Genomic DNA, 67,373 nt, shown 5'->3' with positions numbered 1-67,373 from the left:
CCTGCATACTATTGCTTTAGTAAATTAATGAAGTGTGCACAGCATATTAACAAGGCCTACAAATGACCTACCTCTAGTTAGGAGACCAGTAAAGCCAGTGTGTTTTGGAGAACCATCATAACACAGGAAGTTAAAATGGCCTAGTGTAGGTAGTCAACTACTGTAATTTAGAAATTCACACTTCTGTAAATACAGTCCCTCTTTTGACATAAACCATACATTCTACAATTTAGTATGCATTAAACCACTGAAGCCATCTGTCTCTGCCTAATTTGTTAGGTCAGTAGAGATCTTGCAAGACCATGTTTTGTTTTGAAGAGTTATTGATATTTCCTCTTTTTTGACTTGTATTTACCCATAACATTTTGAGTTGTATCAGTCAAAACAGAAACATCTCCATGTAATCAATAATCCAGTCATTATTTAGCTAGTTAAAGGGATTTTACTGTAAGTTTCACTTGAGCTTTTTCACAGTAGCCATGCTGCAGGGGAAAAAAAGGAATAAAGGGGGATTTTGAAGACAGTGTAAAAAAATACAAGATCAAGTAAACCAGATCAATCTTACTGTAAAGCTGTGTTTTTGTTTTTGTTTTTCTCAAAATACAGTCTAAGCTGAAGTCTGTTGCTGGATTCCTCATTTACCATGCTGTAGGAAATCCTTATTTGACTTTCTTTTTTTTTGGCTGGGGGAGGGGGGAGGGAGGGCAGGGGAGGTGGTGTTGGTGTCAGACACATTTTTAAACTTACAGTATTTAAAAATAAAGATCATATTTGCTGTTCTTAAAGTGTCATTTAAATGCATGTATTGTCTGTTGTTTGATAGACAGAAATAGTGGTTTGAGATTTTCTTTAAAAAAAAACAAAAACAAACAAACAAAAAAAACACAACAACTAATATTGTACAATTACTGGCCCTCAAAAATGTTGCTGGTTAAAAATACAGTATTTTTGGCCATAACTTTGTACTATAGTATCTTAATTCCTTGAAATCTAGCTTTTCTTAAATACTATTTGGGCTTATTGTTCTCCCCAAATATTTCTTATTATGATAAATGTTGGATAGATGTATTACTCTGTGATTACTTTTTAAATAGTAATACATGCTCTCTCCTCATTGTCTAAACAGCCAGATGGTTCAAAACATTTAAGGTTTGACAAAATGGAGACAGTTACTTGACAGTATGACTAATGGACTTTTTTGGCTTGCATACAATGGAAACTCAGAAGCATGGAGGAAAAGAAGTAACAATCTATATCTCATTAATAGAAACTTTCAGAGTTTGTAGGCAAATTTCTTAAGCATTTGGTTGATCGCAGTTCTACTGTAAGAGCAGACTTTTTTTTTTTTTTTTTTTTCTGATATTTTTCTTTGCCTAAATCATGATAGGAATAATAGAAAGATGCCTGCATGTTGCTTTTCAGGAGTCTGGCTCATATCTGATCAACAGTCAGTGGATCTCAAACTTTCATTACAGAAAAAAAAGAATTTCAGGCCACTTGCAAAAATGAATTTGTTTTCTATTATGTGATTACAACAATTCAAATAAGATTCTTGGAATCCAAATAATTTTCCTAAATAAGGGGTTCAGTGAATTGCTATAGATTTTTCTTTCCTGGTGCAGAATGTAAGAGAGAGGGATCAATGAGGAAGGATTTGTTTTACCTTTATGTCTCAGTGACAGTAACATCAACAAAAATAAAGTGTAAGTTGTGATATTTAAGGTAATGTTAAATAGATGTAGAAACTGTGATGAATTGTGCATGGTTGTGATGTAAACGTAGATCACATACTATGATCATATCACCTGATTGACAACCACTTTGTACTATATTGTCCCAAACTCCTTACAGTTCCAGAGTATTTATAGGTTGAGAAAACTTTGTGTGCCACAAAATACACAATTGCCAGCTCCTCAGGAATGTATCTGGTACCAGTAGCAGTGAAGTTTCACAAGGCCCAGAAATCACAGTCTCATAGCTCATTGCTACCAAAAAGAGCTACCCTCTAAGTTCTGTTCAGTGCTCACGTCTCAGCAGTGTAGATTTCTACCTCTCCCTTGTGTCAGCCCTGACACTTGGTCAGCCAATAAGCAGGGTAGGGAAAAATAATAATAATTAAAAATAAAAATAAAATAAAAGTCATTTGTGCTCTTCTGTTTTAGCATCCTATTTTTCACAGTTTTGAGCTAATCAACAGTTGAGAGAAATGCTAACCTGATTAAATGGAAGAGGTAGAACTGTGTGAGCACCAGAAAGTTTAGATGTTAGAAAAAAAGGAAGCAAAACTCCCCCTCCTTTTAGAACCTAATCCTGAGATTTCCATGAACAGCAAGTAGTATATAAAACTATACAACCTTCATTTTATGCACCTCAGGGGCTGCTAGCTATTCTGGCTTGGGAAAGGTCTCACTCTGAAAGGTCTTGATTGTATTTTCATCCTTGGGAAAAAAAGAAGAAAAAAAAAAAAAAGCTTTTAAGAAATGTTAAGGCAAGGAAAACCTTTCTGCTCCCCTCTAAGAATAACAAGGTTGTGGTAAATGTGGACTAACCCCAACTGTAGTCGGACTGAAGCCAACGGGGCATACTTGCTGTTAGGAGCTCTGTGCATGGCACCCCCCTCAGCCCCCAGATAAATAAATAAATAGCTATCCTTCTTAGATACTCAAAATGCCATGTTGCTGTGTGTGACATTCAAGGTTTACTGTGTCCTTGTCCAAGGTGCTCCTTCTCTATTCACATTCCTCTTTCACAATGATTACTTGCTTCCTGCCTTCCAAAGAAAATATTTTTACAGCACTGCTTTATGTATGTACTTTCTAGAATACTTTCTGATCCTTCTGAATTAAGTGTAAATTGCTCTGCTGAAAAAAAAAAAAAAAGCTGAAGACCAGCACTTTTTGCTTATTACATTTATTACATATCCCTCTTGCCATTTTGTTTGGTTATTTTTCTGCATCTTTCCTTTATCCTGTTTGTCATACTGAGGAGGTTGGTTGAGGTATCAGATTCAGTTCTGACAGTGATTACAAAACTGATTATACTGGCTAAATTAAAGACAAACTGCTAATAAAAAGTTCCTGTAGTCAGGGGCAGAACCATTTGACCTTGTGGACATGCATTGCAGGAAACAAAACTCCATACCTTCAATATGATTAAATGAAGGATATAGTAGATGAATGTGGTCCAAAGTGGGCCAAAAATACTCATTTTAATATGTCATTTCACATTGTCAATAGAGAACTGTATTTGCCAAAATGTTACTGAAATTTCACTTTTTTTCCTACATTCCTGTATGAGGTGATTCATGCAATGATCAGACTGGCACTCAACTGAAGAGATGTATTAATTCGACAATAAGTTCAAATGTATTCTTGCAGAGATAAGTTATTACATAAGATTACTTTATATGATGCTAACAGAAAAGATAACTTGCATGCAGTAAATAATTAAGATATTGCACTTTTATACATTTATTATAAAGAAGAATCACTCTCTCCCTGAAAATAAAATTCCATTTATCTCAAGATGAAGTATCTGGAGTCTCTTAACAACTGTCAGTTAAATGTGCACACAAGTTTGGTTATTGCCTAACAGAGATTATTCTGTTATCATATGCTGTAGAATATCTATTTTATTCTGAATGCTGCTTTTGTAAAGTCAGAGCAACATTGTGTATCGACATCTTGATTTCCACCTTTCTCAGGGGAATATGGAAGGTAAACTTTCACAGCTATTTAGAAGACTTGATTTATTCTATGTTAAGAAACCGACTGCAATGTAAAATCTGTGATTTAAGGTTTTTCTTAAAATACTTCAGAACTTCAGTGCTTTATCTGACCTTACCTAAGTTAAGCAGCCTGAGTGCAATTGTAAGGCAAAAGGACAGATAACTTAATCGTATTGGATACTGCCCTTGCCTAATAACCTTTAATTTTAATGTATCAGTAATATCACTATAGTTTAGCTGATTGAAGTACTCTTTTGAAATACAGCAGGCTACTTTGATAGATACTAAGACAAAAAGAAAAATAATAAGAAACTAGTTTTCCTTATGTACATAATCATAGTATTCAGATTCTTGACCAGATGCATTCAAATGGTATTACGACTAATGCTGGTAAAAGCAATGTAATTGTTTTTCCATTTTACTTAGTAGGGTGTAGACGTTTTTCACATCTCTTTGAGGAAAGTATAAAAAAATGGCACAAGTGGTTATGTATCATGCAGTTGTCTTAACAGTCTTGTCTTATTTCTCAGACAGACAAATCCAAAAGTAGTGTACGTAAAGAGATATTTCCTGCTTACTCTGGTGTTCAGGAGTTCAGTAATAGTTAAAATTGCAGAATATTCTAAAAGACCCCTTGAAAGTGCAACTTAGGGGAATAGTTCGATGCTATGAGGCATGGAAGGCTGATCTTGCATCACAAATCAAGCAAGTGAAAATGATTTCCCTAGCTGATCTGCAAAATATGTATTACTCAATTACTTTCTGTCTTAGCATTAGAAAACTGTGGTTGTAGTGTAGTAAAATATCTTCTTAATTCTTCGTTCAGTCATTCTAATGAAAATAGAGTGAGAGAGTTTGTTTTACTCTAGGGTGTAAAAATGGAATGCAAATTCCTTTCCCCGGCTTTCTAGTACATAATGTTTTGATTTGCTGTCATAGAGAGCCACAAGTATATCCTCTGTTTATTCTTCTGTTGCACAGCAAGTAAAAATTTCTGGTCTCTGCCACCAGAAATTTAATACAATGGCTTACAAGGTTAGATGCTGCAGACTTCATTTTCTGCAATCTATTCATATTCAATTAGCTTTTGCTTTCAATAATTCTGTGCTCAATCCATTGCAATAATGAAAATGGATTAATTTATCTCCCTGACAATCTTGAGTAAAAATTTCACTTTACAGAAGTGATGAAAAGCAAAGCTACTTCTCAGAGGTTTTTGTTAGAGCAGATCACCTGAAAGTTCCCAGTATTTACTTGCTGGTTCTTTAAGTCAGAAAGGCTGAAGGATTGAATGGCCTGGCTCAAGACTATAAAGGCATTATTAAAAATGCTAGTAATTACTTGAAAATGTCTATGTGGTACAGTGCTATCGTTGTGACTTTTTGTGCCACCTGTGAACCCAGGGTCCCAAAGGCTGGAAATTTTAGCAGGAAGTCTTTGCTTGGGATGTTCCTTCATTCAGAGCCAGAGTAGCTCTGCTACTCTTCTGGTGGAGATACTTTCTTCACTTTTTTTTTTTTTTTTTTTTTTCTTTTTTTCTTTTTTTCTGTCTCTACCTCTCATTCTCATTTTCATTTAAAAATAAAAATAATAAAAAAATCCAGGAAGGCTAATAAACCAAGAAGGCTAATAATACGCTACACTCGCATTCCAAGCAATAATTTTTGTTACTCTTGTCTGAGTCAACAGGAGACCAATAGGATTATGGATACAACCAGTTGCTATTGATTTTGAGCCTGTGCTTATGACATCAAACCTGTACCATCTGGTGGAACAACATGTGTAGGTACCCTTGCTTGGAAGATGCCTTTACTAGTACTGTATGAACCCATTTGGAGTTTAGGATATCTCAAAGGGCCAGAGAAGTAACTCATGATACAGTGCTATCAAAAGTGTATGTACTGAGATCTATAGTGAGAATAACCAGGACTGTGAAGCATCTGTACACTGAACTGATACAGCAGGAAAATACTTTTTTTAGTACAATGAGAAGAAAAAAAAAAAAAAAAAAAAAAAAAAAAAAAAAAAAGGAAATCATCATACCACTTCATGAAAAGTCTTTTGAAAAATACAGAAAGATAAAATCCAAGGTAAAATCTGAGATGCTGAGGCTATCAGGAAAAGAAAAAAATTAAAGAAAACACAAGTTCGAATTGTATCTGTACAACAATACTCTACCTAGCCACAAAGGCAGGAGCTGTGGCGCATAGGAAATGGCACATAAAATAACAAACAATTTAAAGCTAGGCGACACTTTAAACAAGATGTTTTCACATCTTTCACTTCAGAAAGGCACAACCACTTCCAAACATATTTGTATATATGTACATACACAGCATTTAAGCCATTTTATTATGTCACACAGACAATGCTTACCTATTTAAAGAATTTCTAGAAAGATTGTAATGTCATTCATTTTAATGAAAGCTAGAAGAATGTAATTCGCCAGTAACTACAGATATTCAGGTATTCAGGATATGAAGAACATGCACGCATGTTCATCCCTTCCTTCCTGAGCCTGTGACGTGTGCCATCCTTTGTATAAATCAGATGGCAAACAAGGCGGGTGGGATAGGTGCATGGCCTGTAGGTATTGCTTCAATCAACACTTCCTTAACCATGTATTAATGAGTATTTGGACAACACATCATAAACAATCAGTTCTTTGTCTCTTGAGGCTTTGGCCACTGAACTCGTTTTTTGCTTTTTACATAACTTAGCGTAATAAAACTGCATATATTTCTGGTTTATGCAGTATCCAATTCTATTTGGATTCAGAGCCTTTAAATTAAAGTTTGGAAGCAGAAGGCATAACAAAAAGTAGGGTCATAAGTTTTATTCAAACATCACTATTTGTGTGAAATGTAAACGAATTGTGCTGATTAAATGGAGAATTTTTTCTCATCCATAATAGATCATTGGACCTGATTCTTTTTTCAGTGGAGCACCTGATGTGACAAATATAATTAGTTTATCTGCAGTACTTCAAGAAAAGTCACGCTCGCAAGGAAATGTGTCAGAAAATGGTAAGAGAAAGAAGTATGAGAATAAATGAGTCCCACAGGAAAGTTCGTTATGTAAAATGCAGGCAGAATTCCAGTATTCTCATGGTTCTAGCACTGATATGCCAAACTGGCTTATATCCCAACCCTTTGCAGCTGTAATAAATACTGTGTTAAGATGCTTTACCACTTCAGATTTTTCACACACCTGTGTCTCATTCTGACCTCTCCCTTCACCACTAATGAGTCCTCTGTCAGAACTGGATGTGTCTTCTGATTTTCTATCCGTCCCACATTCTTCCAACCTCTTGAACAAATCTCAAGTTTCTGAATGCCACTTTGTCAACTAATTTGACTACTGAGACTAGGGAAAAACAGAGGTAGATTTACTATGAGTCAAGAGCACAGGCAGAGACCCTGGGAGAATGCCATCAACTGCATTCACAATGGTGTGGTTTCTTGACTTCACAGATTTTAAGATTTCTGATGGACAGTGAGTTCTTGAGAGGTTTACTGGGATGAAAAATGTACAGAAACTGAAGGCCTACAATCCTGTGCAGAAAAAGTGACAGACTTATAGTCCTACTTTCCAATGAACAGAAAATATATATATAATAATAATAATAATTAAAAAAAAAGTTACAACTATTCTCTTTAGTTTACAGGACAAATAATTGAACAGTAGGAATAGTTATTGCTCTACAGCTGGTAGGTCAACACAAGAAAAGAGACCAGTAGCAGTAATTCTGACTGGGATTGTTCAAATATATTGCATATACTAGAAAGACAACTTTCCTCCACGCTGAAAGGAAAATTTTTATTTCTACATTAAAATTAGTCTTCGCCTTTCAATTCCTTTTAGTCAAACCCAGGACAGGACCAGAACTGCATTATTGATATTCATGAGAGCAGACCTGCAAACTGGATTGTGGAGTTCATTAGCAGGAACTTGATAATGGAATCAGTGAGCTTGAGCTCTTGGGTGGGGACACATGGCTAGAGTTCAGACTGTCTTTGATAAGTATGAATTTTATGTTTTCTATAATGAACAATCTTTATGTAATATTGAAAATATTTAATTTCTCTCTGGATGTATAGTCCTGTTGATTGGCTCAAAGACATCAAGGGGACACTAACATGTTTTCCTACTTTCATTTTGACTACACGTCTTTTAAATGTTATTTTCCACAACACGTATACATATCTCATGATCAAAAATATCTGTCTACATTTGGCCTGAGATCCTCAGAGGAGTACTGTGGTAATTGCCAGACCTTCCTTAAGTATCTTCCCAGATAAGCTTGCAATTTGTAACATGGGTTTTTTGTGTCAATCTATAGGTCAGTTTCTTTGACCTCAGTGCCAAGGAAGCTCATGGAGCAGGTTATCCTGAGTGTCATCACGTGGCACTTGCAGGGCAAGCAGGCGATCAGGCCCAGTTAGCAAGGGTTTTTGAAAGGCAGGTCCTGTTGGATGAATCTGATCTCCTTCTATGACAAAGTGACACGCTTGGTGGATGACACCCACAGCATTCTCCTTGAGAAACTGTCTGCTCATGGCTTGGACTGGTGTACACTTCATTGGGTTAGAAACTGGCTGGGTAGCTGGGCCCAAAGAGTTGTGGTGAATGGAGTTAAATCCAGCTGGAGGGCGGTCACTAGTGGATTCCCTTAGGGCTCAGTACTGGGGCCAGTTCTCTTCAGTGTCTTTATCGATGATCTGGATGAGGGCATCGAGTGCACCCTCAGTAAGTTTGCAGATGACACCAAGTTAGGTGCGTGTGTCGATCTGCTCGAGGGTAGGAAGGCTCTGCAGGAGGATCTGGACAGGCTGCAGCGATGGCCTGAGGCCAACTGTATGAAGTTCAACAAGGCCAAGTGCTGGGTCCTGCACATGGGGCATAATAACCCCAAGCAGAGCTACAGGCTGGGAGAGGAATGGTTGGAAAGCTGCCAGGCAGAGAAGGACCTGGGAGTGATGGTTGATAGTCGGCTGAATATGAGCCAGCAGTGTGCTCAGGTGGCCAAGAAGGCCAACAGCATCCTGACTTGTATCAGAAGCAGTGTGGCCAGCAGGTCTAGGGAAGTGATTTTCCCCTTGTACTCAGCTCTGGTGAGGCCGCACCTCGAGTACTGTGTTCAGTTTTGGGCCCCTCGCTACAAGAAGGACATGGAGGTGCTTGAGCGGGTGCAGAGAAGGGCGACGAAGCTGGTGAGGGGCCTGGAGAACAAGTCCTACGAGGAGCGGCTGAGGGAGCTGGGCTTGTTCAGCCTGGAGAAGAGGAGGCTCAGGGGCGACCTTATTGCTCTCTACAGGTACCTTAAAGGAGGCTGTAGCGAGGTGGGGGTTGGTCTATTCTCCCACGTGCCTGGTGACAGGACGAGGGGGAACAGGCTTAAGTTGCACCAGGGGAGTTTTAGGTTGGATGTTAGGAAGAACTTCTTTACTGAAAGGGTTGTGAGGCATTGAAATGGGCTGCCCAGGGAAGTGGTGGAGTCACCATCCCTGAAGGTCTTTAAAAGACATTTAGATGTAGAGCTTAGGGATATGGTTTAGTGGAGGACTTGTTAGTGTTAGGTCAGAGGTTGAACTAGGTGATCTTGGAGGTCTCTTCCAACCTAGGTGATTCTGTGATTCTGTGAAATTAACATTGACAGGACATGGCATTGTTGCTGAGGCATTATATCAGCAACCCTAATGTTGTACAAAATAACGTGAATATTAATCACTTTCGTTGATGTAATACACTTATTAGTCAAACTTTCTTTTACATTACATGTCTAATGTTTTTTGAAACTTTACTTCAAACATTTTCAGAAATGTTGCTACTAATTTCCTATCTTACTTCTCTGCTCGACTTCTTTCAACTGATTTAATCTAAAATTAATGTTTCTCAGTCTCGTGATTGAGCTGGATAGGCAATCATCTGTTTTACTGCCAGTGGCTTGTTTGCAAAACTTCATGTATTGGAATTATAAAATGCTTGGTCTTCTATGTGCTTTCAGAAGCCAGTCTGTATCTTTATAAAAAGCAGCATTCGCTTTTGACACAAACTTAACAGCTGTTGTAATATATTGTAAGTTCTAGGCCTTCTTTTGTTTTTGTACTTTCAACCACATTAACTCATTCTTACTGCTTTCTGTATAACTCATTTACTAAAAATAAGATTTTTTCCCCAACATTTTATGTTGTTTTCATTCAATGGATAAATATAGCTTTGTTTTATTCCTATCCTGCTCCTTCTGAGTGTGTGAAGATACTATTGGGATATAGTATTTAAAACTCATTTTGGTATAAAATTTCAGTATTTCATTTGAATCTTGTTAAAACTTAGATTTTGCTCAAAATTCATTGATTCAACAATTCAGACCCTACTTCAGTTATCCCTATATGATTCATTTAAGTGTTCTCCTTTACCCTGATCCTTAAGCATAGTATTATGCTTTAACAGTATTAAACTGTTAAAACTCTTCATTCAATATGTCTCACACCATATCAATGCAAATTTTACATTAACATATCTGACCAATGCACTAAGAAGAGTGCGTAAAACTACCTGCTGGGAATTCTTAGCTAAACATGCCTTTTCTCGGTATTTAGTTCCTGGTAACTCAAAGCTTTGAGGGCATTGAATACATGTGAACCAATGCATTGATTAAAAACTAAAGCTGACAAGGTTAAAAAGGAAGAGAGGAAGAATACTATAAACCATGAATTCTTGAAACAAGAACACAACTCATTGCTCCTAAAGCCCCTGCCTGTACTGTGTTACAAGCTTGTGTTTTGGGGAACATGAACCTAGCCAGTAAAAAAAATAAAATTTAAAAAAAAATCATCATCAACAACAAAAATAATTTATTTTTCTAATAATTATACACAAACTTTTTGATTTTTTTTTTTTTTTTTTTTTTTTTTTTTTAGTAAATTTAAGTGGAAAAGATTAGTCATCTAACCAGAAGCCAGTTACTGCAAGGAAGCAGTAATAAAAATTCGATTACATTTGTTGAGGGTTAAAAGAAGAAAGTTTCTGAAAGTAATCTATGTGCCAGATACTTCAAAAAGTGCCAATTTACCAAAGCTAGGGCAAATTATGAGTGAGTTCTGGAAGAAAAATAAGCACGGTGTACTCTAGAGAAGAAAATAGAATTTTTAAGAAATTTATCAGGTCAAAAAAAAAAAAAAAAAAAAAAAAAAGATTCAGTACCAAGGCAATTTGGCTAAGAGTTCATCTTGATACAGTTGCTAGGAGAAGGGAAAAAAATGCGTCATACACACACAAAAAAAAAAAAAAAGACTAATCATAAGTCATAGGAATTTGAAGGTAGGGAGCATATACAATGGTAAAGGGAAGATTAAGTACAAGCTGCTCTTAGGAATAAGGTGACACTAGAAAGGCAGATATTTTAAAGTATTTTAAAGTATGTTAGGAACAAAAGTACATTAGCAATGTTGTAGGCCCAGCAGGGTTTTACAGACACGGTAAAACATGAGGACAAAGAAATAAGGAAATAGGCATGCCAGACCTGCAGGGAAGGACAATTAAATACTTTCAAATCCATTAGTAACTGGGGACAACTCTGAATAATACTCAGTAGGAACTAAAACAGGCCCAGATATCTTGCAGCCAAAAGTTTGGAGGAGATCTCTTGTTCTGTTTGATGTGATATTTTAATGTATCATGAACTCCAAGAGAAATACCAGACAATTGGAACAGTGTGGCTGTTGTGCCACTATCAGCTATAGTTTAATTAATTAAACGTTGCCATTGGTCAGCAAAAGTAAACAGCACGATAATTTTTAAAAAATATTTGCCTGAATGTTACTGAATGCTTTACGATAAACTGAAGAGCAGCACTAGAAGTGATATAATCAGGCTTCCTGTTCCAGCTCTGCCATGGTCACTGTATGATCTAGCGCAAATGGATTCATTGCTCTTTTCCCTATCAGATAGGGGTACTGGAGCAGGGAGACTAAAAACAGGCCGTTCAAGCAGGCTTTGGTGAGAGGTAATGCATCAATGCTAGTGAAGTTTAGACTACGCGATAGAAGATAAAATAAAAATGCAAACCTTTATTGTATTTGCCAGCAACAGAAACATGTAATTTTTCCAAAACATCTTTTAAGCCAGTATGTTTCTATGTTGCACTTTTAACCTGGAGTTATTTGATGTGTTATTTATCACTACCTTAAAGTAAGTATGTAAACCTGACAGAATCTAAAGACTGCCATTTGGACCCATCACTAACAGGAGACTGTAGTTTTATTCCCTACATAGATACAGTTAAATAGTGGCTTTAATAGTAAAAATATGGGATTTCTTTCATCAAAAAAACAGGATTGCCCTGACCACCATAAGGCATTACCATACAAGACACTAGTAACTCCTGTAAGAGCATGTAAAAGTGGAGTTACTTAGAAAAATATCCCTATGTAGTAAACCCTTAGGACTTAAGAGAGGATTCTTTCTTTTATCCTTCCACTTATGAGAATGATTGTCTGACAATTGCTTTGCTTCCTCATTTGCTCATCTCCCTTTTTTATTCCTCTCATGGCTTTAGCTACATGAGCAGTTTTATTTTGCTCTTACCATTTTTCCCTTGTTTGCAGTTTTAAAATAACTTCATGTTGCAAAGATGAGATTAGTCTACCATGCAATTAACAAAGTTTGTCTATGATAATTCTCAGACACCAGTTAGAAGGAAACCTGAGCTGCTGCTGGTTGTTTTCAAAGTACTCCTACTGCAAGGTCCAGTTCTCCCTTTTGAGACTTACTTACATTGTTTTCTGATTTTATCCAATTAGGTGTTCACTTTTTAATTGCTACTTTAATTGGTATCCTTTAATCCAGGCGTTTATATTGTAGAGTAAGAGTATTCTAAACAGTGTGCCCTGGGAAGATGTTTGAACCTGGGATATTTTTCATTGCACCAGTATTTGGGGTCATTAAACCTGTCAAAATTGTTTGGACCAGCAAGAAGGTTTCTTTGAGTCTACTCCTTTTAAGGAGCGTAGCTACTGTGAGTTACTGAGCAATGAAATGCACAAAGTACACAGAGTGCCAAAGAAAATAAAGAAGTCAGCTGGACTGAAACTTTATCACTGTGTAAAATAACAAAACAAACAGAAATGAAACCACCCACCTAAAGAAAAAGCCACACATGATTGTTAGTGCAAAATTTAGTTTATTTTAATCTCCCAGTTTTGATATATGTATAACATTTGGAGTCTGTTTCTCGTTGGATCTCTGTATCTAACATAGTTGTTTACTCCCAAGAAAAGTAGATATAAAACACTACCAAATAAAAATTGCTTATCCATTTTTCACAGGTTAAAATGACCATGCTCTGTGAAGGTCCAGAACCACAGATTTCCTGTTTGTCAGTATTTCTTGAATGAATGACAGCAGGATTTCCAAAGCCCTTTTAATTCTGTCCTCATTCTTAGTAGGTAGGAACACATTCTTAGCAGTAATAGTTAAGAAGAAATGTACACATAAAAAGGAGTAAAACTGAAATGTTGTTGGTATTCAGCCTTGAAGTTCTCTCTTGATATTATTACCCAAAATGCCACTTTCAGTCATGGAAAAAAAACAATCTTTTAAAAATAGCATAACTGAAGTTGCCTCCCTAATCAAATCAATATCAGTACATTTCTGCTCATGGTTTTTCTAAAGCAAAATCTGCCTCCACTTCTATACTCATAGTTTTTTATTCAGCCAACTATTTTTACGTAGAGCACATAATAAAGCACAATGTTATGAAACATCTAGAAGTTCACTCTACTGCAGCTGCTCTCCAGGTTCATACCTCCACCCAAAACCACAATATCCAGTCTTCTCCTGGTTGTTTCAGAGCACTGTTTCTTGGTACTGTTACTTGGTACCAACATTTAGTTGGTACCCTCCTGATTTGAAGCTGATTTTCACTCTAAGGAAGCACAACAAAAGTGAAAACTTCATCAGCAGAAATGAGCAGTATATAATTTTGTATGCCTTTGAAGAATACCAATGTAGAAGCAAAAGGAAGAGGGAAATGAAGATCCTTGAATTGTTTTATGATGTTTTTTACAAGATACTTGAAATAACTTATAACTGTCTTTCGTGAGATCAAACATAACTACAACCCTGCTTTAAGAAAAAGGAGTAATTTAAAGCACCTTTTCACTGCATGCAAACTTAACTTTTTCTGTAAAACATGCAAGCTGATAAGATGTTGGAGCTGATGTAGTTTTACATCATATGATATTTTAAAAAAAAATCTCAGTTTACCCTTAGCAAAACATGCACTTTATTTAACTGAGGTCATAGTTTTCACCATTGACGGTTACTGCAACCAACTCAGAACTGAAGCCTGGTTCTGAAGGCTTGCCTGCTCACTTGAGCCTTTTCACAATTCTTAGGAGGTAAGATTGACGCTCCTGGTCAACAGCAGATCCAAGAGTAATGGGCAGTGTTTTGGGTACTACTACCAGGTCTACAAAATATCACTGTTGTAACGTTCTGCACAGCCTCTTTGAGTATAGCTCGTAATAAGGCCTTGTGGCTGCCATGGACATGCCATGTTTTTTGGGTGCTTGCATTTCTCTTCAACTGCATTGAGAGATGTAGCATCATTTTGGGTAAACAAAGCCCTCAGGAGCTCAGCAGAAATTATCAATACCTATATTATAGTCTGCACAGATCTATTACTCAGCTACAGGATAATCCAAGGGTAAGCAGTTCAAATTTATTCAAAAAAGCAACAAGCTGGCTGAAAAAAAATGACACTGGTGGTTGGAAGAAAGCTTAAGTATATTGCATAAATGCTAGTTCTAGGAATAAATTGCCTAAAGGATTTCCTATAATATACTAATCTGTTCTTAGACAAAGTAAGTGAAATACAGTATAATATGTTGGAAAGAGTTCTTCAGCCTCTTAAAATAATTCACAAGGAATTCGACTATCACTGAGAAATTGTCTAGAACTTGATGGTGATATGGCATGAAAAAAAAAAAAACAACAGCTAGGAGCCAAACCCTACTACCCATAAGCAACAGGAATCTGTGTAGCTTCCTTTTTCTTCCCTCCTCCTTTGGCTGTTGCATCGCTGTGCTTTTTTGTTGGTGTTAAAGAACTGCTGATGAGGGAATTGGGACCTTGTTTTTTGAAAAAGGGATTTTTATTGACGCTTCTTAAGAAGGGAGCTGAGTGTTCTTCAGTGGAACCAAGTAGAAAAACTCACCTGGTACAATCCTGAAAGCTCTTCTGTAGAAGCTTATTTTTGTTTCAGAAATGGCAATAAGGGTAAGAGATAGATTAGGGCTAAATTTGGATTACACACACTTTGAACTTTTTCCTTGGTGAGCCAACCGTAATGTGGGAACAGAGATATGATCTGAATTATCAAAGTTGTTAGGTAGGGCAGTGGGAATTGTACTGCTGTGTACACTTTTCTGTAGTTCACCAGAAAAACCTTAATTCTGACACTTATCTCAAACTGCATGTACTGGTCATCAAATACTATTAGACTAGGCAAATATTTACCTGCATTAGTAATGAATAACATTATTCAGAGAATGGCCATATTTGTATGAAACTCCACTATCAACAGACTCAGAGGATCTCGACTCCCTCAAAACCTGCCCACATTCTCTCTTATGTCAGGAGGGTACCCTAAGGAGTTACTAGCAATAAAAAGACATTAAAAATACATAACTTTCAAATTCTGAAGCAACTCCCTTATAATTGCTTGATCCCACATATCTAACTGGTGAAGGTGGAGACAAGTGTCTTCAGTGGACCTAGACATACTAAGCTTTGTTTTAAAAAGTATTTTACGTTCATAATATGCATATGCACGGCTGCCTATGGTGAAGAAATCAACAAATCAGCCAGTTATGCTTATTTAAATAAATATTTGCTTATCTTTACATTTTTTTCCTAGTGGTTTCACCTATCGCTGTTGCATAAACTTTGAGTTAATAACAAGCCTTGTTGCTTGTTACTAGATGCATTTAAAACTCTGCAAGTTCAAAAGTTCAAGTATCTTTGCAGGGGTTGTGCTTGGAGTGAAACAGAAGAGAAGTGACAGGAGGACGAGAGAGTATCGAATGGGAATCTAAGGAAACTTTGAAGAAATACGTTGACTAAAAATTGGAGAAACTGGTATTTCCCTCGTTTTATTTTTTAATGTATACACAATGTAGTTATGAACCGTAGTGTCCGTCTCTTGTGCAGTACTGTTCCTCGCCCACCAGCCCCTTCCCCCTGCAGCCACCACCACACCCGCCAAACAAACCCAAGCCCATTTCGACCCGCAAGACCCCCGAAAACAGATGTGACAGCCGCGAGCAGCTTCAGGCCGCCCTTCTGGGCAGCTGAAGGCTGCCAGCACCGCTCTCACGGCTCCTCGCCAACTCCAAGCCTTCAGCCCCCGGGGCGCCGACCCCTGACGAAGCCGCCCGCTGGCCGGGAGCAGGCCCCGTGCCCGGGGCAGGGCTGGGACAGGACACGCGACCCCGGCCCCCAGCCCCCGGTCCCCAGCCCCGGGTCTCCAGCCCCCGGGGCCGCCCCTGCCCGCGTCCCCCCGCCCCGTGGGCAGGAGGCGGCCCCCACCTGCCGGCCGGCCGGCGGGAGGCGAGGCCGGGCCGGGCCGGGCCGGGCCGTGCCGGGCCGGGAGGGGACGCCCCCGGTGCAGGCCATGGCCGGGTGCTGCCTGTCGGCCGAGGAGAAGGAGTCGCAGCGCATCAGCGCCGAGATCGAGCGGCAGCTGCGGCGGGACAAGCGGGACGCCCGCCGGGAGCTGAAGCTGCTGCTGCTGGGTGAGTGCCGGGGGGCGCCGGGCTCCGGGCACGGAGCTGCTGGTGCTGGTGGTGCTGCTGCTGGTGCTGCTGCTGGTGCTGCTGGTGCTGCTGGTGCTGCTGGTGCTGCTGGTGCTGCACATCTGCCTTGGACTAGGTGCAAGGCTCTGAGTGAGGCGCTTGGGGCAAGCGGGTGGATACTTTGGGTTTTGCGGCGGGTATTTATACGGAACGAGGTCTGCCTGTCCAGGCGTTGCGGCGGAGGAGTCAGCTCACCTGCCTGCAGGTGCCGAGGTGCCGAGGTTCGCGCAGTGCCTTTTATCCCGACGAACTTTTGAAAAACGTCGGGCTAACAAAAAATACCCCAACAAACAAACAAACAAACATAAGTTTGCATCAGCACTCTATTTGTATTTTTTTGCTGTTCAAATCATTGAAAACCACACTTTCTCCAGCTACATGCAGCAGTGTACAGCTATGAATGTTACGTGTTGCACACAGCAATTTGAAAACATGTTTTATTGGTCAGGTTGTCCACTTGAAAGTAAAGCAAAATATACAGATAATATTTACTTGTGGTTTGGAACCAACCATAATTTCTTAGGTCTTTGAACAAGAAATGTCAGATTCTTAGTGTGATTTTTGAAGTTAAGGGAAAGTATATAGAAAGACTAAACCTGGTAGGTGATGGAAAGACAGAACCTAGTAGGCAAATCACGAGGAGCCTGATGATGAAACTCCTGCTGCATCTAGGAATTGTGCGTGTATACCTTCACAGCAGAGATGGGATGGCATTTTTAACTGGGGGTGATGTCCTCGAGTATCTTCATGGTGGGGAGAGCCCATGGATGGACAGCCGTGAGGGGGCTTCATTCTGGAGCCTGGGTTTTTCCAACCCTTGAGGTATTTCAATGAAAATAATTTTCATGGATTCAAAAAGGAAAGCTTTTATCTCATTTAGGGCTTAGTTTTGACAGAGAAATTACAGTGAATGCCTACATGCCTGCTAGCCACAATGTCAAGTGAAGTTACTGGTTTGTTTTGAGGGCAAATCTGTCCATTATAATGTTTGAGTCCCAGTTCAAAATTGTAAATGCAAAGTTGTAAATTTAAAAAGCTGAAGTAAGGTTGAATACTGTCCCATGCCAATCTGCTTGTTCTTGTTGCACTGTAGTTATCTTCTCCTACTTTTAGAAAGGACTTGTTTGCATGCTGTAATGCAAAGACATTGAGGAAAACCTTAGGTGGAGTTGTGCAGAAGAAATCTTTAAAAAAGGCTTTAAAATGCTGAAGAAGCAAGGTGCTTTCAAAGAACAAGCTTTTTGAAAGCACTCCTCTGTGACAGTATTCAGGGCTCTGGGGCCTTTTTTGAAATACCAAGCCTTTTTTGAAACTACCTGTTGCAATAAACAAACTAAAACTTCCTTCTGACATTACCAACATGTAACATTGGGACAAGGCTGATTTGTTTATGGTAGTATTTAAGGTATTTTCTAGAACATGGATGTAACCCTGCACGCCCAGTTATGTTAAATATACATTAGAAAGTATAATTTAAAGCATGTAGTTCCATTCAATAAAAAGAATATATATATATGTATCATCTGGTACATTTTTTTAGTACCTTTTTTCTTTTACATAATGAGAAAAAAATGGGTTATTCTGGATTATTGTTCATCCAGCAATGTTTTGTCTTCTGAAAGCAGGTCTTCAAGTAATTATATGAGTGTGGCATAAACACAACTCCTCTCCTTCCAGTAGCCAGTACTCTTAGCTCCCAACCATTTCAGTCACAGAAGCTTCCTGAGACACATGGAGTTCCTGAGTTTTTAGCAGCTCTCCATGGTTTTTCCATGAATTTACCTAGCATCTTTCAGCCAGCCACAGCACTTAGTGGCAGGGCATGTTCAGCCTACCTGTGTTTTGCATGAAAGAACTCTTTTTAAAATATATATATATATTTGTTGTTGTTGTTGTTGTTTGGCCTCTTCCTTTTATTTAAAAACTCCTAGCAGTTTTGAAAGAAGCAGAAGTCTGTCATTACCTATTTACTCTTCCCCTATGTCTCTTCCGGTCTTACAGACATGTTATATCCCTCCTCAGTCATCTGTTTTCCAAGCTGAAGCAAATAAGTGATTTTTTTTTTTTCTTCTCTGTAGGCAAATTTGTAGCACGGCAGTTGTGTGCTAATAAAGAGGGATATAAGACATTTTCAAATCTTGATTACTCTTGAGAAATATACTGGGTAATGGATTTTTTATTTTTAATTTTGTTTTGTGTAAAACACTGTTTTTCACTATTACCCTTGAATACCTGTTTCTGACTTCCTCCCACTCCTCTCCGCAGTCAAATACACCAAGATTCGCATTCTGAGTGACAGAGCAGACTTTGGAAGCAGCTCATGTTGTTCCATAGTGCTGAGAACTCTTGGACAACAGACACTCTTACGGGTGACATTTCAGGTTTCTAAAATAAGCCTTAATACCACAGTTATATGACAAAGCTTTGCTGGCTGTGTCAGGTCAGGGTGTGAAAAATTCATGCTCCCTTACATGACAGTAATAGATGCACTTCTGTTAATAAAGAGACCCCATTAAACACTACTGATTAAGAGGATTTGGTGCTGGAGGAAGTAGGCATGTCTTTTTTAAAAAAACAGCTTTAATGTCTGAGAGGACAAGTGTTGTATTCTTGACCAGGAATATTGTTAAAGTACATAAAGGTTTATAAAAGAAACACTTGATTGTGCATTAAACTTCAGTGTAAAACCTCTAAGCATGGGGAGGATAATGCTGCTTGTGACTGTACGTAAGCATAATTACGACTTAAAACCAGTGGAGATTAGCACAGGTGGTCCTTCTGAAGGCTCAGTGGGGCCGCCTCAAGAGGATTTTCTTCCAGTGTGCATCATTATAATGGCCGGGTGTGGAGAGGGTCATACTTGGCAGGCTGAGTCACTGCTCCTTGATACTTCAGTACTCGTTGAGCAGAGAGAGATGCTTTGGGAGCTGTAATCCACAGCAGTTTTAACAATTTGTGTACAGACAATAGACTGGCAGTACTGACTTCTGACTGGAAGTAGGAAAACCTCAAAACAGACAATGCTATGCCAGATCTCACTGGAAGAACACTCCACCTTTGAGAGATGTGCTGTTGCGGACCTTCATGTTCTTTTAAGCAACTGGAAAGATTTACGTTGATCCTATCACATGGGTGAACCACTTTTTAGTTTTTTGTTTGTTTGTTTTGTTTTGTTTTGTCTTATGTAAGGCATTCTTTGGCATATATAATTTTTTTTTTGTCTTATATAAGGCATACTTTGGCAATGAGAGAGAACAGAAAATCAGGCTTTAATGAAAGCTCTAGTGGGATCTATCATTGCTATTGTGCATGAGAAACTCTAGTCTAAGAATTTTCCCATTTAAAACGTAAGGGTTAACAGAAGAAAGCAGTAACCTGGAAGACTAAACCATTCATTTTGGAGCTTCAGAGGTAGTAAAAGACCAGCACTGATTTTTACATTTCTCAAAGTGTCTGAGACACGTACAGAGAGAACAGGTGTTGACTGGTTTCTAATTACTTTGTGACATTCACTGCAGTAGCAAGAAGTACCCTGTGGCCTTTTGTTTTCCTAAAAGAAGTCATTAAATTTCTATGGGAAGCATAGTTTTATCCTTCTGAGAACAGGAAAATTCTAGATGTCAATGCGGTTAATTTTTTTCTTGGCACTGGACAGGCTGACACTCATAGGTGTGTTAAAATATGATTGTTTTTGAGTGGTAGTGTAGGAATAAGAAACATCTCCATGATGAAACTGATCTGAATTTGTGTGAGACAGAAAGATATGCAGGGAGGAAATATATATATATCAGTATACTGGAGGTAAAGGCCGTCTTACCAAGTCCTTAGCAGATCTGTCCATGTTCTTGTTAATAAAAGTCATTAGATTGCATAGATTACTCTAATTTAAACAAATTCTCCTTTGGATAATATAAGGGGCAAGACTGAGAGTCTGGAATGAATAGGATTTTTTTGCAATGAACTAATGGCTTTGCCTGCTAGCTTATCAGTTTTCTACTATATCTCTCTCTGGTTGCAACTACCAGAAACTCTTTGCTCTTCTGTTTGGAATATGTTTTTTATGCATTGTTTTTATTTCTGTTGGTAGCCAGGCCTGTCTGTGGTGAATGAAAGGCCAGTGAAAACCTTAAGGGTTGAGACAGAATCTGAGTAAAAAGTTCAGCAGGAACAACTGTACCAGACACTATGCGGGTGTTGAAGGGTGCAGTCAAGGCATCTTTGTGCAATTCAGTATTTCATTGCAAACATATGCATGAGAAAAACTGCTGCTGTGTCTCAGCTCCTCACTGACAATAATGACGCTTGTTTTTCCTTCCTGGGATAAGTACGCTGGAGTACACGTACCCTGTGTCATGAGAGCATACCTAATAATGATTGCTTGCTCCTCTGCAACCCTCCTCCTCCAAGTTGTCTGTGCTTGCCCTTTTCAGACATATTTGTGGTACCTGTGACAGCTTTGGTGAAGAGATACCTGGTAAATTTGTTCTTTTTATTTCCTAGTTTTTGAAAACTAATAATGAGAAAAAGTAGTGTGAAACTAGTCTGTGTTATAAAGGTGTAATAGGAGGATGCTGTCTCAGTTTGAAGAACTATGATTTTACATGAATGTAGTTAATTCTTGTTCATTTTATTTTAGTGGTTTGCTAATAGGATTCTCACAACTTACTCTCTAGAGAAAACTGATGCCGTGCCTGTTATGCCTTGAAATTCTGATCATGTACTACAGTTTCTGAGAATCAACAAGACAATCCATTTCTTCAGAAGCTAATCTGTACAAATACTGAAAAATTCAATTTCAGTTCAATTCTCATGCTTCGTCATTACGGGCAGTTGTAGAATATTTACAGACTGTTAGGATTGTGTATGGCTGATTTGCATTGTGAAGCATGAAGTCTGGTGACCATGTGAGGGTATCTAAGAACAACTCTATCAATATACAAATGCATCTTCCTTCTTACCTATTGCTGAATTTCACTGGGTATTAAATGAGAATGTCAGTTTTTTTCCAACTCTAGTATAGTCTATGCTTCATTTGGGAGGCATGTAATTGTCATTTCTAGTTGATACTAATACTATCAAAACATTTATTTATTTATTTATTTTAATGCTGAAAGGCACAACCGTTACTAGATAAATAGAAATGGTTGTTGTTTTAAGATAAAACAAGCATAGTATTTTTAGGGGGAAAAGAATCCCGGGATTTTGTTTCCCTTAAATTAATTAATCAATTTATTTCTTTATTTTTGAATCACCTGGTTTACAAAACCCTTCCAGTATGTTGGAAGGAGGTAGATGAGGAATGAGGAGAAGACATGATCTGTTGAGAATGTTTGTTACTTGTATGGTCCCAAAATAATAATGAACACTGAAAGGAGTAAAGTGGCATGCCTGCAATTTTTCCATAAAGTAATGTCTTACTGTTAATCATTTTGGATTTTTGGTGCTCCATCATTTTCTGAGGTATCTAATATTCATTCTTAATGTTGCTTGAAGAAAGCAACAAAAGAGAGTACAGGAGAAAATGCAATTTTTTTTTTTTTTTTTCTGTGTCTGCTATCAGAGAGGAAAATAATTAAAAATTTTTCTCACTTTGACCCACCTGGTCTTGTTTCTGAAGGATGTAGTAGTAATAGGCAAGGGAAAATTAGAATTTTCTAAACCTATATGGTTTTATTTAACAGGGAGTTTAGTAAGTAGTATAATGTTATCATACTCTTGTGAAAGAAAAAGAAAAAATGATGAAATGAATAACTAATTTTTATGAAAATGCTAAGTGCTTTTTGGTAGGATTGCCTTCTGATGCCTTTTTTTTTTTTTTAACAGTATTTGGTTATTTGTTCTTTGTATAATTTACTTTGTTTGCCTCGTGTTAGTAACAGTAGACACAGGTAAATAAAATAGTATATCTCTCTGCTTTGAAACTGAAATACAGTGGCTAGCTTAAAATAAATTCTCAAGAATCCACAGCTTCTCTCTTTTATAGGGGCATGGTGAGTGAAGGACTAGGTGCTGAGTGAAGGGAAATGAACATGTGATATATTGCAGCAGTACCAAGGAATTTCAACCTCAAAAGGAAGCATGACACTTGGTTGAATTACTGTCTGAGCAGCAATGGCTGTGTAAACTAAGCAATAATAGTTTTGTCTGCACAAAGCAAACCCAATGGTGCATGCTTTCATTTTATTATGTTCACTGTGATGCGTACAACTTTGCCATATTTTTAGCACCATTAATGCACAAAACCTTCCCAAGTGAATGGAAGATTTGTTCCATCATGATACCCTGTGATATCACAGTCCCATTTTTACCCATATAGTTTAACTAGGTCTGATAGATTGATGATCTGCTTTTTTTTTTTTTTTTTAAACAATTTTTTTTTTTTTTTGTAATGATCTATGTAATATTTATAAATGTATCTAGCTGGCTAGTTAAGTTAACTAGTTAAGTTAGTGCTAATGAAAGCACCCAATGAAGGCAAGGACTGTTGTTCTTTACCTTATTTTCATGGTGTAAGGGTGGCTATACTACATCTTTATTCATCTATTGCTACTATTGAACACAGTTTTCTGTCAAAAAGTATTTAACAAAGTCAGCTGCATATCACCATGTCACTTTTTTTTTCACTACACAAAGAGAAAAATCTCTCCAAGTATTTGACGTTGATTTTATGTTTAGGAAGTGCTGGTTTAAGTTAGCTTCCACTTGAGTATGAGAATCGTACAAAGCCATTAATAATTTCATTCCCTTTTGATTTTTAAGAGCACACGATCACATGATCAAACTGAACAAATAAATGCTTCATAAAGAGCATTCCAGTTTGAAAGAATAAACATAAAAATGAAAATATTGACCTGGGGAATAGTTTTGCTCTAGGTTATGCAATGAAGTATTAAATATAAACTTTGGTTATATTTTCCCTTTTACTCTTTAAGAGGGTGTTTTTTTTTTTTTTTTTTTTTTTTTTTCTGTAGATCACTTCCAGGTCCAATGATTTCCTCTGCCAAGGAAAGCAAGTTTTCTGTTTGTTTGTTTGTTTGTTTGTTTTATGAGTAGCATTATACAAGTTGTTAGCTCACTAACTGCTTGTTTAAAATGCATTTTTAAAGTGCTTAATATTGAATTTCCTAGTGTTGCAAATGTTTAAGCATTTAGTCTCTTTAATTTGGATAGTCATCTAAGCTTATAGCTTCATTTGCAAACTTCAAAAGGGGATCAGAACTCATTGTGTTGTTTGTTTTGTTTTGTTTTCTTTTCTTTTCTTTTCTTTTCTGAAGGATGATAAAACTTCTCTGAATGCAAGATAATCTGTTGTTTTTTCCAGAATGTTGGAAGTTTACCTTGACTGCCTTACTTTTCTCTGGCTTCTATTTGTTTTATTTTTATTTAGCTACTGTGTTTTTGTTGTTGGTTTTAATCTGTTTCACTACTTTAGATTGTTTTAGAGCTGTTTCAGGTAACTGCCTTTGTCAAGTTCCTTTTTGGGTCACTATCACTTTAGTGGAAAATCCTGATTTTGTTGTCGTTTTTGTTATTGTTTTGGGTCAGTTACCAAATATTTCCAATTATTGTAACTTACAAAGTACTAGACCACCTCAGTGGGTACTAAGAGTTACTTACAGGCCTGTTCTGGAATTAATCAATTAAAAAAATCAACTTGCTGATGAGTACTTAAGAATCCTGTTAGCACAATTGTTTATAAACATGAACACTGAAAAAGCGTACTTGAAACATGGTATTAGGTGGCTGCTTGGAATGGTTCATTTTTAGCTGATAGAATGTAATGTAAAGGTTGCTATTTTCAATCTGCTAAAAATAAAGTTAAAATTTGATTCAGGTAAATAAAATCTGATTATAAAATTAAAATCTGATTAAAATAAAATTCATAGGAAAACTGATTAAATAAATTACTGGTAAGTCTCAAATACCTACAAATCTGTTCCACCCAAGTACTTTCCTATTTTTAGTCAGCTAATTGATATAGCCTGTGGTTTAAATGGCTGTGAAGAAAAAAAACAAAACAAAAAAAAAACAAACCAAACCAAAACAAACAAACAAAAAAAAACAACAAAAAAAAGATTTTGATTTCCTTGCTTTACAGATAGAAAGAAAAAAATCTTACCAATAACTTTTATCATTGAAATTTCCATTCTCAGCTTCTTAAGGTTGTTTATTTTAAATTTTGTGTTATGCGGCCTGTCTTGTATCCTAGTGTATCCTTTCTTTACTACTGTGCTTGGCCTCAACTCTGTTGTATGTATAAAATGCTGTGTAAATGCAGGTGAAAATTGTGAAAATTTTGCAGACATAACTTTATTTGCAGTATTTGTTGCATGAATAAGAAAACTTTTCAGTATGCCTAGCTGAGTGTTGTTTTTTACCCTTGCCCTTTTCTGCTTCTCAGGTACATTGCTTGATGTTTGACTGTTGAGTAGATCTCTTTATCTTTCTTTTTAAAACTGGGACAGTAATTTTTTGTCTGACATACTATGTATTTTGAAGCCTTCCACTTCCACTGTAAATCTGCCTGAAATGTCAGTGCTAACAGTACTGTAAGATATAGTTGAAAAATGAAAGTGATGACATATAGCAGCCTGTTATGAAAAAGCTGTGAAATTTGAGTTAATTTAGATTAGAATCATAGAAAGATATTACAATTTATTGGGTATCCAAATTTTCACTGTTGTGTAGTTAACCCAGAATGAAAGTTACAGCCTACAAAATTTTGAAATAATTTCTTCATCACTTCTATTTGAAAATTTTTCACTGATTTATGGATTGAAAACATGGCACAGATGGCAAGCATTTTCCACTGGAAACTTACAGACTTGAAGTAAGTATTACGGAAAGCAGTGTGAAAAACTATTAAATGGTAAAAAGATAATTTATGCAGTTTCATTTCAGTTTGTGTTTAGCAAAGCAATGTTCACATTTCAGATATGTTAAAGCTACATCATTTATTTATTTATTTACTTTGTCCAATAGAGGAAAAAGGAACAGGGAACGGTGTTAAGCTGAGGCAGGGGAAATTTAGGCTTGACATCAGGAGGGGGTTCTTCACAGAGAGGGTGGTTGCACACTGGAACAGGCTCCCCAGGGAAGTGGTCACTGCACCGAGCCTGTCTGAATTTAAGAAGAGATTGGACTGTGAACTTAGGCACATGGTCTGAACTTTTGGGTAGACCTGTGCGGTGTCAAGAGTTGGACTTGATGATCCTTAAGGGTCCCTTCCAACTCAGGATATTCTATGATTCTATGATTCTATGATAGGATTTGATACCATGTTTAGCATCTAGTTTTTCCAAAGTTTTGTTTTAGGAAAAGTAAATTTGAGGCCTCTCAAACTCAAGTACATATTAGGCATGTGTGCTCTTAAAAATCAAAACATAAAAACCAACTTCAGCAGCTGTAATTGTGCTGGCGTTTTTGCCAATGTGCAAAAACATTTTGGAAAAACAAATTGGAAAAGGTGACCTTTTCAATTGACTCAGTAGTCACTATTTTATATGTCTTCAAATGTTAATATTCTTCTAGTATACTTATCACATTAAGTAATTCTAGAATGACTTTCTCTAGATAGCATTTTGTACTTTAAATAGGAAAACAATTTATGCCTGGAAATAATTTGCAACATTTTTTTTCTTGGTGACTGGAGAGAATGGGCTTTGCAGTCTGAATGTAGTATCTTCTTCAGGTAGTAGTGGTGAGTGCAATCTATCTACCTATCTATCTATCTACCTATCTATCCATCTACCTATCTATCTATCTATATGTGTATTACATTAAACTCAAATTGATGTTTAAAATATAATTACATTGTCACTATTTACCTTTGAATTTTATTGGCCCAAGCCTCTAGTTATAAAAAAAAAAAATGTGAAAGAAATGAAGTTCTGCAGCTTTAGTGGGAATGAGTTTCTATTACGTGGGAACACATTCTGTGTTTTTCGTTTAATTAGAGACAAAAATTCTGTGAATGATAATGGGGATGATTATATGTCTATCATATTGCATATTCACTCACTTCCAGGCTTTCCAGCTCTTCCTGTGGACAGTGTACTCAGCATGCAATGCTGGGTTCTCCTGAAGTGTATCCTTTCCATATAGTTAGGTTTACAAGATGTTTTCTATAAGGATAGATAAGGATATCTTTCCAAAACCTCTGTGCTCAGTAACACTGCTGTTCTTTATGAATATCTCCTCTCTCCATTGTGACTTTTAATATGATGTTGTTAGGAAGGTGAACTGGGCTTAGAAAAGTCTTTTTCAAGACAGTATTCCAACTTTCTAAGAGAAAAATGAGTCTGTTTGTAATGACTATTAAATAGGAGTTAATTAAGCTAAATTAAACTTCAGGAATAGAATGATGTATTCAATCATTGAAGTTCTTTTGTATTCTTCAGTAATACTATTCCTCAATACTGAAACAATCATTTCTGCTATGAAAGTATTAGGTTACTGGTGAGACCTTTTATAATTTCCGTGTTGAGCTAGAGCTGAACTAGCTTGTTGGATGTAAAGGTTACCTTTGTTTATTACTACAAGCTGAAGGTAGTCCACAGAGGAAGCAACTCTTGGAAAATAAGATTTAAATAAAATGGAAGAATGGCTTTCCGGTTGTATTACATACCTGTAATGTGTTGTGGTTCCACTATTAGTCAAATGTGACTGTTTTCCCTACTGCTTGTGTTTATGCCCATCTTTTGCTGAAAAGCATTAGAACTTCACGCAGAGTATTTTGGAAATAACTGTCTTTAGCCACTGTTTTGGAATTGCATGAAATATTAACTGAAAAAATAAATACTTAAAGTAAGTGAAAATCTGTGACACAAAATAGTGTGTTTGTTGTTGTTGTTGTTGTTGTTTTGTTTTGTTTTGTTTTGTTTTGTTTTTCTAAGTTACAAGAAAATACTTTTTGGACTCAGATATTTCCAAGGTAATTGTGCCAAACAATTGTGACAAATATCTACAGTCATAAATACATTTTAAAAAGCAAATAAGTTCCCAGCCTGATATGTTTTCTTTGACAGGAAAGGCCAAACAATTCATTTTAGCCCTTAGGACACATCCGTTTCACAATTCCTAGCTTTGTGTTTGAAATGAAAATGTGTTTCATATAAACATTTGGCGTTCATTACCCAAGCAGGAAGCTTTTATGCTTAACTGCTTGTTTTATTGTTGCTTCACAATCTTAAAGCCACGTGTCAGCCTGTGTTTTTTCCTTAGGTAGCACCTTTTGTGACACCAAGGCCTCTGCAGCAGGAGCTGGCTTTCCTTACTTGGCAGACACATACAGGTCCCAACTGTGTAAGTGTTAAATGGTGACAATACGAACCTCAAAATAAGGAGCTTGCAAACCTGCATTTGGGAAGAGTTCCTGGCAATCCTGTAGTGCAGAGTTGCCAGACCTTAAGTCTGCATATGTGTTTGAGTACTGCAGTTTTGCCTTTTTTCAGTCACAGCTCAGAGTGAAAGGTGTGTAGATGAATCCAAAGTTTATTTTGCTGGAAGTTTTCACTGGTTATTAAACTCAAAAGACCTGAGGCCCTGTAAAATCTTCGGGTGGCAGTACATTTAGGGTAGAGACAGATACCATCCTGTCACAATAGGAGGCCGATGGATTTCAAGCCTCTGTGCTTGTTTTGAAGTCATTTGCTTGCCAGAAGTCCAAATAGAAGAGGTAAGCAGTTCTAACAGATACAGAAATATGTCTTCTAAATAAAGCCATCAGGCCCAGTGAAACTCAGGGGAATTTGAATATTCAAGTTATGAGAGCTTTTTGAAAATGCTATCTGAGCTCATCAGGTGCCCCCAAGGGAACAATTTTTTTTTTTTTTTTTTTTTTAAGAGGGAAAGAACAAAACCCAACAAAGTTATGAATCATTAAATGGATCTGTTTTTAAAGGCAGCAGTTTCTTACATAATTTTATTTCATTTTATTATAGAATAATTTATTGTTATTGGTGGAAAGTATGCTACTTAATTTTCTTAAACTCCATGCGGCAGAACTTTCATTTTGTGAGACGTACTTATCTCTGAAAAAATAGAAACTCTTATTTTTAAATTTAAAGTATTTTTTTTTTTAATGCATTATCATGTCTTATTTTCTTCTTCTTTTCTTCTTCTTCTTTTTAACAATTACAGTCTTCAACAATGTTTAATTTAGTAATGCCTCACACTTTAAATTCTGAAGTCTTCATCAACTAATTGTTTTTAATACTAAAATATATGAAAATTGCAGTTGAAGCACTGGGAAAATAAACAATAAATCTTTTGGGGATTGCATGTTACTTGTTTTTTATTTGGCTATGTGGAGAAACAGCTGGTCCTCTGTGGGATGTAGCTTAAACAGAGGAACCTGTTTAGTATTTGCAGTCTTGTTATTGCAAATCCTATATGTAAAGTACCTCACAGTTTGAGCTTGTATTTTAAATAGAGTTACACACATTAAATACAAAACAGTATTTCTGGTGTATTGAGGATTGATAGAAGTATGATGACAACGGTGAGGGAATGATAGCACTGTGTTACAATGGCATGTTTCAATTCTTAGTTCAAATGTTACTGAGTTGTAAACTATGAAACCAGATGAGATACAGAGATTGTATAATGTTACAGTTTGCATTCAACATAAAGAATATATTATCTACTGTGGAACAAATTAAGATGCTGTTTATCTATTCCAACTTTTTGGGGAAAATATTGTTCCATCCAGCTGTGCTCAGTTTAATACAACAGCCACAGGAAAGCAAATATTAACTGTTTGATGTAAGTTTATATTATCTGTGGGACAGGTCATAGAAGATAGTTCTTACTATAAGCACTTCTGGTCTTTTGAGGGTGAGAAGTGTTGGAACAGCTAATCCTGGAAAACATTTCCAGGCATGTGAAGGAGAAGAAAATCATGAGGAGTAGTCAGCATGGATTCACCAAGGGAAGTCATTCCCTTCTTTACCATGTGGGTGGCAGAGTATTGGTACAGGTTGCTCAGAGAGGTTGTGGAGTCTGCCAGCTTGGAGATCATCAAAAGCCTGGTCTTCAAAAACATGGTCCTGGACAGCCTGCTCTAAGCGACCCTGCTTACGTAGGAGGCTCGGACCAGGTGACCTCCAGAGGTCCCGTCCAACCTCAACAATTCTGTCATTCTTTGTAGTGGAATACATCTATTGCTTTGCCCTTTGAGTTCATGTTAATTAATAATAACTATTTTGTTTTCATTTTACAATAGTGTTTGTTTGTTTGGTTGATTTTTGATTAAGCTCATGACCACAAATCCTGTTCAGTTTTTCTCCAGTTTACATTGGTATATATTACTGTATTTCAAATGGAGGTATATTATAGTATTTGTGTGATTCTGGGTACAGTAACCTTTTAAAGTTCTTTAAGGAATTCACCATAGTCTCTTTTTATATTTAAAATCTTTTGACAAGTTCCTCTGACTCCTGAGTGCCCCTGAAAAACAGTTCCCTTTTATAGTATTTCTTGCCTAAGGTGTAAGTTTGCACACCACCATCTATCTCACTATCAATCTCACTATTCATATGATAAATACAGGTGTTCTACAAAAGCTTTCAGCTGTTGAAATTGAGTTTAAGTACCACTTTTTTCACTCCTACGTTGATTCCTAGCACTGAAGAGTTTTACTGTTGCTTAGCTATGCCCTACTAGATCCTGATTTTTTTTTTTTTAAGACTTGCCAATTCTTATAGGTCAGTACTTGCAGTCACTTTTGACCTGTAGTAATTAAATAATAATAATAATAATCAAAAAATCTGATAACAACTGAAAGCTTTAATCCTTGTTTCAAAGCTCCACACTATGTTTAGGTGGTGTGCAGAACTGGATGTGCAAGCAGCTATGCTTTAGTCCCACCCAGCCTCATAAGAGGCCCTTTACATGTAGTCACTGCTTTTTCCCTAGGTAGAATGCTATTCCTACCTCCTGGCTCCCAGAGCTATGCAGGACTCCTGGTGTTCAGGTTCTTCTCTTGTCCTCTTGGAGACAGAAATTGCCTTTTTAAATGTGTTATTTTGGCTCAGCAGAGGTCTCATATGAGGTGCCCCTACTTCTAGGGAATGGATTTTAGTCACCTTGAAGGTTCTCCTTATTCTCTTTACCTCACTGTTACGTTATTTTGGGCTATGTTTTTATCCACCTGGTCACGAATCACAGAAGGGCAGGTGGGACCTCTGGAGACTGTGTTGCCTGAGCTCCTGCCCAAATCAGGATTGCATAGACCTCAGAATAGTGTCCAGCTGGGTGTTGCATATCCTTCAAAGACAGAGACACCCACCATGGACAGCCTGTTTCAATCACCTTCGCTGTTAAAGTTTTTTCTTATGTTTAAGCAGAATTTCTTATATAACCATCTATGTCCTATGCATCTTACATCCCTAGAAGTGTCTAGTTCCATCTCTGCTCTCACCATCAGGTATTTCTGCACATGGATAAGATCTTCATTAGACTTCTCTTCTCCAGCCTGAAAAGTCTCAGCTCCCTCAGCCTTCCCTTGTATGAGAAATACCTCTGTCCCTTAATCACCTTCATGGCCCTGTGTTGGCCTCTCCCTCCAGTATTTCCACATCTCTCTTGTACTGGAGAGCACAGAATGACACCCAGCACATCAGGTGCAATCTTAGCAGTGCTGACTAGAGGGGAAGGATTGCCTATCTTGACCTGTTGGCAATGCTCTTCCTAATGCAACTCAGGAGGCTGTTGGCTCACATTAAACTTGATGCCCACCAGGACCCCCAGGAGTCTTTTCTGTCAAGCAGCTTTCCAGCCAGGCAGCCCACAGCATGTACTGGTGCATGTACTGGTTATTCCTCCCCTAGTGCAGAACTGTGCATCTCCCACTGTTGAGCTGCATCAGGTCTTCTGTCAGCCCATTTCTCCAGCCTGCTGAGGTACCTCTGAATGTACATACATCTTGTGTATCAGTTTTTCCACTATTTCTATAGATCCTTACTAGTCATGTTTAATAAGCTAGTCGTGTTTAGCAGGGAGAGCCTATTTCAGGTGAATTACAACAGGAATGAGGTCTGTGTCATCCCATTCAATACTGGTGAATGTAGCAACCTGGAGATGTTTTTTTTCCTTTTCTTGCAGTTCTGCCCTTTCTTGCAGTCACCAGTGCCAAACATATTCATGAAAAGTAACCTCTAGTAATGTTATAGTAAACAATTTTTTAACAAATACATGGCAACGTAGTGTTATTAAAAGATTACAAATGCCTTCATGGAGAAGAACAAGGAAGTTTGCCAATTGTTTAATTTTAAAATAATGTAAGTGCCAAAAGAAGTGTCTCATACATAATACAAACATGTTTTGTCCACTTTAGAAAACTTTATTTGGCTGGTAGAAACACATCCGCAGTTGTCATACTCACGTGAGCCAGAATTAGCAGCTACCCCCCATATACAATGAGCTATGATTTTAAAATCTTTAAACATTTAAGTTTTTAACTAGGATACTGTGTCAAAGTTTTATGGTAATAAGCAAGGTGAATCCCTCACCTGGATGAAAACTCTGTGGGCTCAGGACAACTACCCAGGCTAAAATTTGGGCTGTAAACCCAAACATCATAGTGTAAGGAATGTCACTGTCCCATAGCATAAAAGTGATGAAGGAGAGAGAAACATGCACATGCTCTACTTAGGAAGTTTTTAAAGATCAAGTAAATTGACTGCTTGTGTAAGTTTATGTCCTGTTGGTACAAACAATGAATGGTAGCTTTCTGAATACTGGCTCTTCTTCCTTGAACTAGAGGGACAGAGAAAAATCAGCCACTGAAAATCCCCCTTGGTTAACTGTGTAGAAATACCAGCCAGCTTCCAAGAAGTTACCAGCAGGGCAGCACAGAGTTTACAGGATGTTTCTTCATTGATATACACCTTGCATTAAGTATATATAAAAATACATATATATATATTGACAATTTCTTACACAAATGGAAAATTTTCCATGAACGCTAAAATGCAAGCTTCCAGTGGAGTTGTGGGGGAAAAAAAAACATCAAACAAAACCAAAAACAAGCAAACAAACAAAAACCCCACGCTGTTTGGCAGGGTTTCGTCCAAAGTACAACAAATTGTTTCCAATTGCATCACTCTAAGGAACCTTTAGAACAATTCTACGTTTTGATGTTTTCAGTGTAAATAAATAACAAAAATGTTACTGTTTTGTCACTGACTATTGAAGTAAGGATATTATGCAGTACCATTTTTTATAGTTAGGCTACTCTTTACTAATCTGATTTCCTGTTCTGCTTGGATATTAAAATTCAAAATTTGCAGGACCAGGAAACACTTTAGTTTATGTCACAGCTGCCCTTTTCATATCAAGCCACACCTCTGAATTTAAGATGTTGCTGTAGTTCTTTATGTAGTTCTTATGTCCTGAAACATGGAAGGTAATCAGGTACATTTAGCCTTTGATTATATGAGTGGAGTTACAGCATTTCTTATGGGATACTGTGATGTCTTGGATACTGTGGAGCATAGAACTTGAAAAACAGAGTAAAAATACCACATACAGGTCCACAAAATTAAAGCTCCCTCACTAGATGGATTTCTTAGCTCAGAATAACTTACTCTGTTCTTCAATGACAGGAGGAAAACTGAACTGTCAAAAATTTTCTCTGTTTCAGCTGGTTGTATTCTGGCACAGCATAGGCAAAAAAAATGTATGTATTTCTATGAAATGTTAGTTTATAAAACATTCCATTTAAAATTCTAAAGCATTTTGAAAAATCTCATTAGATAATCACCATCACATATGATTAATGATTTGCTTAGCATGTCTGGTTATTGCAGATGAAATGTGAGTACAATTATCTTCTGTAAACTTTCCATGGTCTTTTGCAAAATTACAGAGTAAGGAATTTCCTACTTTGGTTAGTTTACTCTCTTGTAAGATATATGCTTGTGTCATATGTGTTTCACTTTACATGAAATACTGAATGCTAAGCTAGTTTATATATTAATCTAGTTTTTAATATGTTCTTTTTATGATTATAGGATTATGTTGCATAAGTGGACAAGCTGTTTCATATGAGATTTACATTTACATAAAATCATACTATGAGTTTGCCCCACCTAATCAAATACCCACCAGAAATGAAGTATTTTCAGCTGTTTACCACCTGCTCTTAGATTTCTCTTCTGTCAGCACACTTGCTTTGCATTTGGGGAGAATCTAAATTATTTGAATTATTTTTCATTTTAAAAAGTACTTTTAGTGTTAGTTGACGTATGAGATAATATTAGAAAATTAAGGCATATGCACAATTTTGGACTAAATAATTGACTAAGTGATTTTATAATCCTTTATATTCATTAGTTTGTAATTCACCCTGCACAATTTCTCTCTATCAATCACAGCCCAGAAATATTTTTTCCTTAAGTGTTTGTAAAATTAAACATTATCATAACACAAATGAAGAACAAAAAGTTATTTTGTGGCCTTGATGCAATATACTGTACATGCTCCAAAATACAAAATGTGTACCAGGGAGTGTAAATAGTGTAGATATCATTATGATTTCCAGATTTTTCTGGCAAAGAGCTCTTTGACCTGTTTACTATTTAAACACCATCATATTTTAGAAATGATGCTAATATTTATGTTAGTGACTTTTCCCTCTTTCTCAGTGACATACCAAAAAAGTTCATAATAAGTTAGTGTGCTGCATGAAACTTGTAGCTTCTAATGGGTTTAAGCATACAAATCTTGTTGCTTTTTGCAGCTAGTAGTTCTTTTACTTACAAATGTCAAGCTATGTGCTTTTCTGTGCGCATATTATACTTCAACATGGCTAAGAGTTGCTGGATGCTCTCTACTTCCTCAACAGCAGAGAAACACCAAAGAATATGGAGGTGTTTTGAACTGAGGATGTGAAGGGAGGTTGGGATTTCGCTGTTGGTAATGCATAGAAAACAAAACTGGAAGTGAACATTAAAAGTCTGAAATCAAACAGTTTCATTTGTATTTTAAAGGTAGTTTTATGTCAGATCAGCATTTCTGATGACAAATTTGGGTTTTACCAACAATTTGATAAGGAATCTTAGCAAGTTCTTTGGCTTTTGTAAATACTTCAGTGCTGATCTCCTGAAATGGGAACTTGTATCTTTTCTCGAGGTTCTATATACTACCAATAACAAATTCCTGTGTTCCTTGCATGGGGCCATGATGGGAGATGGATTTGCTCTTTTTCCTCTTCGGAAAAAAAAGAAAAAAGAAAAGAGAACTATGGCAACAGCAAATTTATCTGCTTGTGTTCCGCAGCACAAAGTGGTAATATGACATCTGAATAATTAAGGATAATACCAGAAAATATTAAAAGAAAAAAATCAAAAAACAAACAAACAAAAAAACACAACTATTGCTATTTATGTGTTTGAGCAATATCATAAAATAAGATCATACTGGGTGCAGACTACTTGTGACTTTGAGGCAGGTCACGAATAATTCATGGTACATTTTTTGGAAAGTGTCTTCGGGAAATTGTTTTATATGAGGTCAAGAGAACTCAGGGTTCTAAAATGCTTAGATCTTTTCAAAGCTGTTTGCCTCTATCCTCTGTGATCCTGGTAGTTACAGATGTTATGCTTTAGTAGAAAACTTCTTTTATTTTAATCAAGTGCATACTCTATCATCCTATATATAAGATGACCTGACAAAACATTTGTATAATTATAAGGAAGTGTTTATAAATAGTATTTAGAATATGCCTCAAACTTATCTTTGATTACTTTTAAAGTTCATGATTGCTGAGTGCTGATGATCTTCCACTTCTGCTTTCTGTCTCATGCTCACCTTGGGTTTCTGCTTTTCTCCTGTGCATCATGGGGTGCATGGGGTACTCCCATACCTTCTCTTGGTCTTGTGCCATGTATGTGTGCCAAAGGCCGATGTTCAGTTCTATGTTCATTCTCAGGTTGTTGAAGTAGCTTGTGTTTCACTGGTGGTGTGTGCACCAGCCCTGAGATCCCCTGACGAAATGCTTTTAAAATTGCAGCAGATCTAATTATTGTTCTAAGAGAACAAATGTGCCTGCGGGGCATGAACTTTCCCTTTCCTTTCTTACCTACTTCACCACAGCTTCTGATTTCAGATCTCATTTCCAATTTCTCACCTGTCTTCAGAGTTTTTTTAATAATTTAATAAATGCAGAGAACCTAAGCAGTGAACATGACATGTGAGCACTTGTAGCACTTCACCTTTTTTGGAAGACCCACACTCAGCAGTGTTGTAAGGACACAGAGGAGATCTTTTGACAGATCTATTCCTCCTTACAGATACAAAGTGCTTAGCTGTTGCCTACAAAAAGTTTATTTCAGATTCTAGACTTCATGAAGGCTTTTGTTTTGGTTTTACTTTTTTATTTATTTATTTTTATTTTTTACAATAGCATAATTATCATCAGCTGTTGAAATTAAAAATGATTGTTATACATTGCCAGTCATATTTTGCCTCTATGCCAGTGGTATCCGTAGCCTTAGCTATATAAAGGGCAACTTTCTCTTAAAATTATTGATGTATTCTTGCCATTTTTTTCTTGTAACAAACGAGAACACATTATCTATGCTCTTACGATTTTTCAGTGCTAGTTTGTGTTTCTTGATAATACTGGATTCCTTCTAGATTCTCTCTCTCACTATCTCTCTCTCTCTTTATTTATTTATTTATTTATTTATTTTTTGTTTTTTATTTTTTTTTTATTTAAGATAGCCTGGCAGAATAGGGAAAGCAAGAAACAAGGCTGTTCAAAATGGCTTTTCTGTGAGTGGAGGAGGAAGGGGATGCATGTTATAGTTCAGTGGTGCTTCATCATAAGCATTGCCTGTCATTAATGAGCGTGAGCATATGTATTAGCATCACTGGGGCAGACCTCTCTATTCTTGTCCTTCCAGAGTCTGTGGCAGAGAGCTCTTAGGCACCGACACATTGTTTTGACATAGTCTGTTGTGACAATACAAGGAAATAAGAAAGGAGTTTGGTTTCCCTGAACAAAGCCATTCATAAATTGTATTTAATTTTTTTTTTTTTTTGGGGGGGGGGAAGGGCACAGGGTAGTTTGAGATTTATTTACTTATTTATGTGTTTTGGCAGGGGGGTTCTACTTTTAGAAGTCTACTTCTAGAAGTTCATTTCTTGGCTGATTTCAGGAACTATACTAACAACTTTTTTTTTACTTTTTTTTTAACTTTTTTTTTTTTCCCATACTGTTACTGAGAGTGAAGGTATTCAGGATTACAGGGATTTTCTGACTAATTTACAATTATTTTGAAAGTGTTGGTTAGAGTGTGTATGAAGAAAAGGTTCGTCCTATCGTTGCATGAAAGTAATAGTTGCCTTCGTAAGAGATATCAAGCTTAATTCTGTACACAGTGTAGGAGATATGAAATTCATAGGATGACTCTTGTTGGCATTTACTTGTTTATGGTAACGGAGGGACCTTGCTGGTTTATTCTGGCAGTTGCACTTGCACTGGACCCATTCCTTCTGCTAATAACTAACAGAGAATAGTCTAGCAAAACACAAATACATATTTGGAGTTCTTGATGTCTGATGGATTTTGTCAGTTTTAAACAAGCTTTTTGTTGTGTTTAATTTACTGCTCGTTACAATACTTCCTATTACATACACAACACCAGTAATATAAACCATTATTGGCATAATCTGCAACATCCTGCAGCAGCAAAAGATTTTCCATTAGGAAACTGCTTCATTGTTTTCTTTTATTTAGTATATTTTTTTCATTTTGTTTTGTTTTTAATCAATTAAAAACAAAGTGAGGTTTAAATGAAAAGAATGCATTTCTGCACTGAATACTAGTGGTTACCTAATGTGAGGATTGAGATATCCATGGTACAAGGTGGAGGAGCATTGCTCTGCTTCTCTGTGCATTGCTTTGCTGAGACCTGCCTATTCTCTGCCTATATGTGACACTCTTCCTGTGCAAAACTTTTTATTATTAACTATTGCAGTAAAAAAAAAAAAAAAAAAAAAAAAAAAAAAAAAAAAAGTGAACATGCAAATTAAGATAAAACTGCAAAAAAATAAAAAACACCGATTAGTGTTTTTAATCTGCTTAGATTACTACTGTTTTAATCATGGCTATTTTTTTCACTTTTTGACTAGCTTTTATGTACTGTGTAGGAAATTGTTCTACTGAAATGTAACTGCCAACTTTACAGGCAATGTAGAGAGTTTTTTTTTTTTTCTTTCCCTTGTGATTCAAGCTAGCTGTAGGACATCCAAAAAAACAGCCAGAGAGTTTTTCCAGTTCTGTTCGGGGGCAAGGCAAAGAGTGTTTCCCTAGCCCCAACATACTTTTTGACTCTCAGAAGTGTTTTTTGGTTGGGTACTTTTCTTGCTTCCACTTTCTCATTCAGAGTGCAGATGGGGAGAAGCAAAAACATACAGAAAATAGAAATGCCCACTCATTTCCCTAGCCTATAATTGTGAACCTGCTGTTCACAAATGCTTTAGAGTTTTCAGCACAGAAATCAATTGGTGCCAAAAAAATAAAATAAATAAATAAATAAAGTGTTGTCTTGAGCTAGATGCATGTGCTTTTGTTTTGGTCCTCCATGATAAGTAAAGAAGAACCTATAGAGGCTTAATGACATTTAAAGTGAGTAGGAGACACCAAAAGCAGGATGTGTTGGCTATAGGTTGCTATAAGGGAACATAAACATTTTCCGTGTGTTGGGGTTTGCTATGAAACAACACCTCATGCCTAAGAATGTTTTATGATTCATCATAGCTTACAATGAGTATGTGTACTAGCTTCCAGTACAGTGTTTACCAGAAATCTTAATGCAATTCTAAATCTGATCACAGAACAGGTACATTTTATGGACATAATAGCAATTTTTCTATCTTTCCTAATGAACAAAGACTCTTGAACACACCTTTTTTGTGTTTATTTTTTTATTTTTTTTTATTTTTTTCAGGTATGTTGTTGTGGTGGTTTTACCATGCTAGGCAGCTGAACTCTACCACAACTGCTCTCTCACTCCCCGTCCTTAGAAGAGGAGGGGAAGAAATAAAGAAAAGAAAACTCATGGTTGAGATAAGGATAAGTTAATTAAAGGGAAAAAATACTTATTAAGGAAAGATTATTATTAATTAAACAATTAAACTAAAGTGAAAAAAAAATGAAAGGGGAAAAGGGAGGGGGAAAGGAAACAAACAAACAAACAAAACAGAACAAGTGAAGGCTGTGTGGAAGTGCAGAAGAAACTTGCTCTCTACTTCCCACAAATGAGTGATGCTTGACCACGTCCTTGACCACGACCTCAATGCACGTAGCTGGTGTTTGGGAGGACAGATGTTTTTGCAACAGGAGCCCACCCCTCCCCTCTTCTTTCTGTTTCTACCTTTTATTGCTGAGTGCAGGAACGGTCTGTCCCCACGTGCCCAAAGACGAGCTGGCGGGGAAGAAGACCAGCCTGGCTCAACAGAGAATTGTGGCTTGATCTTAGGAGGAAAAAGAGGGTTTATAAGCTTTGGAAAAGTGGGCAGGCCACTAAGGAGGACTTGAAAGAAGTAGCGAGGCTGTGCAGGGACAAAATTAGGAAGGCCAAAGCTCATCTGGAGCTCAATCTGGCTACTGCCATTAAAGATAACAAAAAACGTTTCTATAAATACATCAACACAAAAAGGAGGACTAAGGAGAATCTCCATCCTTTACTGGATGCGGGGGGAAACTTAGTTACAAGAGATGAGGAAAAGGCGGAGGTGCTCAATGCCTTCTTTGCCTCAGTCTTTAGCGGCAATACCGGTTGTTCTCTGGATACTCAGTACCCTGAGCTGGTGGAAGGGGATGGGGAGCAGGATGTGGCCCTCACTATCCATGAAGAACTGGTTGGTGACCTGCTACGGCACTTGGATGTGCACAAGTCGATGGGGCCGGATGGGATCCACCCAAGGGTACTGAGGGAACTGGCAGAGGAGCTGGCCAAGCCACTGTCCATCATTTATCAGCAGTCCTGGCTATCAGGGGAGGTCCCAATCGACTGGCGGCTAGCAAACGTGACGCCCATCTACAAGAAGGGCCGGAGGGCAGACCCGGGAAACTACAGGCCTGTCAGTTTGACCTCAGTGCCAGGAAAGCTCATGGAGCAGATCCTCCTGAGAGTCATCACGCAGCACTTGCAGGGGAAGCAGGCGATCAGGCCCAGTCAGCATGGCTTTATGAAAGGCAGGTCATGCCTGACGAACCTGATCTCCTTCTATGACAGAGTGATGCGCTGGGTGGATGAGGGAAAGGCTGTGGATGTGGTCTACCTTGACTTCAGCAAGGCTTTTGACACCGTCTCCCACAGCATTCTCCTCAAGAAACTGGCTGCTCTTGGCTTGGACTGGCGCACGCTTCGTTGGGTTAGAAACTGGCTGGATAGCCGGGCCCAAAGAGTCGTGGTGAATGGAGCCAAGTCCAGTTGGAGGCCAGTCACTAGTGGCGTCCCCCAGGGCTCAGTGCTGGGGCCGGTCCTCTTTAATATCTTCATCGATGATCTGGACGAGGGCATCGAGTGCACCCTCAGTAAGTTCGCAGATGACACCAAGTTAGGTGCGTGTGTCGATCTGCTTGAGGGTAGGAAAGCTCTGCAGGAGGATCTGGATAGGCTGCACCGATGGGCTGAGGTCAACTGCATGAAGTTTAACAAGGCCAAGTGCCGGGTCCTGCACCTGGGGCACAGTAACCCCAAGCAGAGCTACAGGCTGGGAGAGGAATGGTTGGAAAGCTGCCAGGCAGAGAAGGACCTGGGAGTGATGGTGGATAGTCGGCTGGATATGAGCCAGCAGTGTGCTCAGGTGGCCAAGAAGGCCAACGGCATCCTGGCTTGTATCAGGAACAGCGTGACCAGCAGGGCTAGGGAGGTGATCGTCCCCCTGTACTCAGCTCTGGTGAGGCCGCACCTCGAGTACTGTGTTCAGTTTTGGGCCCCTCGCTACAAGAAGGACATCGAAGTGCTTGAGTGGGTGCAGAGAAGGGCGACAAAGCTGGTGACGGGCCTGGAGAACAAGTCCTACGAGGAGCGGCTGAGGGAGCTGGGCTTGTTCAGCCTGGAGAAGAGGAGGCTCAGGGGTGACCTTATCGCTCTTTTTAGGTACCTCAAGGGAGGCTGTAGCGAGGTGGGGGTTGGCCTGTTCTCCCACATGCCTGGTGACAGGACGAGGGGGAATGGGCTTAAGTTGAGCCAGGGGAGTTTTAGGTTAGATGTTAGGAAGAACTTCTTCACTGAAAGGGTTGTGAGGCATTGGAACAGGCTGCCCAGGGAAGTGGTGGAGTCACCATCCCTGGAAGTCTTCAAAAGACGCTTAGATGTAGAGCTTAGGGATATGGTTTAGTGGAGGGCTGTTAGCGTTAGGTTGGAGGTTGGACTCGATGACCTTGAGGTCTCTTCCAACCTAGAAAATTCTGTGATTCTGTGATCATATGGTATGGAATATCCCTTTGGTTGGGTTAGGTCAGCTGCCCTGGTGATGTTCCTTTCTCACTTTTTTGCCCAGCCCCTAGAAGGTTTAGAGAGAGTCCTGATGCTGTGCCAGCACTGCTCGGCAGCAGACACAACACTGGTGTGATAACACTGCTGTTCTAGCTACAAGTGCAGAGCACAGCACTGTATGGGCTGCTGCAGGGAAAGTTAACATCCCTGCCAGATCCAATACAGTGATACTTGACACGACAAGGCAGGGTTACTGACAGTATTTAAGCTTTTTTATTTTTGTTTTCTACAACTCCTGTAATTAAGTAATTCATTTTCAGATACATTTACCTTCAGCCTTTATACTTAGTAGCAGAAAAAAAAACCAACATTAAAATAATGTAGTTACATAGGTGTCAAATACATGATGCCAGTGCAGAAACAAACATTCAGTTATATGCATAGCACTGGTCCATATGGATGTAGAGATCTTTCAAAAAGTTTCCTCTAGAAAGGTTTTGAAGGTTATTATTGAATATATTTTGAGCCTCTGCCTCTCTTACTTTTACTTTGGAAATTACAAAGCTCATATTGTTAGTTTCCTATCATTAGCAGGGGAAAAGTCACCAAAATGTGCTTTTAGTATTTAGGATTGCAGAATGAATTATGTCCTTTCCCCTGGGAACAGATTTGGAAGGTGGTTTTGAATCCTAAAGAAAATGACTGACATATCTGAAATAGTTCCTGCTTATTACTGTTACAATAATTTGCCAAGATTTATTTCTTTATACTTATAAGAGGCGTCTTTTGTATTGTTGGGTATTAAAAAGCAATAGAAAATACTTCAAAATAATGTCTGACATATGTACCAGGAATGTTGATAGGTAAATGAACAAGAGAAGTGAAAACACACTTCATTTTTGGGATACATTTCAATGGAAAAACAAAACCAAAACAAAACAATCAAAACAAAAACAAAACACAACTAACTGTGTATGAGTTGTAGAGTTGAAATCTGCTTTTGTTTTTTCCCAGGTCATTAAAAGCCCTGCCTTGTTGTAATAGAAATGATTGTGGCATTCTTCCCTTCCCTTCCCTTCCCTTCCCTTCCCTTCCCTTCCCTTCCCTTCCCTTCCCTTCCCTTCCCTTCCCTTCCCTTCCCTTCCCTTCCCTTCCCTTCCCTTCCCTTCCCTTCCCTTCCCTTCCCTTCCCTTCCCTTCCCTTCCCTTCCCTTCCCTTCCCTTCCCTTCCCTTCCCTTCCCTTCCCTTCCCTTCCCTTCCCTTCCCTTCCCTTCCCTTCCCTTCCCTTCCCTTCCCTTCCCTTCCCTTCCCTTCCCTTCCCTTCCCTTCCCTTCCCTTCCCATAACTGTGTGCTTTATATCGGGAAGCTAATTTCAGCTGTTAATATGGTACCACTGTGAAATAAGTTAACAGAATACGCAGAGTAATCCACAAGATTGCTGAATGACTTTGAAGACTTTCCTTTCTCACAAATCTGGAAAAGGTTGTTTTTCCTGCTTTAGGTCTCCTTGAAATAAGCAGAATTTTGTTCTGTGTAATTCTTCTGCCTCTGTTTTAAAATATAAACTTATGTTGCTCTGACCTTTAAATTTTTGGTGAGTCATGATTATGTGCTTGAAAGTCATTTTTTTATGTCCAGTTTTGTGCACTAGTACCATTTAGTTCTGTATATGAAACTGTTGTAGAACAGTTGTAGAAAGTTGTTTCCGTTGGCTGAAAAGCCCTAATAACAGCCTCACAAAATATTACAGATCCTGCTTATATGTAATTTAGTTTTTAATGCAGGCAGCAAATCTCCTAATTGAATTATCAAGTGCTGATATCTTTATTCTTGTAATTATTTCTGCCCATGAAATAGCTGTTTTTGTTAGCATTGCTTATTCTTCTGCAGAACGAGTCAGAAATGAGACACAGCATGTAAGTGCTCCTAAAGGCTTTAAAGCTAGAGTGTTTTGCAGTGCTGATAATCAACTATATTTCAAAAAACTATTCTGTCAGGGACCTTCATCCATTGAAAATACTTGTGACTAGTAATGTAACCATTCATATGGCTCCAGTATCTCAACCTATTTCACTAAATTATGTAAAAGGAAGGGTAGGATGAGGTCATGAGACTGTCCTTAAGATGTATACCAGCTGTGCCTGCATTTTATTTCCTTCCTTCCTTCCTTCCTTCCTTCCTTCCTTCCTTCCTTCCTTCCTTCCTTCCTTCCTTCCTTCCTTCCTTCCTTCCTTCCTTCCTTCCTTCCTTCCTTCCTTCCTTCCTTCCTTCCTTCCTTCCTTCCTTCCTTCCTTCCTTCCTTCCTTCCTTCCTTCCTTCCTTCCTTCCTTCCTTCCTTCCTTTCCTGTTTCTCTTCCTGTAGTATATTCAAATCTCTTTAGTCAAATGGAGAGCTTATTGTTTTACTTGTGTCATTTTGACTTTGTCATGTTTATCACGCTTGACAGTGGGGACGAATAGGATGGTAATGTGGACTTCTCTTGCTTCTGCTGTGACCAACGGCATTGCTCATATTGATATCCAGTGACATGGCCCTTACCAGCACTACAGCTGCCAGAACAAAAGTGAAACCTGTTTTTGTGCATCAACAGACAAAACATACTGTCTGCCTGTGACAATTCATGTATGGCAAGTGGAAGTGAGTGCATAGTCAGGTCTATTCTGTAGATGAAATTATCATTGGAGTTTGAGATCTACTAGTGAAAAGAGAACAGCTCTTGTGTTGGTTTTGTTAGCAAAACTAGTTAGTCAGCTTTGCTCTGTCCTTAGCAGTTAAAACTTTCTTGTTTTGGCTGTATTCACAGTCCAGTCAGTGATGTTATTAAGTTGTAGAGATCAAGTCCTTAGGAGAATAAGAGGAATAAGAGGGCATAGAGGTTTTTTTTTTTTTTCATAACTTTTTTCCCCAATAAAAAATCAACACTTTAGATTTGGAAAATTAAACTGGTAGGCCAAGGAAGAGCTAAGAATAAAAGAGAGAAAACCCAAAGTTGTAATGCTTTATTCCATGAATTAACCTACAAAATTCTAGTATTTCTTTTAAATGAGAAAGTAGATTTGAGTAGGTAACACATTTGTGGCAGTAAGTATCTGAAAGAATAAAAAAGAAGTGCTTGAAGTGAATGGAAGATAAATATATCACATTAACATATATATATATGTATATATATGTATATATATATGTGTATATATATATATATATATATATATATATATATATATATATATATATATATAACACCTTTGGAGAAGATTCTGTCTCTTTAACTTGTCAATATGTATTCCATATTTTGGCAATAATGATTCAACAAATCATTTCTGATGATAAATACATTAAATGGATTGTGTACAGGTGCTAACCACAAATGTTACTGAGGAGTAAAATGCACTTTGCCTGTGTTATTAACACATTTGAATAAGTATATAAATGCCTTTTTTAATATGCCTGTAATAATAGAATTTTTGTACCTTTGGGGTATATAGTCAAGTTTTAAAGTTCTCCATTATCTAATGCTTCTTTAACGGATGGCATTAGAATGTGACTTTATACATCCAAAGTATATAATCACATCAATTTTTATTGTTCTATTATGTACACTTTCCAGACAACCTGCATTTTATCACCCTATTACCATTTTTATTATTCCTAACATAAAAAGTGTACTCCATTATCTTGACTCTCACCACCTGAAGTCTTAAAAACCAAGTTCCAATTTGTGGGTTTCCATTTGTTTTCCAACTAATTTAATTAGAAAGATACTCAATCCAAATCTGGTTGTTTATGCAGTTCCACCCTGAAATGCAATTACCTTTAGCTTAATATGTCACAAGTGTGTGTATTGGCATGACTACTCCACATTCAAACTCTTTTTGAAAGCCCTGCCACTTTTTCACTGGCTTTAAAATGATGCTTTGTCAAGATGTGCTTGAAAAGCCTTGTTTCATTTTAAGCTAATGAACCCTGAAGATTTTTTTAGATAGCTTATGAGAAAAGAGAAACAAAAAGCATGTATTGTTGGATTTGCATAGAGACCCTGTATTCTAAATTTATGACAAGAGGCAGAGCTAGGAACAAAAGGAGATACTGGAAGGAAGTATAAAGGAAGACTGCTATCTACTTAAGGTTGGTGTTTGGAGCACAAAGCTTTAAATCAACTTGTGTTCCCAATTATGAAAGGTCAAAAGGTAAAATAGAATGGCTCTGTTTAATTCCCATGTACTTATGTCACTTTAATGGACCGTTTTCCATTTATGTAGGTTCATACACATTAGATCTAATAGTACAATAATAAAACATTAACCTTAGATTTCTTAAAAATAAAAAAATAAAAAATTTAAAAATAGATAATTGCAGGGAAGAACTCTAGCTTGAATTGCATGTAATCCCTTCAAAACCAGCTGCATCTGTACCAGGCTGATTTTGGTGTTGGTGGTGCTTAGAAAAAAAGCATTTTTGCTTAGAATCAGAAACTAGTAGATAGTGTTATGAATTCATTTTTTTTAAACTTAATTTCACTGCATAGATACATGTCCCTGATGGTGAAGTTAACAGTTTCACAGTTGTTTTTCTTTAACTGAAACATGAGGAGAAGGCATTGCTATAATGTGACAGGACTGTTTATTCTGACATACAAAATTCAGGTCAGCAGCTCAACCTGGGTTTATCAGTGCATTCTACCCCTCCCCCCCCCCCCCCCCCCCCATTCCCTCCTTTTCCCCCCTGGCCCAATAGGAGAAAAAAAAAAAAAAAAAAGTTTCTGCTGGCAGTGGAAAAGGCTATGTGTTTTGGTGGGTTGGTTTGTTTGTTTTTGACTGAGTTGTGTTTGAATTTTCAAATGCAAATGGTGGCATGGCAGGACCACCTTTCTGAAGGCTGTGGTATGTAATGTAACATCGGCATTTTACTAAAACAAATTCCCTCAGGAATTTGTGTTTCACATTTATTCCAACATACCTCTATGTTCCATCTCTCTTAAGTAAGCCAATACTATGGCAAAATTTTTAAAATCCCAAACGTTACTTGAAAGAACAGCAATGTTAATCTTAGAATCACAGAATCACTTAGGTTGGAAAAGCCCTCTAAGATCATCTGGGCCAACCTTAAACCTAGCACTGCCAAGTCCACTATTAAACCACGTCCATAAGCATCACATCTACATGTGTTTTGAAGACTTCCAGGGATGGTGACTCAACCACTTCCCTGGGCAGCCCATTCCAATGCCTAACAGCCCTTTCAGTGCAGAACTCTTCCTAATATCCAACCTAAACTTCCCTGGTGCAACTCGAGGCCCATTCCTCTATGAAGGAATTCAACAAGTGATAATTTGTTGCCTGGGAGACAAGACTGACCCCCATCCTGCTACAAACTCCTTTAAGGTAGTTGTAGAGACAAATAAGGTCTCCCCGACCTTCTTCTTTCAGACAGAAGTATTATACACTTCTTATTTATCAACTAAAAAGAGTAGAGCTATGTTTCACTCTTCTGATGAGCACTGTAGGTCCTGTTTCCTGTTGAGTAGAGCTGTTCTAGCACTGTCGTGGAGGACAGTTGAATAATGCTGGCTTGAATACAGGACAACTACAGCTATGAAGGGATGTCCAGAATGGATGGTGCAAAATAAAAAAAATAAAAAAAAAAAAAAAAAAAAAAAAGGACTGACTGATGCCAGTGGCAAATGTTTCAGAAAAACAGCTATACAAGTAATAGATGATGACAGTTTACACTCTTTCAGGTTATCTGGGTTTTGCTTATTACTGTTAATGCTTGGAGCTCTATAAATGCATACTATTTCACTAAAAAGATACCACTATCTGCTATGGTACTGAGATACTGTGTGATGAGATGGCGATTCAGAATAGTTTTCTGGTTTGCTATATCTTAAGACATAATTTTCACAGGGGAACTCCTTTCTATTTGTCCTGCTGATGTATTTTCGACACCTAGTGGTATTAAGCGTAAATTACTGAAAACTTGTTACTGGGTGTGCTATCTTACCATCAGTAGTCTGAGGAAAGGAGTGAAGCCAGTCCTATGGCTCAGCCAGAATGCATTTATCACTAAACTTCTGAAAATTTAGAAGAAAGTATAATGAGTATTTTTTGGCCCTGTATGATCTTCCAGTTGGGGAAGGACAGAAAGGGCTGCCCTTAGCACTCATAAGAGCTCTGAGATAGAAATGAATTTGTTGTTCAGGATTCAGGATTAGTGCAGGCTCTATTATTAAGGTACATGTATAAACAGTACATAAGCTTTGTATAGTTTTTCAATGTTGAGGATTTTCATCCAAACTTCTTTCTCATCTAGTCACTCATCTTGCTTCTTTTGTAATATGATGTCTACCTACAAGATACCTGTGTTAAACATTGTAAGATGTATCACAAAAATATACTTTGATGTGTCTAACCAACAGGCTCCCAAACACAGAAATACAAATTCTTATTAAAACAATAGAAGTTATGGAAAATGGAAAATTGAAAAATTGTTACTACAATTAATGCTGATCATTATGCTTACTTAGATAATGTGCACATGCTTACACTTGTATTTACAAGTATTTTCAACTGCCAGGATTTGCAATTACTACAGTGTTGTTTTTTTTCTTTCTCTCCTCCCTACCTCTATCACAGGCACCGGAGAAAGTGGAAAGAGTACTTTCATTAAACAAATGAGGATTATTCATGGATCAGGCTACACAGAAGAAGACAGGAGAGGCTTCACAAAACTGGTTTACCAAAATATATTTACTGCTATGCAAGCTATGATCAGAGCCATGGACACGCTCAAAATACAATACACATCTGAAGAGAATGAGGTAAGCCTGTGCAAAGAAAATTCAAATTTTAAATTTATACGTGAATAATCTGAGTCTTAACTTACACTCAGAACCTTATAAGTCTGTATACCTGGCAGTGAGTTCAGGGCCTCACAGTCTAATTCTGTGGAAGCGTGGGGAGTTTCTAGTAAAAATAGAGGCAGGGCAGGGTGGATATGGGATTGGGGGTGGGTAGAAAGAGAGAACTTTCAAAGTTGAAAGTTGCTAGTAGGTACAAAAAAAATACTTTGTTTGGGGGGGGGGAGGGGTGGGGAAGAATCTAAAGTTCGATAAAGTTGGAAGAAAACAAAGTTGGCTGGACAGTAATATACACTTTTTTGTCAGTAGAGCTCAAGAATGAGGAACTTTGGGTCTGTTTTGTAGGAAAACACTACATTTATTAAACTTAGGTATGCTTTGAAACATACCCCCTTCTATGGATCTGATGCACCCTTATGCACTAAAATATAGAATATAGAATGTCTTCTCCAACCTTTCTTAGTTTCAATGTATGTTATACAGTTAATTTTGTTGTTGTTGTTATTTCAGTGCTTGGGACTGTAGAACTATGCAAAAATAATGTTTCAGTTAAATCAGTTGCTTTTTTTTTTTTTTTTTTGGGGGGGTGGGGTGAGGATCATAGCTAGATTATTAAGACTTGCCAGGTTCTAAAACATGGGGTTTTGTTTTTCACTTTGCTCAAGTATTATGAAGAATATATAAGCAAATTTTTGGGTGATATTTTTTAAAATTAATACTGATTTCCAGTTAGCTAAGTTTTGGTTTTAAGATAGGGAAGACTGTGTATAAAGAGTGTCAAGAATAAATAAGTTATAGATTTTATGTTTGTTTGTTTATTTTTAATTAAAATACTGTGAAGAAAACATAGATGATAACTTACTTTTCCTTCATAAATATGATCATATATATGAAGAATACAAAGAAGAAAATTATGATTTTTTGTTTGTTTGTTTGTTTTAGTTGTTTTTTATTGTGTATCCGCTTTGGGTAATAGCAAAGAAGAATGGAAAATGTTTAAAGTAAACGTCTAGGACATTACCTTTTTTTTTTTTTTTTTTAATTTTTTTAATCACAAAAAAAAAACAGGTGGTGTCAAGAAAGACAAATTTTGGAGTTGAGAGAACTGTGGTGTTAAGGTAATTCTTTCTTACAAAAAAAAAAAAAAAAAAAAAAAAAAAAAAAAAGCCTGAGAGGTGATCAGTTGTTTGTAAAATGCCTTTAGATCCTAAGGAAAAAAATAGTTACAGAAGCAGAAAATGTGTTTGTGAGTATACTTCATCCTAATTCAGATGTGTATATTTTCCTGAAATTGGAATCTCTTTGAAGAAATATATTTGTGCTGCCTCTTCCTGACTTTTTGGTTTTGTTTTTCTTTTCTTCTCTTCAAGAAAAGAGTATGAACATTTAATAAACAGCAAACCTTTTCTCATTCTGGGCTCTGAGTGCTGAGCTGGACACCTTCCCATAACACAGTATTCAGGCTAAACTGTGTTGCTGCTGGTTGCTGTGCTGCCAGTGTCTCCAGATACAAAAGATTTTAACTCTATTGCATATTTTTTAGAGAGAGGAAGAAGTTGATGTGGTGTTTTTTTATTAAAGGTTAAAAAAGTGCTAATAGCACAGTATGACAAGCTCAGCTTTGGTGGCATTTAGAAAGAAAAATCATTTTTGCTTACACGTGGAGAAACTTGAGAGGTGATAGGAAAATTGCAATGCTGTGTCTTGCCAGTTGCAAGACACAGCTACAGATTAGTCTTTCAGTTAGGTGGTGCATATACAATGCAATGCACTGTAAATCTTATTAAATTTCATTAAATGGTCTTAAGCCTGTTATGGACTACAGTTGACAACTTTGATTAAACAGAGAAGTTGTAGTTCTGGTGTCAGAGTTGTATTACAACAGTGTGCCCAGTGGCCATACCAAAACTGTCCAGTGTGCTCCATGTTTCAGTAAGTCCATCTTTTCCCGGAAAAAAATGTTTTCCTCTGGCCATTTTATTTATTTGTTTATTTGATCGATTGATTGCTTTTCTTATATCCCTGTTGTTCTTTGACAGGACAGATTTCCTCCTGTGTGGGCCCTGGGATTCTCTCTCTGCTGAATATCTCCTCATCTAATGGTTCTGTAGTGGAGTACAGATTGTTCTATGCTGAGTGTCTCTTCCCTCTAAATGTAATGTGTACAAATCTGTAACTTATAGATGGACAGAATGTCCAAATAGGCTTCTTAGTGTTTGCAAATAAAAGCAAGTTTTATAGAAGGCGTTAAAGAGATTCTTTAGTGCTGTTGTCAACTACAAGTATTTAAATAAATGGTCTGACTTTCTACAGATGCTGAACAGATGCTAACTGAAATTGTCCTGCGTTTAGACATGAAATGTTTTTTGGTGTTGCTTTTTAAGTTGCTTAGACCTTTAATTTTAATTAAGCAAGCTTTTTTTTTTTTTTTTTTTTTTTTATCCTAATTTCAGGTGGTATGTACTTTGTCTCATCTTCAGTTTCAAGTTAGAGGTGTCATGGCATATTTTGGGTATATGTTAGACATAAAACTTGTCAATGCTTAGGAACCTAATTCTTCAAGTCATAATTATAGTACTAATTGAAACCCATAGAGCATATGAGTTGCTACTATAGTGGAAATATCCAGGATTGGAAAGGTTTTCAGGGAATGATTTGCAAGTTGTTTTTTTTTTTTTTTTTTTCATATAATTGATTAAGATTTGGGGTCCTAATGACTTTTCAGGGTTTTCTATTATCAGTAATAAATTTTGCTTTGACTTTTATCTACATTGCAGCATAGAATGCAACTTTCAGTTATGAAAATTGAAATAGGTAGATTCCTCACATCTGTTAATAAATTAAAAAATCAAACATGCACAGTAATTGCCTATGTGAAACTACTGTAGTCTCACGCACTCTCTTGGGGCTGCATTTACAAATGTAGCTGCAGCTGCTTTTTGTCTCTCCCAAATTTGCCACAGAATAACTAACAGGAAAATGGTACTTCAACAGATAGAGCTTGAAAAGAATATTTATTGAGTTTGCAATTAATTTCTCTTCTGTTAATTTTATAGGAAAAAAAAAAAAAAAAAAGCAGGAATATTGTTTTTGTAACAATAATGCTGTAACAACTGAAGATTATTGAAATATCTCTTTTTTTCTTCATTCTCTTTAATAAATATTTTGCGTGCTGTTTGCTGTACAACATGAAGAATTTGTTGTTTACTCATCTGAGTACACTCTATCATGTTGCCAGGAAAAAATGTCCTATTAAGTATATTTTTTGAATGTATTGCTTGGTATCTAACTAGTTAGCTAGTTCCTGTTTATGACCTGTTTATAAAACTTACTGCTGGAGGTGAACTGGGTGAGGGGTGGGGAGAAATATTTATTATTTATAAGTCATTTTTTCAGAGTCATAGAATAGAAAATAATAAACTAAGTATTGATTGGGTATCTAGTTGCAGTGTAACATTATTTACAATCTCTGAGGATAGTCTTTTTATGTGAGGGTTTGAGTCAGTTACTTTTAAAAACTTTTCTTCTTACCATATGATAATAGAGACTGTCAAACAAAACAAAACAAAAACAAACAAACAAACAAAAAGACAGAAGTTAATGGCAGACTGTCTCCTGGCTTATTTGGGAAATTGTGATTGAGTTGATGTGAACATTAAGATTTAAGTTAATGAAAGAATGAATGCTCATGTGAGGCAAAGGGAAATAAAAAATCAGCTGATAGCTGAGAGACAGTAAACATTTTTAGCATTTAATTTTATTTATTTTTTTATTAATCAATATAAGTTTAGGTGTAGGGAAAGAAAACACAACTTCAGACAAAAGGAGGATGAAATCAGGTGGTGTTGGAAGACGGGAAGATACAACATTTCACTTGTGAGTAGTACATCAATCTTCAAAGGCCGCTTTTAAAATAGTTCTGGGTTGCTTCAATGCGCCAATGAGTCACTTTTTGCTGGATTATATTAGTCTTTTCTGAATGACAAAATATGTGGCAGAAATAAATTGTTCAAGCCTATTTGCACTGGAAATTCACTGGAGATTTTAAACAATTAGTTCACCAAATCTTCTCCCTCATTTTTCAAACTAACATGTATCCTGTATCCCAGGAAAATCACTCTTTCCCTTCCACAATTAAGGCACAGTTAGAAGTTTCAATTTACTCATATGAAGAAAAAAAAAAGAAAAAGAAAAAAAAAAAGGCTTTTAACCCACTGTGAAGACTTTTTTATATAGCTGCTCAGGATGAGGATCATAGAATAGGAATCCAGTCCTGTTGTTGTGGGTTGGTTTGTTTTTTTAAAATACCCTGGTAAGATGACAGTACATATGCTTGCAATTAGCAACAGATCTTTGTAGCTGTATGTACAGTTATTTTTTCCTAAGCATAAAAACAGAATACTGCATAAAAATGTATTTCAGAAAGAGACCATCTTGTTGCTTATCCAAAACGCATCTTTTGCCTTTAAGAACTAGTGTTCTAATGTCTTACTGTCTTACAAAGTTGCCCTGGCATGAGTGTGTGTTGGCAAAATTAACATTAGTCTGAACAAGGAAAGTATAGGGAAGTATGACCCTGTCAAACAAGTTTTGTGTGAAAGATAATGGACTTACCTTAAAAAAGGGAAATGCAAAAACACAAGTGGAGTAAATCGAGATTAGGGAATTACTGAAGCAAGTCATGTAACTGTAACAAATGGGAAACATAGTAAAGAGTAATTTCTGGTCGATGTATCTAAATATCTGTATTTGAAAATGTGGAACATGACTCGCAATAGTTCATTCTTCTTTGCATTTTTTAAAACTTTTGAAACTGTTTCTCATGGCAGGTGCTTCATAGGCAGTCTGGATGTATTTTTTTAGTAGTTTATTTTACAGAGTTGCTGATGCAAAACATTCCAAAATATATTGCGTCCTTGTTCATGACAAACATGTTTAATCATGGGCCAATGCACAAAGTCTGGGTCTAGGCACTCCTACACAGAGGGTTCAATTTGATTTTCCAAGGAAATGAGACTAATTTTATCTGGTTTTGGACCTTCTGTATGACTTCAGATGAATTCAGCAAAAATGTCAAATATAAAATTCCTGGCTTCAGAACATTTAGCTCTGCTAGATGGTTAAAAGTAAGAAAGGGGAAAGGAGAAAAAGAAAGCTGCTCTAAAGTAGCTTTAAGTAAAAAAAAAAGTAAAATGAAGTAAAATCAATCAATGGATGAAGGGTTCCTGTCAGAGTATCTATGAGAGGAACTGGGGTTCAGTCAGTCACAAAAATTAACTGTGGGAAACCAGGCAGTTATTTGCACATGGGGATGTAGCATCGTATGCTTAGACACTGAATACACAACATCAGACTTTTTGCTTCTTCCTTGGAAGGACACAGCTTTTTGTTAGATTTTATGTCTCATCTGCCAGCCTGTATCTGCCAGTATACAGTCTAAAACTCTATGACATGGGTAGCAACACGAGATGCTTCCTTCTGTTGCCTGTATAGCACTGGGTGTAGTATTTTGATTACATGCATCTTTCTGTGGAAGGGTAGGAGGATAAGTAAGTTATTTTTTGAGTGAGAACATTGCCTCATTCTAGAGCAAGGCGATTATGTATCCATTTTGGGAAATTAGAGTTGTGCGCTGTGTTACATGAACAAAGTATAAAACACATTAATATTTAATTTACTGCTCTCCACATGTAAGTCAGGAAGGAACTTTTCAAGTTCTTCTTCCCTGCCCCACACATAGGATATGCACGTTCTCAGTTGGGGTTGTGTGTGTGCTTGTTGACATAAAAATATATGGGAATGTTGAGGGTGTGGATTGTTTTTTTGTTTTTCTTTTTCAGTCATGTTAATCAGCATGCCTTATTGTGTTTAAAAATTGCCATAATAATAATGGATCTGTTTCCAAGTGATATCACTGCCTTGAATGGTGCAAATCTCATTCTGGTATAGGTTATAGTACAAGTGTTTGTGTTTATAAATGATAATTGACATATACATATACACTTAAACATATACACTTAAAGTTTGGGGCATGGAAATAGAGGATGGGAGAAAGATTTTGCTTGTGTATTGTATTTTCAATGAAGTTTAGGCTGAGTCAACTTATTTGTGTCTCTAAACTGAGTTGTGTTTGGATTTCCTTAGAGAGTGATTTTGAATTTCATAGAGGACTCCTGGGCTGTAGGGTAGTTGCATAATTCTTTCTTTATAAGGAACCTATTTTCCCTTAAAGTACTAGTAAGTGCATCTGTGCTTGAAGAGAAAGCTGGTGGATACTGACATCATCTTGAATTTAGAATTTAGAATAGTTCAGTTGGAAGGGCCCTTCAGCGATCATCAATTCCAACTACCTGATTGCTAACCAAAAGTTAAAGCATCTTATTGATGGTATTACCCAAGTACTTCTTGAACATTGACAGGCGTGAGGTGTCAACTACCTCTCCAGGAAGCCTGTTTCAGTGTTTGACCATCTTCACAGAGAAGAATTTTGTCCTAACATCCAGTCTGAACCTGCCCTGGTGCAGCTTAGTGCTGTTGTGCTGGTGAGAAATAAGTGCTTACAAATGTTAAAAGTCTTCTGATCAATAATTGCGCCTATATTTTCATAAATTAGGAATAATAGGAAATAGGAAAATAGGAAATTTGGACAGAGATGTAACAGTAAAGCTGATGAACATTTCAAAATGTGCATGAATTCTTACAAATATTGATCTAACACATAAAACTTAGCTGAGTCTGAACTGTAGAGTTCCAGAGACTATTACCAAAATCAGGTACTTCTCAGTGTTGATAGTTTGCTACATGTTTAACAAAAATTGCTATATCCATCTGTAGCTTCTGGAATTTGTTGAGGCTTTTTCTCTTGACATGGGCTTTCATCTAAATTGCTGTAATTTATTAGGTATTGTTTCTACGCAGCATTTAGCACAACATAAAGAAGTATACAAGCACATTAACAATACATAAGTAACCCAGTGTTGCAGGAAGAACGGCCGAAAGCATGACAGACACCAGTATGGTCAGATCATGCTCCATTTTATTACCTGAATAGCCTGACTTTTATAGTGAACTTAACAGGGGCAGATAGTGTCTCACACAAGATTATTGGTCAAAAGCACTCAGACAAACAACTACAAGAAAACAACCCCACCTGCAAGAAAGCAACCCCCTTGTGATTAGCAGTCATGTAGACCTTGTCCTTGAAGCCAACTACTGGCAACAATATTTTTCTAAATTCCTCAATTGGGTGATGTGGGAACACTGTCATGGGAACTTCTCATAGTTGTCCTGGTAGCTTGGTTTGCTCAGCTGCAGCAAGCCATGGGATCTTTGCTGTTTCAAAAATCCCTCAATAACCCAGCAGAATTTTACTGCATTATGAATGATTAGGCAGAAACCCTTCTTCTGCCAGTAGTTAATTCATTGCACCTAGATCTCCTCTCATTTTACAATGCTATGAATTGTACTGGCTAAACAATAAATATAGATAAAAAGTGATCTGATAATGAAAAGGTATTATAGTCATGACAGAAAAAATAATTAGTGATGTATAGCTAATAAATGATGACTCCAGACTTGTATTTAGTTTTGTATTTTAAAGTGAAGGATTTCTTATCCAGAAGAATGTGTACAAGTAGTTAACTTTTTTTTTTTTTTTTTTTTTTTTTAGAATAGAATTTAATGTTCTGCAGGCCTAATGTCCTTCCTGTTCTCTTCCTTTGTAACAACTGAATTATTCTATTGCCTTCATTGTGGCTGTGAAGGCATTATTTATTGGCAACTGAAACAAAGTAAGGCTTGGTAAACTAATCTGCTAATGGTACAGAAGATGGAATAGAATCCAGTTCACTTATTGTATGCGCTGTGGGCTAGAAAGTTAAAAAGCAGTAAAACTTTATTATAGAGGCTGAAACAAAGTCACTGAACAAAGGCTGCTGTGGCTCAATATGTTATCTCACCCAGCTCCTCTGCCAGAATTTCTTGCTTCAGTGTCAGAGTCAGCATGGGAAACATGCCTCTGGCTCTGTTGTCTGCGTTCAGTCTGGCAAATTCACATCTGTAATTGTCACAATAAAATTAGCCAGAGTTCATCTCTGAGAGCCCTTGGTCAGAAGAGTAAGGAAAAAATGTCTCTGGATCAGAAAGCGACTACAAATCATCTTTTTTTATGACTAATTTGTCAAAAGTTCTAAGAAATTATTGGTTAAAACAACAGACAATTCTGCTTTTTCTGATTTGGCACTAGAATCCAGAGGTTGAATCAGTCGTGAAAGGAAGATACTTGAAAATGTGTATCACAGCTGGAGGCTTTTGATATCTGCACACAACTGGCTGTAGAAAAGGCGGGTTCTCTGCGTGAAAGCCCAACTGTTTTTGCTGACAACTTTTTCCAGTCTATTCTTGTGTGGCTTTTCTTGCATACTTCACTTTTTATTGAGATAGAAATGAGTGTGCTTATGCAGTTGAAAAGTCCTAATTCCTAGAAAAAAAGACAGAAATTTACTGTAATATGGAACTAACTCCTTGCATTGGAAAATTTAACTTTTTTTTTTTTTTTTAATGGAAAGTTTAATGGGTATTTTTCTAAAGGAAAACTGGCAAATTTCTGTGCTGCTGCAATTAAATCTTTTAATGAACAAGGAGACAAATAAATTAATGGCAGATGAAAAGACCAAAATCACTTAAATCAACATCTGCTGTCATGTTAAGAATGTAAAAGCCACTTCAAAAAGAGAAGCAGCTAGAAAACTCCTCTAGGCCTTCTCTTTCTTTAGTGCTAAAGCCTGTGACACATTTTGTGAATATATGATCTGCTGACAAAATTATTCTTTGGAATAATTCTGCTCTGATGAAGAAGTGGTTTTAGTATTAGTCTGTTTCTTAGCAAACACCATGATGTCATTTTTTACTCTTTTGGTTGTTATCCTTTGCATACATAGAAATATGATATGTATTGTTCTTTTAATAATTTTAATTTATATATTCTTGCTCTCTATAAAATGATTCTAGAGACCGTTATATTGATGATGGTCCGTAAGCTTAGTTATCTGACCTCCCTTCCTGATAGTAGAGAGCTACTTTTGGACAGAATATGATGCTCTTCAACTGAATGCCTCTTTGCATGCAGTCTGATGTTTTTTCTTGTATGCTTTTTCCATTGTCTCTGTGTTTGACTGGGGGATGAATTTAGAGACATGGAGAAATACCTGCTACTATCTGGAGGCAGCATTACCAAAGCACAAAAAGGAGGTCCTCCTGCTGTAGTAGGGCTGATGTCTCTTGTTGCTTTTTCTGGATGAGCAGATATTGATGGTGTTATCTATTTGTGAGGGCTGGACTTGTTGTGCTTGGTAGCAGTCATTTAGAGTCTGCAAAGGTCCTGTTTGCTTGTGCAAAATACAGATCTCAATGGCTTTGACACTCAAACCAGTATTTATTTACTCATCCATAGAGCAACAAGAGTACAGTAAATGAAGTCCAGATGGATTTTTCTGCCCTTATTCACTCTGCTTTATAAAACTGCAATGGTAGGGGTTATTGTGAGATTAGCTTTCCCAAGAAGGTAGGTGTGGTAACAGCAGCAAAGAAAGCTGGGGTGCACAGGTCAGCAGCTCATCACAGGAAAGGGAAACCTGGCAGGAACATTTGCACCTTTCGAACAAAACATCTTTCTTTCTGTCACTTGAGGCTTACCACCTTAGTTGCCTATTGAAAATGTGCAATGGTGTAGAATAAATCGTATTAGGATGCAAGATACTAGGGAGAAAACTTGAACTTTTTTTTTTTTTTTTTTTAATTCTTCCTTCGGTGAATTTCTGTGTGCACTTTAAAATTCCTATTTCTTAGAATAAATACATAGCAAATATGTCTGAAAATATACTAAACTTGTGTGACTTCAAGGAGTGTATATCTCATGTTTTTGAGGTATCTATAGATTGCTACACTGAGATGCAAAGTTGTCTTACTTGCCCTTAGGCTACAGTGCATAAAATATTTCAAAATAGCAACAGAATAAATAGACTATAAAAAGTTTACATGAAAGAGGAAAAAGATGATGATGTAAAATGTTATAATTACACATGCAACTATTTATGAGCTGTAAGGAACTGACTGAAAGTCAGACTTCTGTCTAATATACTCCTTTTAACATGCTTGGTAAAATTAAGTTTTATACTAGAAATTCTGAAGAAAATTCAGAATTCTGGTTCAAGAATTAGATTATTATTTTTTTTCCACATGGTTATTTGGCTTCTCAAATCTACAGGTCTCTCTATCTGAATTGGGCTGTGAGTTTATTCTCCCTTTTAGCATACATATTTGTCTAAATGGGCATATACCTTTCTAAATGAGGTCTGTATTGATTTACCCAGGGGTCTCTGTTTGAAGTTGAGACTGCACCATAGGCAATATGATAAGAAAGAAAGAGAGAAAGAGAGAAAGAGAGAAAGAGAGAAAGAGAGAGAGAGAGAGAGAGAGAGAGAGAGAGAGAGAGAGAGAGAGAGAGAGAGAGAGAAAGAAAGAAAGAAAGAAAGAAAGAAAGAAAGAAAGAAAGAAAGAAAGAAAGAAAGAAAGAAAGAAAGAAAGAAAGAAAGAAAGAAAGAAAGAAAGAAAGAAAGAAAAAGAAAGAAAGAAAGAAAGATCACCTGCATCTTCTCTTCTTTCTCTCATAGCTTCATGTATAGATAAGTACTTACAATATTAGTTGCATGCTTTAGTTGGTGTGTTTCTTTTTTGCTTCTGGTGTGGTTTTGTGTGTGTTTGTGCTACAGGTATTCATTTTGCTTCTCTCATTCATTAACAAAAATGAATCTTAGTTTTCTACGTATATACTATAATTTTAAAATTTCTAATAGTTCTTTAAAGACTTTTTATAATTTGTGTTGGTTTCTGAACATGTTGTCCCAAACATACTGTGAAAATTCTTGGCAATTGGCAAGCACTCTTTTAAAACAGATATCTTACTATAAGTGTCCAAGGAAACTGAAAAGACTGTGTAAGTAATAGTATGGATTGTTTGATTGAATAGAATGTAACAATATGATTATACGAATGGGTAAACTAATGGCCAGCACTTTCAAAAGAATGCCTAAAAGCAGAGGGCATTGTCAAAACTCTCCTGAGAGAGGAATTCCAGTAACAAACACAGCTGATGATATTATTAATGACAGTGCTATTAATAGTACAGACCTGATACTGACTGTTAGGCACCCAACAGTATTTCTTTGCCCACATATTTAGAGTGAATAGACTGACCACCTTGCAAGCCTTCTGCCATGTGTTCTAGACAGCAACTACCCTGGCAGAGTTTCATGTAAGCACTTGTTACTAGTGACTGCGATATTTTAGCACTTCAGTTGTGTTTTCAAACCATATTCATTACCATAAACTTAACATAAACATAAAGTGAGTCTTTGGGAAGATAGGTGGGATGGGCAGCTTGTTAGGTAATAGAATAAGAGACAAAATTCAAGAAAAAAAAAAAAAGAAAAATTTGTTTTAAACTCAGATGACATCCAGACGTCTCTTCCAACCTCAGCCGTTCTCTGATTCTGTGATCTCTACAAGTATGATGATGTATGGGCTGTGGGAGAGGGCAGGACCCTCAAGAGCAGTGTGGGAAGAGGTGGGCTAGAAGATAGATAGTGAAAAAGAGGTGCAGAGGAGATTTACACCTTAATGAGTTTTGTCAGCAGATACCCAAAAGGTCCTTTGTGTATTTGCAGACCTGACTGCTGTCTCATTTTACTTGTGACCGCATGGTTAGACAGTTCTGGGGAGTGAAAATGATTCCTAAGCTGAGGCAATACCTGCCTGCGGGTTGAAATGTGATCTCAATGTCCCTCTGAGAGCTCAAATGCAAGGGCTCATTTGCAACATAATGAGGAAAAAAATATTCCCACATCAACAGCAAGCAAACAGACTAAATGTTACCCGGTATTTAATATTTCCAAAACTTAGCTTCCTGATTAATAAACATGACATGATGATTGTACACTACATTAGCTGAGCAAATCATGGTTTCACGGATGAAACAGAAATGGAAGTCATACAGATGCACAGAGCCATGAAATGGCGTGGCCTGTGTTAGGCATGTGGCAAAACCAGGAGTATCTAGCACTGAATATTTTAGTCTTACAAGTACATGTCAAGAGACTTACAGAAATACTAGGCAATTCTCCCTGCTTTTTGATTTGTTCCTTTTTTTCTGCTTAATGATACAAATGTTGTCTTATGATGAGAACCAAGGAGATAGTAATTATTTAGGACTACAGACAATGTGGGCATCTCAGAAAGAATGCTGTGAAAGGGAAAACATATTTCTGCTTTAGTAGTGGAAAACCTTAAGTATTAGTAGAAAAATAGTCTTACAACACTTACAACGATATTTCCTCTTTTCAATATAAGTAGAAAAAAAAAGAAAGATTTTATCAAGGATAATGCTAATCACCACAAGGAAAGCTAAAGTATACTTATACAAAAAGAAGTGTCTGGAATTGGGGATTAGAATGCAGCCATGCAAGCTTAAGACAGAGGTGTAGGAAACCAAAAGAGAGCAGGAGATGAGTGAACTAGAAAAAGGAATGGGAGTTATAAAAGTAAATAAAGCTCAATATTGTATACAATTAATACTTTATTCCTAGTTGTTCATTGTTAAGTTCCTGAGTATCCCCTTTTCATTTTGATGCTAGAGATCTGTTTGTAATTCCCCTGCTCTGCTGGCTTCTGCTGTGTGTCCCTGCAAAGAACAAATTGAATTAAATACATGGAACATAACACATGTTATGCTGAATTCCAAGAGATAACATTTCTTGAAAGTATCTGAGAAGCTGACTGCTATTTTTCTGTTATGCCATGCAAATCTGCCCAAAAGTGTTTGGCACTAAAATGTGTTATAGAATAACATAACATTTAGACTAGTGGGCTAGAGAGATGGTACTGTGATTATCTAGTCTGATTTGCTGTACAGCACAGACCATAGAACTTTCTTGCCTTAGAGCTTGTTTGTGTTTCTAAAAGTTATGCTCCAATTCAAAGTACAATAAAAATCACTGTAATTGTGAATTTCTTAGTAAAAAGTATTGCAGTGATAAGTTACTTGTGAGAATGGATGGGAAAGGCACATTGTTCTGTTCTGTGCTGAGTTTACAGTTTTGGCATTTGGTTATTGTTACATATTTGCCGGTTATCTTGAAAAGTCATCTGTAACTTTCTGTTCCTCAGTTTGAGTGACTGAGTTACTTCTGCTTATTCTCTTTGATGCTTTAATAGTTCAAATTGTCTCATGAAGGCACATATAAGGTAAGGCTCTAGTTATTTAATCAGGATCAGTTTCAAGCTTCTTCATGGGGCAGACCAATTCAAGAGACAGGGAGGCTATCTAGCATAAAGCTTCTCCTCAAGTCTTGGTGGGAGATGATGCCTGTCTTGGGGAGACATAAAGCAGCTGGGAAACTTTGCTCTCCTCTTTGATTGGAAGTTCTTCATGAAAATAAATACAGCCACAATGGAGTGCAGGACAACACTTTTTGCTGCTTCTGTCAGCCTAATATCCTAGGCAGCAGTCCCCCTTGCCTAGATGCAAGTTGTCTGGAATATTGAAAGAAGGCCTTTCACTATCGTTACAGATTTTCTATGAGCACTTTTTGAATTGTTTGGGTAGTAAAGAAGAGTGCTAACAATAAAGAATTCTATGAGATAAATAATAAATGGGGAAAAAATGTGGGGGTGGGGGGGTGGGGGTGGGGTGAGAGGGTTGAAGTCCAGTGTAAAGAGAAGTTCCAGGGAGGAGATTGTCCCCCTCTAGTCTGCTCTGGTGAGCAGTAGAGTACTCTACCCCACCTGGAGACCATCTGGAGACCACCCAGAGCATTCAGCTCTGGGACTCCCAGCACAAGAAGGACATGGACATATTAGAATAAGTCCAGTGAAGAGCCATGAGGCTGATGAGAGGCATGGGTACAATGAAGACAGGCTGAGGGAGTCAAGGTTGTTGATCCTGGAGAGGAGAAGGCTCCAGGGAGACCTTACAGAAGCCTTCCAGTACCTAAAGAAGGCCTACAGGAAAGATGAGGAGGGACTCTTTGTCAGGGTATGAAGTGATAGGACAAGGGGTGATAACTTTAAATGAAAAGAGAGTAGATTTAGATTAGATCTAAGGAAGAAATTCTTCACTGAGGATGGTGAGGCACTGGAAGAGGTTGCCCAGAGAAGCTGTGCATGCCCCATCCCTTGAGGTGTTCAAGGCCAGGCTGGATGGGGCTTTGAGCAACTTGGTCTAGTGGGAGGTTTTCCTGACCATGACAGGGGGGTTATAACAAGGTGATCTTTAAGGTCCCTTCCAACCCAAATCATTCTGATTCTATGATTCTAAGTAGTGCATATGCGGAAATGAAATCCAATTTGCATACAAAATGATGAATTCCTGTGCTACTCATGAGAAATATTTTGGGTCTTAATACGTCACTTCATGAAAAGGTCAGTTTAGTAGTTGCTAGTAATCAAATCAAATCAAAACAGAACAAACAAAAATAAGTGGTGGTGGTGTCGGAAAGAAATGGAGATCTCTGTATCACTGTATAATTCTCCACTTACCTAAGTCTTGGTTATTGTGTGCAGTTCTGGTACTCCGTTGTTACAACTATATAGTAGGCCTGGAAGAAAATGAATGATTATGAAACTGTCACCACACAGAGAGGTCGCTAAAGCCTGGAAAGTTTTCAAGAAAATTGAGGGGGTGGCTGGAGAGGCCTACAAAAGCATGAGTAGCATAATGAGCATTAGAAGAGGTTGAACTTATCTTCATGTTTTCTGCATCAAGAACTGTAGAGCATTAAATGAAACTGTAAAGATGAAGACTGACAGCAAAGCAAGGTGTTTTTTTCACAGAAAATCAGTCAACCTTTGGAATTTTTTACTGTAACATTGCAGGCAGCATGAGAACCTACTCATGTAGGTTACAGAATCACAGAATTTTCTAGGTTGGAAGAGACCTCAAGGTCATCGAGTCCAACCTCCAACCTAACGCTAACAGCCCTCCACTAAACCATATCCCTAAGCTCTACATCTAAGCGTCTTTTGAAGACTTCCAGGGATGGTGACTCCACCACTTCCCTGGGCAGCCTGTTCCAATGCCTCACAACCCTTTCTGTAAAGAAGTTCTTCCTAACATCTAACCTAAAACTCCCCTGGCTCAACTTAAGCCCATTCCCCCTCGTCCTGTCACCAGGCACGTGGGAGAACAGGCCAACCCCCACCTCGCTACAGCCTCCCTTGAGGTACCTAAAAAGAGCGATAAGGTCACCCCTGAGCCTCCTCTTCTCCAGGCTGAACAAGCCCAGCTCCCTCAGCCACTCCTCGTAGGACTTGTTCTCCAGGCCCCTCACCAGCTTCGTCGCCCTTCTCTGCACCCGCTCAAGCACCTCGATGTCCTTCTTGTAGCGAGGGGCCCAAAACTGAACACAGTACTCGAGGTGCGGCCTCACCAGAGCTGAGTACAGGGGGACGATCACCTCCCTAGCCCTGCTGGTCACGCTGTTCCTAATACAAGCCAGGATGACGTTGGCCTTCTTGGCCACCTGAGCACACTGCTGGCTCATATTCAGCCGACTGTCCACCATCACTCCCAGGTCCTTCTCTGCCTGGCAGCTTTCCAACCATTCCTCTCCCAGCCTGTAGCTCTGCTTGGGGTTATTGCGCCCCAGGTGCAGGACCCGGCACTTGGCCTTGTTAAACTTCATGCAGTTGACCTCAGCCCATCGGTGCAGCCTATCCAGATCCTCCTGCAGAGCTTTCCTACCCTCAAGCAGATCGACACACGCACCTAACTTGGTGTCATCTGCGAACTTACTGAGGGTGCACTCGATGCCCTCGTCCAGATCATCGATGAAGATATTAAAGAGGACCGGCCCCAGCACCGAGCCCTGGGGGACGCCACTAGTGACTGGCCTCCAACTGGACTTGGCTCCATTCACCACGACTCTTTGGGCCCGGCTATCCAGCCAGTTTCTAACCCAACGAAGCGTGCGCCAGTCCAAGCCAAGAGCAGCCAGTTTCTTGAGGAGAATGCTGTGGGAGACGGTGTCAAAAGCCTTGCTGAAGTCAAGGTAGACCACATCCACAGCCTTTCCCTCATCCACCCAGCGCGTCACTCTGTCATAGAAGGAGATCAGGTTCGTCAGGCATGACCTGCCTTTCATAAACCCATGCTGACTGGGCCTGATCGCCTGCTTCCCCTTCAAGTGCTGCATGATGACTCTCAGGAGGATCTGCTCCATGAGCTTTCCTGGCACTGAGGTCAAACTGACAGGCCTGTAGTTTCCCGGGTCTGCCCTCCGGCCCTTCTTGTAGATGGGCGTCACGTTTGCTAGCCGCCAGTCGATTGGGACCTCCCCCGATAGCCAGGACTGTTGATAAATGATGGACAGCGGCTTGGCCAGCTCCTCTGCCAGTTCCCTCAGTACCCTTGGGTGGATCCCATCCGGCCCCATCGACTTGTGCACATCTAAGTGCCGTAGCAGGTCACCAACCAGTTCTTCATGGATAGTGAGGGCCACATCCTGCTCCCCATCCCCTTCCACCAGCTCAGGGTACTGGGTATCCAGAGAACATCCGGTATTGCCGCTAAAGACTGAGGCAAAGAAGGCATTGAGCACCTCCGCCTTTTCCTCATCTCTTGTAACTAAGTTTCCCCCCGCATCCAGTAAAGGATGGAGATTCTCCTTAGTCCTCCTTTTTGTGTTGATGTATTTATAGAAACGTTTTTTGTTATCTTTAACGGCAGTAGCCAGATTGAGCTCCAGATGAGCTTTGGCCTTCCTAATTTTGTCCCTGCACAGCCTCGCTACTTCTTTAAAGTCCTCCTTAGTGGCCTGCCCACTTTTCCAAAGCTTATAAACCCTCTTTTTCCTCCTAAGATCAAGCCACAATTCTCTGTTGAGCCAGGCCGGTCTTCTTCCCCGCCAGCTCGTCTTTGGGCACGTGGGAACAGACCGTTCCTGCGCCATTAAGACTTCCCTCTTGAAGAGCGCCCAGCCTTCCTGGACCCCTCTGCCCTTCAGAACCGCCTCCTTGTGTTTTTTTGTTTGTTTTCTTTCATGTGCTAAGATACCAGTGTAATCCTCATAAAGACCAGAGATTGCTGAAAACCCTGGATATTTAATTTTTCTCATAAAAAATAGTTTTACCATGTTTGTTTCTTGGAGCTTTCATGGAATGCTTAAAGCATATATTTTACACTGGTGTTTTAATTTGGATGAAGAGTGTTTTTTGTTTATTTTTATTATTATTTTATTTTATTTTATTTTTTTTTAAGGGAATCTCTTTATCAACCCCAATTATTGTTCTTTGGTTTACATGTTTGCTTACACAATGTATTTTAGAACATCAAAAGAAAAGAGTTGATAAGTATCGAAGCAAAGAATGCTTCTGTCAATTTAGAGGAAGTAAAAATAGGTTGTTGAATGTGTTTAGTCTCATACTGTAGTCTAGCAAACAGGAACATCCGTGGGCTCCTTTTGGTCCTCTGTGTTACAGTAGTATATTGACTGATCATGTTTATATGGACAAATTCAGGAGTACTCTTAGAAGCTTGTGAGAGAAAAAGAAAAATTTGTCAAAGAATAAATTTACAGTTGGTACTGGACACTGTTGGTTCCCAATGACCATAAGGCTAGATGCTGGACAGTCTGGGTAAAGGAAAAATTAATATAGCTCTATTTTTGATTCCTGAGGTTGTTAAGACTGCTTATTTTGTAGCAGAGTAATTAGGATCTCACACCAATCTCTTAATTGATACGTAGTATTGCTCGATAATAGATATTTCCTTTTTACCCATGTAAATTGATTAAGCAGAGGGTAACATGACAGCTTACTTACATCCTCATTTTTAAAACAAATACGCTACTTGGGTTCTGAGATTTATATAGTACTTATTGTATCTGAAAGTTTGAAGTATCACAAAGAGATTTCCCTTCCTGTAATTGAGTAGGGGCATATTTAGTAATTTTATTTTTTTTTTATGTATTGGACAGTTCAACTGCTGATGGTGGTTGTTAACAATAACATGAACTGTGAAAGGCGCTGGAATTCAGTATTGCTGTTCATGAAACAGCACCCTATTATATTTAACTCTATGTAAAAGATAATTAAGAAGAATGGGTGAAGTCCAGGATGTTTAAAATCAATGAGATGTATCTGTAATAGGCAGGTGTAATCAGCATGTGAAACAGTGGCTGTAAATCTATACTGACAGCTTTGTGAAGTTTTCTTGGATGTGTATCATGGTAGAGAAAGTCTTTCTCAAGAAATTCCAAAGAAAATGAGTTGGCTTTTGATGGTTTATAACCAGCTGTTTCTTAGTGCACCAGGGACTTAAGGGAGAAAAATTTGAGAGATTGGAACAGGATGGTGTGTGAACACAGAAGAGAGTAAGAGAACATGGAACTGAGTCACTGATAAAACCAGAAAGATTAGATCAGTATCAGTGTCTGTGGCATAGAAGATAAAGATAACTGTAGGAAAGCAGTAGTTTCTTGTCTGGAGGCAAGTTCTAACATCAGATGTGCTGGCATGTAATATTAAGCTCTTGTTTTTTATATTCTGGATTCTCTTGGTGAAGCACTTCAAATGTTTGCAGACCCTTCACAGAACAGTTTTCTTTTCTGTGGGCAGAGATGCTGAAGTCCTCAACATAATCTTTGTCGAGCAAGTTCTGCAAGCATTCTAATTCCACCTACAAAAGACATTGCTGAATCAGAAACAAATGAAAATGTCCTCTTGTCTGCAGAATTAGAAAGAGATATTTAACATATTTTCATAAAGCAAAAGAAATTATTTTGAAAAAATATGAAGGATGACATTGTATTTAGAGATGTCAGATGATTGTTGCCAATACTTAAGGCACGTTTTCAGGGGATTAAAACAGAAGCCAATTCGTGAGGGTAAAGATCTTTAATTCAGGTGAAATCCAGTGATGAGACTTGGTGGGATAGTTCATGTTCATTTTGGTTGGAAAGCTACCAGGCAGAGAACGACCTGGGAGTATTGGTTGATAGCTGAATATGAGCCAGCAGTGTGCTCAGGTGGCCAAGAAGGCCAACAGCATCCTGACTTGTATCAGAAGCAGTGTGGCCAGCAGGGCTAGGGAAGTGATTGTCCCCATGTACTCAGCTCGGGTGAAGCTGCACCTTGAGTACTGTGTTCAGTTTTGGGCCCCTTGCTACAAAAAGGACATCGAGGTGCTTGAGAGAGTCCAGAGAAGGCCACTGAAGCTGGTGAGGGGCCTGGAGAACAAGTCCTACGAGGAGTGGCTGAAGGAGCTGGGCTTGTTCAGCCTGGAGAAGAGGAGGCTCAGGGGCGGCCTTATCACTCTTTATAAGTACATTAAAGGAGGCTGTAGTGAGGTGGGGGTTGGTCTGTTCTCCCATTTGCCTGGTGACAGGATAAGGGTGAATGGGCTAAAGTTGCACCACGGGTGTT

General features: G+C 37.8%; 1 protein-coding gene across 6 annotated transcripts; it reads left to right on the top strand.

Annotated features, from left to right (window-relative positions):
- Positions 1-15,881: 15,881 nt before the first annotated feature.
- On the top strand, positions 15,882-50,984 carry LOC311427318 (uncharacterized protein). Of its 6 annotated transcripts, XM_084504632.1 has the most exons (7): positions 15,882-16,527; positions 25,380-25,417; positions 26,242-26,287; positions 27,811-27,891; positions 47,674-47,858; positions 48,966-49,015; positions 49,937-50,984. In XM_084504632.1, the coding sequence occupies exons 1-7, from the start codon at positions 15,915-15,917 to the stop codon at positions 49,995-49,997; spliced, it is 1,074 nt and encodes a 357-aa protein (XP_084360758.1). In that variant the 5' UTR covers positions 15,882-15,914; the 3' UTR covers positions 49,998-50,984. The 6 variants fall into 6 exon arrangements, with proteins under 6 accessions (XP_084360758.1, XP_084360757.1, XP_084360761.1 ...); XM_084504631.1 differs by lacking the exon at positions 48,966-49,015 and having other exon boundaries at positions 49,942-50,984; XM_084504635.1 differs by lacking the exon at positions 48,966-49,015.
- Positions 50,985-67,373: the final 16,389 nt, after the last annotated feature.

Source organism: Aythya ferina (genome assembly GCF_964211825.1).
Source record: "Aythya ferina genome assembly, chromosome: Z".
In the NCBI taxonomy this organism is placed as follows: Eukaryota; Metazoa; Chordata; class Aves; order Anseriformes; family Anatidae; genus Aythya; species Aythya ferina.
This window is presented reverse-complemented; position numbering and strand designations above follow the sequence as displayed.

Excerpts from the sequence above, each read along its gene's own strand:
- LOC311427318 (XM_084504631.1), top strand. The coding sequence starts at position 15,915 with ATGAACCGTAGTGTCCGTCTCTTGTGCAGTACTGTTCCTCGCCCACCA. Across the intron at positions 16,528-25,379 it reads GCTGAAGCTGCTGCTGCTGG|ATGGCAAGCATTTTCCACTG; the intron begins GTGAGTGCCGGG and ends AACATGGCACAG. Across the intron at positions 26,288-27,810 it reads ATCTTCTTCAGGTAGTAGTG|GTAGCACCTTTTGTGACACC; the intron begins GTGAGTGCAATC and ends TTTTTTCCTTAG.